Consider the following 71,775-nt stretch of genomic DNA (forward strand, 5'->3'; position numbering starts at 1 on the left):
TGTTATTGCCTGGGATTCCCCCAATGACGCGCCATGGTGTGCAGATCAGCGAGTGCACAGCCTGGCTGACCTAAAACCATTGCTGTTTTCGCTGCCTTGTGACGTCATTTTTCTTAATTGTTTATTTTAAATAGCACTCGCAAAGCTGTCAGTGCACACCCAGCTTAAAGGGGTATTAAAGGAAAAACCTGACTTGACGATTTTCCACGTTCTTTGTGTTTAACATGCTACCATAAAACGATTTTCAATAAAATTTTGCCCCATTGCGGTCTGACCACCATTGTGCGCGTGCTTTTGTCAGAGCTTTCAAAACGAGATTGGCCTGAGCAACGAAGCGTGCGACTGTAAAGAACGTCATAAAGTCTACGTCATAAAGTCTAGCAATCAACCGATCACGCAATAATTGTTACTGCGGGCGATTTGACTGTAGGCTATGTATGTATTTACATCAAAACAGCACATTTTAACATCAAAACAGCAGACAGTTTGCTCAAAACATCAGATTGGTAACGTGGCTTTTGTTATTGCTGGACTTTATGACGTATTCTTGAGCTGTGTTTGCACGTTTTGGTCATTTTGAAAAAAATGAAAATAAATGAAACACTGGACTTTGGGCCTTGCCAGCGCCATTGAAAACACATTTTTTTGGGTAATTGTTTTTGAAATGTATTCTTGAATGTTCAGTTTACTCATTTTAATGCTTAATTCCGGTTTGAAATTTTCCTTTAGTATGCCTTTAAAGGCAATGACCTCAAACGTTGAAGTATTAAAATTAGAAGGGGAAGAGTTTTGCAATTGAAAAGAAAGCAATCAGCATGCAGCAAGATGTTAGAATACCATGAAAGTAAAGAACATCGACAACCGATGGAAATTTTTTTTTTTTCTGGATTTCTTGGGGTGTGCAGTGCACACCTTGAACACCCTGAATATACGCCACTGGTCAATTATTATCATTCTATAATATACTACCGCATGAAGGCAAGTTGGCCAACGTACCCACCCACGAAATGGGCCAACTTTCCTGCATGGCAACCATATTGTAAAAACTAAAATTTATGTCAAACTATCGAGCTTCTAACAACGGTTTCACCGTCAAAGTGAGCCTTAATAACCACTCTAGCGCTGCACTCACTAAATAATAACCTTTCTTATATAGTAAGAAAAAACTCACTCGACATCTAAAAAATTCTAAAATCCAAAAAATCTTAATTTTTCATACAAAAATCGTGCTCACATGTTTATACTGCTTGCTAGAGCCTCCCAACCTGGCGATAACGTAGTTTCAACAGCACTTTCTCAGTATGCGTACGATACGTAACAATAACTACCGGTGTAACGGTCCAGGAGTTACTGCGGTCTGAAAGTTACCGTAACTTCTGGACCGCGTATACGCGGTCTGAAAGTTACTGCCAGTCCAGAAGTTACTAAAACAGGGTTTTCAGATTTGGCGCTGCAGCAGATTTGTATAAATGATTTCAACATTGGAAACATGTTGAACTTGAAGACTTATCCACCATTGCATCTTAACAACATGATTTACAGCAGAAACGTAATTGGGAATGAAGCGAAAATAAGATGAAAGTTAAAAGATGAGTTTTGTACTAGAAATTGTTGCTGTATTGGAATGAAATTTGAATTTGTAACCTAACAATTTACGTAGGCTATCATTTTAGCCTGATTTGTTTGTATTATACCATTTGAAGTTGTGTCCGTGCCTTTCGTGCGTTGGCAAATAAATTTGCATGGGGAGGTGATTGACTAACTTAGATCACGGGTCGGCAACCTTTAGCATTGAAAGAGCCATTTGATCTCGTCTCCATTAAACTAAAACCTGCTCGGAGCCGCACCATCTAACTGACTGCTTATAGCAAAAACCTAACGCTTACAGGAAAGCCTTTTATTCGAGTTATTCGGCCGCACCCTGTAGAACTGATTTGTAGTTACCATTCCAACAGCTGTCAACTTTTAACATGGCTGGGAAACACAAGTAATCGGTTCATGGTCAGATATAAACATACACATATTCTTTTAATGATTTTTTCGAGCAGTTAATGTGATTTCTGCTCCTGAACCTCATTGCATAGCGCATCCGCGTGAGCCAGAGATAAAAGAGCCGCCTGCGGCTCCGGAGCCGCAGGTTGCCGACCGCTGGACTAGATCATCTAGATGACCACTTAGCCTATAGTCTTTTGCTGTTATCCTGATTGTGCTATAATGCAACCTACGATTCACAATGTAGTACCATATTATGAGTGTTTTATTGACTCATTGTAGGCTATATGGCGCTGTTGAAACAATTAATTTAATTGATCATCGCTCCAAACATTTCAAAGCTTAAATCGTGGCTATACGTGAATCGGTGGCATTTAATAAGCTACAGGTCTTAATATATCGTGCAAAGTTTGCTTTTGAAGGCTGACTTGTTAGCCGCTGGTCTTGAGTTGTAGTTGACGAACATAGTCTTTGACTATATTTTATGTAGGCCTATTTCATGAAAGTTAAAACCAAAGTTTTCTCGTGAATGAAGCACTGAGCCTATTTTTGGTCTGGTTTTTCATAACTACCGTTTTGAAGAAATATAAAGTAACTTAGGCTACATGTAGGCCAACCGGTAGTCAAAACGCCATCAACCTTCAGTGAGTAGGCGATCACAGTCTCACACGCGGGGAAAGCTTTAGCTTTTACGAAAGTGTTGAACACTTTGAAATTCCAATGAATTTCCGTTGGACTCCCAATCTCCCATCGAAAACACGTGGCACGAAACTTAAAGTCTAGAATTATGGTTTCGTGGTGAGAATATTTATCCTTGGGATTCATCTTTCGCATATACTTGCAGAGGGTTTAATCTACTGACCAAGTGAAGTTTCAGTCCATTTACAAGTTTTCCCAAAAGAATTTCGAAAAGGCACACCCACTTACAATAGCAGTAACTTTTGGACTGCTTCTGCGGCGTTGCAGTCTGGAAGTTGCTGTCAGTCCAAAAGTTACCAGCGGTGCCCGGCGTTTTCGTAATCGATAGAAAAGCGAAAATTGTTTTAACTAAGTGTAATGAATTCATTGCTCTCAAACTAATGCAAACTTTTCAGTTAACATTACAAAATACTTATAATTATTAATCTGACCTTTTGAGAGGTTAAATATTTAATTATTTTTCAAAACAAAATTAAATTTTATTTCATTTTGTTTTGAAAAATAATTAAATATTTAACCTCTCAAAAGGTCAGATTAATAATTATAAGTATTTTGTATAAGTATAGCCTACGTAAATTGTTAGGTTACAAATTCAAATTTCATTCCAATACAGCAACAATTTCTAGTACAAAACTCATCTTTTAACTTTCATCTTATTTTCGCTTCATTCCCAATTACGTTTCTGCTGTAAATCATGTTGTTAAGATGCAATGGTGGATAAGTCTTCAAGTTCAACATGTTTCCAATGTTGAAATCATTTATACAAATCTGCTGCAGCGCCAAATCTGAAAACCCTGTTTTAGTAACTTCTGGACTGGCAGTAACTTTCAGACCGCGTATACGCGGTCCAGAAGTTACGGTAACTTTCAGACCGCAGTAACTCCTGGACCGTTACACCGGTATTGTAGTTAAAAAATTATTTAGAGTGGGCCAACTTGCCTATTGAGCCAACTTACCTGAGTCTCCCCTATCAGTGACGTACGGTGAGCGTATTTGTAATCTACAGGTCGCTGCAGCAGATGGAGTGTTTTGACAGGCAGACACCTTAAAGATACAATTTTCCCTATAATCTAGCTAAACGCAGTCCTTGTGACCCTTCTAGCACTCAAATTCTTGCTCTGAACTAAGTCCAAGAGACTGAACCATTAGGGAACGTTCAAATATTACGTAACGCTTTTTTTCCAAATTTTTGACCCCCCCTCCCCCATGTAACGCCAACGTAACGCTTTTTTCAATCCCCCCCTCCCCCATGTAACGCTTTTTCAGTACGAATTCAGCACAAAAAACTACCATTCCGTGCTCGAAAGCGTTACGTAACGTTTTGCTTGAACCCCCTCCCCCCCAATGTGACGCTAACGTAACGCTTTGCATAACCCCCCCTTCCCCTCGAAGGCGTTACGTAATATTTGAACGTTCCCTTATACCAGTTTGCAACAAGCAAGCACACGCTAAGTTTGCTCAATACCTGTTCAGATCATATCAAAATAAATTGATGCGATAAGATATAGATAGTCACTGTGCAAATCAAGCATGTGTTTCACACTTTCTAAAATAATGTGAACACCCAAAAAAATGGCCATCGTACGCCCCTGTTGAGTATTTATGATAATCGTATGCTGGCTTTCAAATAGCAAAATCCATATTTCACATTGATTTAACGTCTGCAGACTTTAAATCAATGTAAAAATAAATGATTTTGCTGTTATCAACAGTAGCCTAGATGTTCTGTGAGCTCTTGAACTGACATCAAAAAAGGCTCGTTTGTAATTTTTGTGCATTTGAAGTTTGTGTGTCATTTCGTTGTTTTGGATGTGGACAGCTTTATCTGATGCAAATAAATATTAATAATTTGCAAATTGGACTGTTACTGAAAAAGAGAAATGGCACCCTCTTGCGTACGCCCTTACGTTGCGGTCTTGAAAATACCAGACTTATCCTATTTTTAAAACCGACTCTGAACCCCTGGTAAATATATTGTGGCGTAGGCCTACTTGCATTCTGGTTTAGGACAGATAGAAACATAACACGTGGGTGGGAAAGGCTATTGATCTTTTGAAAAGTTAGCATGGTTGTAGTCTTATTTATAGCACGAGCAGACGGATATTGGCATATGTGATATAGTTGTATTTAAAATATAACCTCAACTTTTATCCTTTTTTTTAGCATTAACTTGGTTTTTAACTTCTTGTAAAATAACGCTAGCTTGTTTAACAATATTGGGCGGTTCGTCTTCGGGCACATTCACGACAGTACAGATTTCCTTGGATGCTTTTGCAGCAGATAGAAACTGAAATACATCATAGTCCACGGTTCCAAGACACAAGAAGCAGGGATGGGTCAAGTTTACTTCTTGGAAGTGCACTGACGGTATTGTGACATTCGAGTAATCATTCTTGAATAGCGAACCCATACTGCTTTCCTTTTCCAGTATTTGGACAATTCTGCAATGATAGAGACAGAGCTTCGGTAGAGTTTGTCTTGGTGTACAATAAACATATCAAGCAGAGTAACATAGCCAGATTTAACATATTTATTTTAAAGATTCATACAAAGCACATTAAAGCAAATTTTATAACCAAAATTTTCGACACCTTATAGTGTCCTGGTCAAAAATAGCAATTATCTACATCTGATGAACAAGATGCACAATTGATTGTACGCCCCGATAGCTCAGTTAGTTAGCGCGTGAGTTCGTGAACGAAAAAGTTTCAAGAACAAGCGGCGCTGGTTCGACTCTCGGGGTGCGCTTGAGCAACGCATTCTAAGGACTGCTCTTCATTCAGCAGAATATCAATTCCCCAGCAACAAGACTTTAACAATCGGAAACTTTACTCTGTCAATCTCGGTAACCGGGCCTGCGTCAAAAGCCTCCGCAAGTATGCGAACCTACCAGGAATAACCTATGAAGGCTTTGTCAGTCCTAAGACAAAGAATAAAGATTAAAAACCAACCAGCAGTTCAAATTATGGAGATCTGTGTAAACTACTTCATGTGATCTGTTCTACGCTGCTTTATGCAGTTAGATTCTTTGAATAAATTTTTGTCTATGATGTCGAATGTTAAGCAAATCAGAAGTATTGATCCCAGTGCTGTTTTTCTTTTCTTTTTTTCTAACTGCTGTATTTTGTTCATCAGATGTAGATAAATTATAACTGTTATTCCAGACTAGGTCATACTGATGATGAAGTGTCGAAAACGTTCGATATATATATATTTTTTACAAGTAGGGAACGTTCAAATATTACGTAACGCTTTTTTTCCAAATTTTTGACCCCCCCTCCCCCATGTAACGCCAACGTAACGCTTTTTTCAATCCCCCCTCCCCCATGTAACGCTTTTTCACTACAAATTCAGCACAAAAAACTACCATTCCGTACTCGAAAGCGTTACGTAACGTTTTGCTTGAACCCCTCCCCCCCAGATGTGACGCTAACGTAACGCTTTGCATAAACCCCCCCCTCCCCCTCGAAGGCGTTACGTAATATTTGAACGTTCCCGTAAGCTTCTGTTGTAGTATTGTTGCACTGTTTAGTCTAGGGCAGTGGTTCCAAACCTTTTTGTTGTCACGGACCCCTTTAGACAAATTATTAATTCTGCGGACCCCTACCTAAATTTTGCCTGAAACTCAATTAACATACTATTGACTATTGTAATAATTATGCTACTCAACTACTGTACTGTGTCATATTGCATTACCGCTATGACTCCTGCGGCAAATATCAGGTTAAACAGTCGAGCAAATAAGAAAATGAATGAATAGTTCAAGAAATGTCAGCAGTATTTAAATATTAAGGTGACCCAAAGTGCCATGCCGAAACTTTTTCAACGTATGCAAATTTAGTGAGAGGGCTGTAATTGTTGCCTTTCATGAACTAAACGATTGAACTATGGTTCAGTTTTTGACAATGCAACACGCATGTCATTCTCAACGTCCAGGTGATTTCGATGTTTAGTTTTTATTGTAACAAGAGCTGACAATCCTGCCTCGCAAAGGTAAGTGGTTATGAATGGTAACAAAACAAATCGCTTGCTTTGCCAAGAATGGGCAGGTTTTCAGTTGTGAGCACCAAAATTCTTCCGCAGTTTTTGAATGAAATTTTGAATGAATGAAACTCTTTTGATCTCAAATCAATTAGGTCATCTTTACTGAGATCGTCATCGCTAATGTTGTTCAAGTCAATAAGAAAAGAATTTCGAATCCATGTTTCAACTTCGTTCGGCAGGTATTCTAAATCAAAATAACGTTGAAATGAGATTTGCAGGGTTTCCAAGTGTGCGCAAAATTTTTCTCTCGTAGAAATCAAAAGAGTACATTCTCTTGGAGTTTCATCCATCAAGATAAGGTCTTCTAAAATTGGAAAGTTAGCGTAATTACCTGCTTCCGATCTGCGTTTCCAAACCGGCAACTTGGCTAAAAACGATTTCAGTTTTTTAGCTGCATCAATTATTGTCACACCTGGTCCTTGAATGCCACGATCAATATTGTTAATATGACCGAAAATATCGGCTAAGTAGGCCATGCCGTATAGAAAACTTTACTCTCAAATAATTTTGAAAGGGGACTTCCTTTTGCTTTCAAAAGAGTTGATACTTCACTTTTTAGCTGCTGCAGTCGTTTTATAGCTTCTTAAAGTAAATTTTTTGCTGCTAAGGCGTACCTGTACAAGAAACGATGGGTAACAACCACGCAAGGAGCTTTGTTTTCTACTTAAGCAGCAAATCTGGATTTGTTCCCAAGCATAGCTGGTGCTCCATCCGTGCATATGGAACAAAGTTTCTTTTTCCGATCAAAACTTTGTTTGACAAAAAAAGTAAAAACATCGCTTTTCGTTTTTTACCCCCAAAAATTCGTCAAGGTAACACGAACCCCAAATGCTTTTTCACGGACCCCCAAGGGGTCCGCGGACCCCAGGTTGGGAACCACTGGTCTAGGGCAATCCACACTTGTGCAAAGCTATATCTAAGCTGCATAAGCTGTACAATTCTTTAAGGCTACGGTACGCCGCGCGCCGGCAGCAATTTCACTTCCTACAATTTGAAGCGATAAATGTTTTCTGATGAAGTTTCGTAAAAGCTGACATTAATGAATGACCTACAGTAAAAGTTGACCGATGGTGTTTCTCCAGAAAGAGTACGTGTGGACGAGTATATGAAACTATTTTACACTTTCCTTTGAAAATTCCACCAGATAGTTGAGAAAATCATGTAGGCCTACCCTCTTACTTCGACACATTCTGGTGACGAGTCAAGTCTTTTTCTTTGAAGCAGTCATTTGCACTGATGCCTGTATGACTGTTATGCAGAACGAAGACGTTTTTTGACCCTTTCAACCGTTCCAACTTTTCCCAAGAAATATTTTGAACGATTGGAATTGAAAAATGTGCGCCTTCTCCAGATTGCAGAGCATCGAGATTCCATGGATCAACGCAACCATTTATAATGTATACCTGGAACGAAATATACGTTTGAGTAAACCGGAGGATTTTTACCTTAAAATAACCATTGCAAAATGTCACAAAAACGCAGCCAATGTTTCCAACCTACTTGTTCGCAGCAAGCTTCTTCCGCCATTTTTAAAATATTTCCCATTTCCGTACTGTCCTGGATTCCATTGCAAACGAGCGAAATTGGAAGGATTTTCATCTTTTTTTTCCGTTCTTCTGCCCTTCTCCTGTTAAACAAAGTAGTAACCTAACAAACAAGGCATTCAATTCAATCTGTGAATTCTACCAAAAAAAAAAAAAAACGTTCAAGAGTTTAATAATTTCTATTATGATTGACATAAACCACGTGACATTAGACCACGTGATATTTAGCTGCAAAAACACCAATGTGGTAGTTAAAAATACATCACTGAAGATGAAGCAGGTATTGTCATCTTTCGGAATTTATCAACTCCAACAATCGACATAAACTTAGAGCACACAAATTAGACTTACTTGTCGATGATTTTCTGTCTAATCTTAGAATCTTGAGTTGAGGCTATTGCAAACAATCCATCCAACTTTCTGTTTGGAAAGGCTTTGAGCGAACGGTCTGCTATATGGGTTAAATGTACCTTTCTTATCGCATCAGAAGGAAAAACCTGCACGCACAGTTGGTTAAATATTGCTCCAGATAAACACGTGACATAATAGCCTACGTTTGTTATGTCCATGGTAACTATCCACATCGGAGAAATATTTCATATAACCTGCAACAGTGAATTATTTCTGGTTTTAAACTACGGCAATACTTCAAAAATGCACTGTATAAAAATAACTTACATCTAGCTTGTGAAGTCGGTTGAAATAAACACTTTTGACAAAATTGCCCTCTTTCATAGCTTTGTTGATCAACGGGGCGCCAATGAGAAGGCAGAGTTTGTTGGCTTTTCTGTAAGTCAATGTCTTCATGTTGTAAATCATTTGATAAAACGCATTTCCAGGCAGGTCACGCAATTTTTTGTATTTTAATTGAAGAACAGACTTCCGTACAATGTCAGCATCTTTCGGCTTGGTAACTTTCGGGATTTTTAACTTTTTTGAATTTTCTGTTTGCTTCGATTTTTTTTCTGATTTTGAAAGCAACTGTTGTTCATATTCTTCTTTGGTGTAAACGTCAACAATATTTCGACGGACAACGGTTTTCCATTTCGTTCGGACAACAATGGTCGGTTTCGTGAGCACTCTTATCAAAACATTTGATGAAAACATTTCTCTTAGTAAGCTGATGAATAAAAAAGAAGACAGTTAAGTCTGATTGACGTGATATTACCAAATGTTTAACACAAGCATAGACAGGATTCCAGTAACACATCCACAGCTTGAAAAGAAAAAAAGTATGCGTATTGCGTAGCCTAAATTATATTTCAGGTGACCAAAATTCTTAGGTTATCCTTTGCCCACAAATGTGTTTCAAAGTCAATGAGATGAGAAAACAGTTTTTCTAAAATTCCATTGATAAAGCAATAATACGGTTCTGGCAAACCAGTAACTAGTCACAAAACGGAGAATGGCAAAATAATTCCAAGAAAAAGCTTGCATAAAGTTTTATTGCTGCGATGATTTTTGAAGACTTTTAATCGTTGAACAACTTTAATATATTAAACATTTTATCTGAAAGAAAAACGCAAAACTTTGACGTAAATATTTGACAGTGCAATGCAAAATTAACTTTGCTGAGAAAAACACATTTGACGCTAATGACAAAGTTGCCAAGAACTATAAGCTCATAGCTACGTAATTAGTTCATCATAGAAATTTACCTATTGCACACAGAAAAGTAAAAGTTTTGGTTGGAGCATGGTCAAATGGTTCATTTCCGATGTAATTGTGTTTTGATTGGAGCAGACTATTTTGCCTCGTACAAGCAAAAGGTCATGATAACACAACCGCTCATATCAAAGAATTTTTTACTTTCGGAAATGGTGCTCTGGTGTAATAAAGTTTCACTTTTCATTCTGTCCAAAGAAAGGTTTGCAACAAGCACGTGTTGTAAAAGTGAAAATAACGCAAAAGTTAGATTTGTACTCGGACAGTATTCGGAGCACCAGGGCATTGCAGGGCAAGTATGTAATAACATTGGAGTCTAAGATAGAAACAATCAAAGAAACAATGGTGGTTTAGTCCGTAGACTACTCACCACTGTCTCTCAATGACCAACTAATACCGTTTCCAATGCTGCACTGAAAAACCATAAACAGGCATAACTAAGCAACAACACTACATTTAACATTATAAAAACAAAAAACAACAAGCGAACGTTTTCGGCTAGTCATATAGCCCTTTTCAAGCCTATAAGAAAAAATACATTATTAAAAGAAATGCTAAAGAATCATATAGTATCACAGCAAAAATATGGCCAAATCTAAACATTTGAGAAACTGCCTCGCTCAAACAAAATGATAACTGAAAATTACACAGCACAACGGGTCAAGTATTTCAGAGGTAAAATTAATTGATTGTTCAGACAAGGACTCAGGCAGATTACGCAAGAAATGATGAAATACTTGACCCGTTGTGCTGTGTAATTTTCAGTTATCATTTTGTTTGAGCGAGGCAGTTTCTCAAATGTTTAAATTTGACCATATTTTTGCTGTGATACTATATGATTCTTTAGCATTTCTTTTAATAATGTATTTTTTCTTATAGGCTTGAAAAGAGCTATATGACTAGCCGAAAACGTTCGCTTGTTGTTTTTTGTTTTTATAATGTTAAATGTAGTGTTGTTGCTTAGTTATGTCTGTTTATGGTTTAAAAGAGTTACCTCTCTACCCAAATTGCACTGAAAAAGGTAAACAGACAAAAATCGATAATTTGCTTAGCAGGAATGATCAGAAGCGAAAGGTTTTTTAATTATGAAAATTATTTATAAAAAGATATTTTGCTCTTGTAGGAAAACAACAAAAACGCGTTAAGGAAGGCATTGTGTATCGAACAAAGCAAAGCAAGCGAAGACAATAAGCAAATTTCCTTTCTATCAAATATTTAAAAAAAACTTACTGCAGACTTCTGTGAAATGAACAAAAAAAAACAAGTTTAAGTTGGATGAGCTTGGAAATAGGATCATGTGATGCATATCAACAATTTGGTTTCGCCCGGTGTGTATACGGTCTTACACTAAAATTGACATTACACTCTGAGCAGCATCACAATATAACTCTGCAATGAATACAATTCAATACACAGGGTGCAAAATATTTTGCAAATTTTGCAGCACTTCACCATAAGGATTTGATAAGTGAGTAGACAACTGAAATATTGCATTATGACAACGACGTTTCACTTCTTACCAAAGTAATTTAATTTAACACTGCTGACAGGTGACATGACGATATAAGACGTTATAAAGTGAATGAAAGTAGATGAAGCATTTATTTTTGGAACTGTCGTAACGTGCTGAATGATTGGATCGAGCTGCAATTTGAAGTGAGCTATGCCTGGACTTTGCCAAGTAAGAAGTTTTCAAGAAATGTCGTGGCTCTGTCTTTATTCATCCGCGCTTCATTTCCGGTTTGTCTTCGTTTCGATCGAATAATCAAGCCGCTGAATATTGTGGCTAAAAACAAACAAGTTCAGCAATACAAACGACATAAAACAAACCTCAGTTTTACCAACAACAAAAAACAACTTTAGTACAAGACAAAGATGTAATTAAATCTCAGGGGCTCAAGTTGTCAACCTCTTAGTGGTGAGCACTGGCAATTGATTCTTGCAATTAAGCGAATGACAGCAAATCGAGATATAAGCAAGAATAGTTCAAAAATTACTTTAAAAATTCAAAGAGGTTACACGGTAATCATGTCACCTATAATGTGAGTGCTTAATCCATTCTCTTGGCCGTGTCCTGCTACTTCTTGAAGAAAGGCGACCAAATAAGTAAACACGAAACGATGGCTTGTTGACAAGGACTGAAGCAGCTGTGGAAAAAAGTGCAGTAGTTACTTGACAAAAGTCATAAAATTATTGAAATTATTTCGAAAAGGAATGTTTCTGCAAGACAAAAACAATGCGTTCTTGGCGATGCATCCACTGATAAACTACAGCTATATTATTTATTTATCAAGACTCATAGCTAATCTTCCATAACAGAAAAAATAACTTCACAGCTTCAAACTGGTGTTGCAGCGAAATCATACAAGTTGGTTGAAAAAAAAAAGATTTTTTACCTGTTTTGAACGCTCGACGTCATTGCAAGCATCTAAGCAAGACTGGTAGCACCAGAACGGAATGACAGGATCTGGCAGCGCTTCGAGAAAAACCAGCAGTGCTTCTGCCACCGAGTGGTTTGATCCAGGCAATGAAGAGCTGCCATGTGTTGAAGGAGTTTGTGTGTCAAGGGCTTCCTGTATGTGTTCCAGTTCAACGTGAAGACCATTCTGCTGGAATAAGTCAGCCTGCTCGACAACAACATACGTTGCATTGTTAGTAGAAGTGGAAAACTAGTAAACAATCGACACAAATTTTTAGCTGTCAAAAATTGGATAAAAAAACTGCATAACAAGTAACAAATGCACGAAAAAAATGATTTTATACTCGATCTCTATATTTCTTCATTACCACAACGTTTGTAAACTTTAGAGTTTACAAAAAAAAACAAAAAACACACGTACTTTGTACAGAGCAAATTTAAAAAAAGTTCTTGCCGATACCTGTCGCATAGCATTCCGATGTAAATGGTCCAAGAGTGTCCATAACTCCTTCGGTACTTGAAGGAGGGGAGTGTCAAGTTGGGCATTGCCGCGATCGCCGGAAACAATTTGACTCTGAACATAAAGTTGTTGATAGTTTGCGCCGAATCCATTGGTGCTAAGCCGATGAAATAGAGAGAAAGTATTTTACCAGTTTATAAATTCGACTTTGCGCTATTTCCCGTATCGGTTGCGTCATTCGGCACAGTGACTCGATAGACATTCCAAAGCAGCTTGGCGCATATTGTCCGTTCAACGTGATGAAAAAGTCTTTTCCTGCAGTACACATGAACATATTGCGCAACTAATTAAACTATTCTAATTCAAACCAAGTCAAACCATTTTCCAAGTTAAACTATAAGTCAAACAATTACTAAGTCAAACCATTTTCCAAGTCAAACTATAAGTCAAACAATTACTAAGTCAAACTATTTTCTTCCAATCAAAGCTCTAGAAGCGACGTACCCAGCAATGGTGCTTGAGGGTCCAAAAAGTTACTTTCCGGATGTCCCACTTACCCCCTTCAAGATGAAGAATCAAAATGTCTTCAATTTTTTCTACTCCACTGTTCAAATCAGACGCAGTCGTCATATTAACAAAGACTTTTAAGCCAACTTCAACCTTGTCGCCTGTAAAAAAAATATGTCAAGAGACATTAGTGGTGCATCACGATGTAGTACCCCTGTGGAAGTTAATAAACTGCAGATAACATAAGATATATCAAAAAAAGACTGCTGCAGATTGATTGCAAGCTTTGATTGAGTGGCATTCTTTTCTTTCGTACCTGGTAAAATAAAACCTTTCGGTTTTGAGACAGTCAGCCAAGGTTTGCAGAAATTCTTTTCTCCCAGTTTTCCTATGAACTCAAAATGGCAAGGAGTCTGTCCTGTGTTGTGAAGCTCTACCGACCGCTCCAAAGCTTGCTGGAACTTCACAACGCCAAATTCAATCTGTAAGAGCACAGTAAACAAGATAGTGCATAAAAATAGTATCATGCATTTTTTTTCTGTCTTATCCAGGCCAGTCTGGAAAAGATCGTCAACCATTGTATACTTTGTATAGTTAAAGGTTTACGCGAAGAAGTGGTTCCTAAACTGTTTCAAGTGATGCAATAAAAAGTGTCTAATAATTGGCTTCCTTCCTACATGTGTGTCAATTTTAGGGGGGCTAGGAACCACGAAACTACATCCACAAATTTGAAGCCATCAAACACAAGCAATATATATACCGAAATGGCCCGTTTCGGTGAGTCCGATCCCTTAACGGGGGATTTTTTCATTTTTTTTTTTAAATTATCGGGTACCGTAGCCTAATTATTATTGCCGTTTTAGGGTTAGGGGTTAGAGTTAGGGGTTAGGAACTCATCGAATTGGACTCACCGAATCGGACTCACCGAATCAGACTCACCGAATAGTAGCAGACACATATATACAGGGCCGGATTAACCATTAGGCTAATAAGGCTATAGCCTTAGGCCCTGAAAAAATTCGGCCCTCAATTTTTGTAAGGCTGATAGTGATACAGATCCAATAACAGTAACTTACATTACAGTTTTTGCTTAAAAACGAATGACTGTGTTGAGTCAATACATATGAAAAACCCATTTCCAAAACCACGTAGGGCCAATTTTACCGAAATTGAGTTTAGAGCAGGGCTTTTCAACCTGGGGGTCGCGAGCCGTTTTCGGAGGTTCGCGAGGCGTTTGAAATTCCAGTGTATTGTTTTCAATTCTTTTTTGCCAGAAAACATTAAAAAATGTTTTTTTTGCAATCACCCATTCCTCTACTTGAAGTTATTATATCTTTTAAGCTTTCAGACGTTGCAAAGGCTTTAACTATAGGAAAGCATTCGATATTTTTCACCAAGTTCTTGTACGTTGGTTTGTTCAGACTAAAGTTAACCAGTAACAACGCTATGGTAAAAAACCCAAATTATGTAGAATCTTATGCAAAATATAGATTTCTTAGTATCGTTTTCAATGGTATTGAAAAAAATTAGTGTCGGCTGTTTGAAAGTTCTTTCAAATCATTTTGTTTGAAAGTTCTTTCAGCAACAGGTGCACGCATTGACAAACGCAATAGTTGAAAATATGCAGCACCAATCATCTCACTGAAATTGATTGAAATAAATCCATAAAAGATTGCAATAAATTCAGCCCGTGAAAGCGCGAAAACGTAGATTATTCTCATTATTTTTTCTCCTATTATCTTGCTAAGCTTGATAGAAAATGGAAATAACAATCGGAGGAAATGTAATGAAAGCAGTAAAAACATCGCAAAAATAGGTTTTTTGTTTCGGAATTTTACTTTGGAACAGCAAAACTAAACATAACTGGCTGTCGGCATGAATCAAATTTGGTTAAATTTTGCATTAAATATGTTTTGGTTAAATACTTTTATGGGGGGGGGGGGGGGGCGAGACTACATTGATTGCTCTGAGGGGGTCGCGGTAAAAAAAGGTTGAAAACCCCTGGTTTAGAGTGTCATTAGGTAAAGTACTACCATAGGTAACTTACCACTATCCATTTCTTTCCAAAATCTTTTACATCTGCTTCAATTTTGACAATAAACATCTTTCTGTTATGTTTAGCCTATGTTATTTTGCAGTAGGCTAAATAATTTCAATTTTTCATGTATGTATTTTTATTAATTTTTGTAGCTTGGTTTGCAAAAATAGGCCCTTCTCTAGGCCTACAGTACCCTTAATCCGGCCCTGCATATATACAACACTTGGCATACGCTCACCGAATGATGACTCAATGTCATTGTAGGTAGCCAATCATTTTCCATTCGATCCAACCTTCGAATTTCTTCTTCGTAAACTTGCCGATACTGATCCTTGTCAATGACTTTAACCTTGCATGGGAAATGCAGTGTCAACAAACTACCATTACTGACACCAAATACGTGCTCGAACAAATGCAGCAACAAAGGAAAATTTAAATGTAGCAATATCAAATGTATGAGCCTTAGTGAGAGGTTGTGAGTAAAGCTTATTTAGGACAGCATCTTGGACATGTAGCACTTACGTTCATGTCGAATATTGCACTGACAGGTTTGTGATCACTTATCATCAAAGTCTGGTGGCATCTGTAGCCTCGTAAAGTCAAAGCTTTCCCTGGCTTCTCTAAAAGTAAAACATGTGCATAAAAATAAATACCGTACCGGAAAAGCTCATTTCAATACAATTTGGGTAGGTACTAGATAGGTTACTTTTTAACCATAAACAGACATAACTGAGCGACAACAAAACATTCAACATTATAAAACAAAATAGCAAACGGTCAACTTATCAATATCAAGGCTTTAAAAGAAAAATTATTTTACAAATTCCTTTCAAAGTTACGAATCGAGTTTGCACGACTTTTGCTTACTCTGCCCGTCTGACTTGTGTGTGGATTCCCTCCACAGAACGCGGTCACACCAAGCAGGTGCCCGACATTTTTCGCTGCTGTCCCATGTGTCGGTACCAGGGTTGTATTTGTAAGTGGGTCGAAAGTTCACCTCGCCTTCTTCAAAGTACTGAAATGCGTTGCCCTCTCGCATTTGGCAATACAGCTATTGAAAAAGATACTGAATTACAAAGAGAATGCCTGCTTTCATCATGCAATGTTGATTTGACTGTTGATAAACGGATCTAGGAAGTTTGAAAAATATGAATAATTAATTAGTTTGTCATTCAAAATGCAAATTTCTCAGTTTGCATTTCAATTTCAAAAGAATTAGAAACCTTAGATGTTGGAAAGAAGTTATTGTAGCAACGTCAAGGTGCAATTTCAATGCTGATGAGATAGCCTAACATAACCAGCGTAGCCACCAACTATTCATAGTGAAATTTCGAAACCGTTGGCCCTGATTTATTTTATTCGCTTTTATAGATACAGAACGTGAAGATGTTTTATAGCAAAATGATTGTCTAAATATAAAGACCTGGTCTTTTTCCTTTAGTTCTTTAAAGGAACCATTTTCTATGCATTCTTTCACTGTTTCAGGCAACATCCCATCAATTCGATAATTCAAATCTCCGATCCAAATCAGTACACTGAAAGTAAACACAGTAGCCTAGCCTTCAATAATTCAAATCTCCGATCCAAATCAGTACACTGAAAGTAAACACAGTAGCCTAGCCTTCAAGATAGCACTTAACATATTGCTAAGCAGTTGAGCACCTTAACGTTTCAAATCAGCAGTACGGTACAATCGGTACTATATATATTATCAAAATCACTTTTGTAATTACCAACAACCAAACAGAATTCAAACGTCGTTCTCGATGTCTTTTATTAGGATGCCAATCGCAGCAAAAATACCCACTAATCATCATTAAAAGAAATTTGAACTTGAAATAAAAAAAAACTCACTCATGCTGAAAAACATTAAGGAAACCTTGCCCGCTGGGGTCGGGAAATCGCATCCGAGAACAAATGTCGTTGTAGTCCTCATTCCGCCTCTGCACCATGTCGGTATGAGCCGCAAGATGAGAGTTCACTACGCAAACTGTTGAGCTGTCGATGTTGAAACGAACAGCAACACCTCCTTTGTTCCCCTACAAAAAACAATTAAAAAGTTGGGACTCAGGAAAGATGAAAAATCCAATCTGAATGTTGGTGCTATGATACAATTCGAATTGACTATTTGTTGCTTTTCGTGAGTTTGTGCAATCAATGATAACGCAATACAAATTTCACAATTCACATTCTAACAATATATCTTTCATTTTGAAACATAATATTTTACCTGGGGCAAAATTATCTCAATTCTTATTTTACAAATTTAAAGCTGCTTATTGGTAACCCTGAGCAGCGAAAATTGATAACGATAAGTATGTGTTTTCCCCATGAGGCTGGGCTCATCAATATTCCGTACTGCATCAAGCTCTCGACCGCCAGTATTTAAGAAAATGCAACTTTATTTGTGACTGCGAGTAGTACATACTACATAAATATCAGCCTAGTGTTGACAGCTCGTCAGAACCATCTCTGTCTGCTAAATTTAGAACTGTCGAGATATTTCTCCTAATTCAAATGGAAACATCAAACTAGACAGCAGGTCAACAGAACAAAATTGTAGTTTTGGCAATACTGTAGCAAGCTTACCATTTTCCCAAGTAAACCAGTTCCAACTTGATGCGTTACCACTTGAGTTATACGAGAAATATGTTGCTCTGCAGCAAACATTAACAACATCATCCCAACGAGCCGGATGCGTTTAATCTGAACACAGTTTGTAAAGTTACATGAAGTGGCAGCGAATTGCAGCTAGGCCAGAGCGCAAACACTGACTTTCTCAACCATGCGGACTTATGAGCATCACTGTATAACATGAAAAAAATCCAAGATATTATTGCCTAAAACTTTCACAACAAGTGACGAGCGTCTGAAGCAAATTCATAGTTGATCGGCCGAATAAAGAAATGTTGATTGAAAACAATCATATATCTAACCTTTGCAACTTGTAAATAAAAGTACGGTAAACTGAATTCTAATAAAAAAACACCCAGATGGTCCATTTGAAATATAAAGACAAAAATATAGCATTGCTATTCATTTCAGCATTAAGTAACTTGTGAACTTGATGATTAGTTTTCTTTTACAAACGCTTGTTGAAAACATATAGCTTAGCAATGACGAGCAATTAGATTTGCACCAGCTTATACTTTGACTTCGGATGTAGAGAGCTTGATACAACTTTCACCCATTCATCTTCCCTTTGGGACTCGGCAAAAACAAATGCCTCCTTGCTCAAGTCTAGTTCCTGAAAGCTGAAGCATTATTCAACATAATTAAAAATACAAATAAATGTAAAATCACGATACTTTCACATGACATTTTGTGCAAGTTGTATTTGCTATCAGTGTTTAAAGGTGCACAAGTGTTTGCAATTAAACTCCATTTAAAAAGGGAAGAATAGTTTTGTGAAGTAGCCTACATACCCAACAACATACACATCCGGAGGCTTTTGGTCAGCTGCAGTCCATTCGAGGGTAGAGGCTGGTGGGAACTGACCGTTAACATTCCACGTGCCAGCAAATATTCTGTATATATTATACAATACATGACTTAAACAAAACAGCTCCAAAAGTTTGCCATTACATCACACTAGAGCCATAGTCAATCGAAAGTATCATTCAACGTACGGTACATGATTGTGACAAAAATCTATTAGTCTTGAGTACAACAAAGTGAAAATTAAGAAAAACTCTAAAAATCCATTTAATATACGTATGTAGTTGACATTGAATGATGAGAATGAAACAAATGAGTATATGCGTGAAGCCGGACAACCACATGATTGACATAAGCATTACACTGATATATTCAATTCTGTGTACCAGTATTTTTTTTTTTTTTTTTTATGTACCAGTAGCCGAAAGACAAAACTCACATTGTTGCCATAAACATTCATTTGCTACCCTAAAAATTAAATACATTTATCTTCTAACTAATTTAACCAACTTCAGTTGTTGTCAGTTGACATGAAATACACACCTGAAAGGCTGCAAAGTTGTATAATCATCCTGCCTATTCTTCATGAACAGTTGTAACAATTCCTCTCGGTGGCCCATAATTTTGGAAGTCATTGGGTTTGAATCTGGACTAATGTAGCTTTTAAATCGTGTTGCTGGAGTGTTGGCCAACTGCAAACTGTAATAAATTGCAATATACTGTCCACTCAATGTCTTGTACTCAAATCATTTTCTTAAATCTTAAAAATGTCAAGTTGACTCATCTATTCTAGGTTACAGAAGTCAGTGATAAACAGTTAGCAGCCTCCAGAGTTACACGAGTCGATTTTCAGTGGTGAGTAACGTAGTTAGACTTTCCAATACCAAGGGACAATTAACGTTTTTTGCACCCCCTGATGACTACTTAAGCTGTAGAGGATGATGCTTCTCTAAACATTTTGAATTTTTAGAACAATCAATTTGGTGCCCCTTAATACTGTGACCACCGACAGATGTCTGAACAGAACAATAATTTTAGAACTAATCCATTAAATCACAACATACCAAATATTAAGTCCAGTAGGGTGTATTCTTTAATAACATACACTGCGCTGTTACAACAGCAAGACACCCAGTAAAACGCACTTTTCTCGGAATAGCGCCAAAATGACCCGATGCCACAGCGAGGCATCTGCTCTATCTCGCTGTCACAGTGTGGGACTGTGGGTGCCAACCTGGCAGCGCCGCGGCCTATGTGTCTGAGCCTAAAAGTCATGTAATTATATTCAGTTATTCACTGTCCTGTAAATTAATTGTTTATATTCTAGTAATGTTTTGCACTTGGCAGAATATATGTAGCCTATGTGATGTTTAGGAGCAGCATGTAAATTTATTTCAGTTTGGTTTTAATACTTTTAGCTCATAAAAAAGCCATACTTTGGTGATGAAGCAGCTTTTCTATCGACATCAGTTTCTTGTATATAGCTCACAAACGTTGATTTTTTTTCTTTGAGTGTTTGCGAAGTTTCTTGAGAACCGGAGCCATTGAACTTTGGAGGCTCAGTTTTACATTGATCTTCAAAGTTCAAGTTCAGAAGGTCTGCATACAAATCAGATGGCGATGATGCCACAGTTTCACGTGTTTTTTTCTCCTCTGGAGGAGGAGGTGGAGCCCTCAATGGCTTCCATGAAAGACTCTGCGGATCTTGTTTTGATGGTGCAAGAGGATCAAATTCACTCAAGTCAATTAAGTCATTATCAAAGGTTAGTAAATCCTTGGAATTACATGCACTGTTTTCCATCTGCAAATTTTTACACATTGTATTTTTAAAGGTTACACTAGTTTACAAAAAAGGTACAGATTATGGCACAAGTGTTTTTAGCTGAGTACGATTGTTAAATAATTCAAATCGAAAGCCAGATTTTCTGTATCATGAGAAATTTTTGAGATATAGACATGTACCAAATTTTGCTATTTTCAGCATATGGAAAGAATTTGATAACCAAAAACAATGACAAAAAATCAACAACAATGTTAATAGTACGTATGTTTTCAACAATGTCACTAATTTGCTCATACTTGAATTTTCCTAAAAATGTTAGGCTAGGCTTCTACTAGACTACTGATTTCAATTCAGCCAGACCGCTAGCTAAAAAGGGCTACCTAGTTTTGAGGCAAAGGCTGCCTGATTTCTGGTACACCGTAATCTGGGTCTGCTACTATTCGGTGAGTTCCTAACCCCTAACCCTTAACCTTAACTCCTAACCCTAAAACGGCAATGATAATTAGGCTACGGTACCCGATAATTAAAAAAAAAATTGAAAAAATCTCCCGTTAAGGGATCGGACTTACCGAATTGGACTCACCGAAACGGGCCATTCCGCCGTAAGCTAGTAGTTTGGCAACGATAGTGATTGTAAAAGCACAGAAAATAATAATTATTACAACAAAACTAATATAAAAAAGCATTTTATGAAGTAAGTAGTTATCTGTTGGTTCTGGGAGGAAAATCGAACCGGACAGAGAGTGTTATTTGGATCATTATACCTAATCAAGTAACTTCACAGAAAGGTGCTGCTGAAACAAAGCTTTCTTAAGGACATCCTTATTCCTTATCACAGATGTCCAAACCAAAATAGCAAAAGGGTGTCTCCCTAGCTCTTCATTACAGAAAATTTTTGTTCCAATGTTGGTTTAGTTTCCAGTATGTTGATGGCCGTCACTCGTCCGTAATGTCTCTTAATTGCAAATTACAAACATTCACTGATGATTTTGAAGTTTACTCACAAGCCTGCAATAAATATACAATTGCACACAAAAGTGAATTTATGCATTTACGCACACTTTTCATCAAAATTTTATCACACTTAACAGAAAATGCAGTGTTAAAAAGTTTGCTGGACACCAATCACTATAGAAGAAGCAACAGAATATTAATATGCACTATGCACTTATGCAGTCTATTAAAAATCTTGCTGTAACCTCTACAGCTATAATAAAACAACTTTTACAAAGTTTAAAATTGGCATCCCCCATAAAGAATGGAAAACAACATAATGACACACCTTGAAATTTAAAATCAGTATGAAACTGAAACAGTTCAAATTTATGTTCTGTAGGAGATTTCATGAAACCTGAAGAATGAAGATGTATAAGTGTTTTAATGAAAAGACTACTCTGGCAACAACAGGTCTTCTTATGACATTCATGTAGCTTATGATAGATAATTATGGTGTCTTAGACAATGAACTACACTTCAGGAATGTGATATACTTGACAGTAATAATTCATTAACAAGATTGAAATCTTATTTTGCAAAATTGAGGAATAGAAACTTGTGCACAATTTAAACACTCAACTTTCAAGTTCAACTTTATATTTTTAGTGTAAAACACAAAAAAAATTAATATATATAACAATCAGTCTGAACTTTGAAAGTCTGTATCACAAGTATAACACACATACCAACTCTACTTGTTTCTATAAAGTTTATGACAAAGTACGATGTCGGTATCACAAGTGTTTAAATGTATATTATATATCACATAGATGCTGCAAAAGACCATATATCTTCTATTACAGTACCACCTGAAGCATTGCACTTCAGTGCTACAATACATGTCTAACTTGACACTTCAAAACCGGGTCTGCTACTATTCGGTGAGTCCGATTGGGTGAGTTCCTAACCTCTAACCCTAAAACGGCAATGATAATTAGGCTCCGAATAGGGATCGGACTCACCGAAACGGGCCATTCCGTCAAAAACCATCCTTAGAAAAGACAAAAACACAGAAGTTAGCTTCTAGCTTGTCTTAAAATTGCATCAAAACCAACATGAAAAGATCAAGGTCAAATTGTGATAATACATTTAACTAATACAAAGTTATCTTAAGTTACCTTCTGCTCGTTTATGAATTTTACAAAACACAAATTTTGATTATTTTGTTGGGAATAGTATAGCTTTGGTAGAGAGGTACTTTTTAAAAATCATAGACAGACAATCGATAAGGATTGGGAAGGATTTGCAATGTCGGGTTTATTGCTGGGTACTTGAGAATTGATTTTTAACAATTCTACTTATATTCTAAGGAATTATGAAACTCAGCACATGAGATAAATGTTTCATTCCATGCAATTGCTGCAACTCTAAGCTATATACACATATATACATAACTATTTACGCATTAAGTCAACATTTCTTATCGATCATCAATATTTGTTTTCAGTGAATGTTTGAGCGTATGTCTTACGGAAAAACTAAAACTTCACATGTATTGTACAAGAATACAAATAAATTAAAAAATAAGAAAACTTGATGTACATGTACTTGCGGTTGTATTCATAAGGCTATAGAGAATAGCTTTATATTAAGGACTACTGATTTGTATTCATTAAACTTCCAAGTACTTTCAATTAAATCTCTTCACATTATTTTTGAAAGCTATTTTTTGTGGGTCTGCTACTATTCGGTGAGTCCGATTCGGTGAGTCTGATTCGGTGAGTTCCTAACCTCTAACCCTAACCCCTAACCCTAAAACAGCAATGATAACTAGGCTACGGTACCCAATAATTTAAAAAAAAATGAAAAAATTCCCCGTTAAGGGATCGGACTCACCGAAACGGGCGATTCCGATTTTTTGTACGGCAGTAATATTTTCAATTGTTTAACCAGTCTTCGAAATTAGCCTTGGCAATCGCCAATTGCCAAGGTGATTGCCGAGGCAGATGCATGAATGACACATTAGCCTCGGCAATAAAAATGCCGAGGCCACACGAGCGCTTGTAAGGACCACAAGATTACAAAAATAACCCTAATTTTCTCAGACCACACCAGACTAGGAGGTTGATTCAATTTTACTATTGCTTGATGTTTTTATTTCAAGGGTTACTTTCTACTTCACCGGCGCTTAGACACGTGCCGTGCCCAGCTGGGAGAATTAAATCTTTTATAGAAATATCACCCTATTTGCATTGATTCAACGCCAGTAGACGTCAAATTATTGTAAGCATTTACTCCTTATCGTGCTTCGCCTTCCGTTATCTCGTCCAGCTGTATCAGAAACGATCGTGCCGCTTTCACAACAAACCACACAACATCAACAGACGTCGAATACATGTAAGTAATAGGTCAACGCGTTAACCTTAAGAGTGAGCTTTGTTAATTGCGGTTTGTGATAGATGTCTGGTTGCGTAATAACAACAGGTGCAATTTTATGCGCTGACAATGCTCATGTGAACTATAAAAAAAGTTTGCAACCTTATAAATACTGCTTAATTGTTACGCAATAAGTTATTCTTTCATCGAATGCTTGTTCTTTACCAGTGTCATTGCCAATATAAATCATGGTAAAGGAAGAGAAGATATATACAGTTAAAAAGTGGATTTTCCTGCTATAGGTTATGAAACAGAGGGGGCAGAAGGAAAAGTTAGTCTAGTATTTTGCAAAATTTGTAAAGAATTTTATGACGGAAACAAATCGGAATTAGAAAAGCTACGGGGCCCAGTTAAAAAAGTAGTACAAAATTGGATAAATGGTACTTTGGCAGTAAAGAAAAGTAATGCTTCCGATCATATGACATCGCGCGTTCATGAACGGGCAGTTTTGCGTCTTAAGAAATGACGTTGTCGTCGTCATTTCTTATTGGGCATTGTTGTTACGCAATACAACCGGTCGGGAAAATTAAATCGATTTGTGCTGACTCAAACGTTGAATTAACACAAAATTAACATACTTTACCCCGTGAGTTATTTAACATGAATTAACGTCACAGCGTGGGTATCGCGTTGCTCGCTTTATCTCTACTTTTGGTATTATTACATCACAACAAATCAAATAATGCGGTCTTGATAGACTACTCCATTATATTTTTCGCTTCTCGTTTTACATGTTGTGGTAGCCTACAATTTTTTCGTAATAAACGTTCACAGCAATTGCCGAGGCAATTTCAACTTTTGCCGTTTGGCCTCGGCAACATTTTTGCCGAAGTAAAAACATGCTAATTTCGAAGACTGAACCTGTTTAATTTTTTATAATTACAACAATAACTTTATGTGACCAGTTTTCAGCACAGTTAACGTAAAGTTGTTGAATCAAGCAGAATACCAAGTAGGGTACATGGTACTTGCACAACAACAGGCAATTGTTATAATACATTTAACATTTATCAAGCAACATTTGTCAGCTGCATGATAATAAAAGTTTTTTAAAACATTAAACTGAAAAAAAGAAAGTTATTAGTTTGACTGTATGAAATAAGCCACAAAATTTAAAACCAGGCAGTAGACTAATAGATGCGCTGCAGTTTCTAGCAAACCCCATGATACTAAACATATTAAACTATTGACAACACTCAAAGCAAAGGAGGTTCTGTGCAATTGCACCACATTTCACAATATAAAACCAATACTAACTAATAGTCTGCAATAAGGTCTGGAGAAAATTCAAAGTTTTTAATTTCTTCATATGTTAGACGTTTCCACTCATCAATAGGCAATTCTGCATCTTCATAAGATTTGTCATAATGTGACGCAGTTGGTTCATCTTCCGGATCGTGAAACTTCTCCAAATATGGATGTTCCAATGCTTGATCAGCTGTTATTCTGCGATCGGCATCTAAAACAAGCATTTTCTCAAGTAAATCCACAGCATTTGGATTGGCACCAACAAACACATTAATGAATTCTTTTTTAGGAATAATGGGAAGTGCCTTGATAAAATTTTGTGCAGACTGAGAAGTTATTTTTTCAAGTAATTCATCTCTGGGTGTGCCACACAAATTCATAATAGACTTTAGTTGATCAATATGGTCAGAACCAGGAAACAGCGTTTGGCCAGTGAGAAGCTCAGCCATGATACATCCTACTGACCAAATGTCAACGGTTTGATTGTAATGCATCCAATTTAGCATGATCTCTGGTGCACGATACCATCTCGTTGCAACATACCCGGTCATTTGATCATCAGCTAAACGTGCCAAACCAAAATCAAGAATTTTTAATTCACAATCTTCATTTACAGCAATGTTGCTTGGTTTTAGGTCACGATGAATAACTCCAGCTGAATGGATGTACTTCAAACCCCTTAATACTTGATAAACTAAAAATTGAACATGGTCATCAGTAAGCTTTTGTGATTTAATAATTTGGTTTAAGTCAGCTCCCATGAGATGAGTCACTAGATACATGTCAGCAAAGCTCTGTAATGAGGTAGAAGGAGTAAAAACATCAAGTAAGCCAATCACATTCTCATGATGCATGTGCTTAAGTAAACGCAATTCACGATATGTTCTTTTAGCATGTGTCACGGATTGAAATGGTCGAGCCAACTTTTTCACAGCCATTTTGATACCAAGCTCTGTGTTATTTGCTGCACAAACTGATCCATATGCCCCACATCCAATAGGAGTCAGATCTGTGTACTTTGAAGGAACATCCCAGTCGGTTCTATGAAGCTCATAATGAATGAAAGTAACTGGCTGCTGATCTTCAACCATTTTGTCTAGTCCAATTACGTAGAATGAAACAACAGTAATCTTATTCTTGACCAGGGCAGAGGTTTGTACACCAGCTCCCAGTTTTTACACACATCTATGAATATAATGTTGTTCTGCAAAGTAGAGGAAGCAATGTAATAAAATACTTGTGAAGACATCTAGTGTTAACTGTACTTTTATATACATGAAACAGCTGCAATGCAACATTGAAAGGCTAAAACACCATTTTTGACGCAAATCTTTAAATCTGTATCCATTTTCCTACTTCCCAACTTACTCTTTTAATCTGCTTCTCTATGTCAATTAAAAACCGAAATGGCCCGTTTCGGCTAGTCCGATTCAACTAGTCTGATTCGGCTAGTTCGATTCGTCTAGTTCCCTATTCGGCTACAGTCCGATTCGGCTAGTTCTCTATTTGGCTACAGTTTTAAATTGTATTTTGTATTTTATTCCACAATATCATTTCTTTTGCATTCCGACAAAGAAAAATTAAATTGAAATGAAATTTAGCGCAAAATGTTTGAACTATTAAATTGAAATGTTTGCTCACATAAAATCGACATGTATCCTACGTCACCGTCTGTATGCAAACTTAGAATATATTAAAACCCTCAACTATTACAAAATTCCAAATCCAACAACGCCTTCTGTTTATTTAGAGAATGTTGTATTTTATTCCACAATATTGTTTCTTTTATAGTTGAAATAATCGAATCTTTAGATAAGTGGGGTTTAGACCTAACCACTGAGATCTTAAAACTAAAAAGCGAATTAAATTTATTTTTGAACTATTAATGTTTGCTCAGATAAACTTGACATGTATCCTGCGTCGCCGTCTGCATGCAAACTTGGAATATATTAGAATCCTCAACTATTACAAAATTCTAAATCCAACGACGGGAATTTTGTATTTTATTCCACAATATTGTTTCTTTTACAGTTCAAAATGTTTCAAAATAAAATTCCGAAAAATATTTCGGGAAAATATTTTTATAGACGCCTAATTGAAGGCGTCTATAAACGTTAAAATCTCTATTTATTTTTAAATACGTAAGACATTTACCCCATTTTTAAACCATTCTGCTCGCGTTTCCTTCGTCTGCCCCACCACGAAATTAACACCCCTGGAAAGGAAATTTAATTCTGAACACGATTCAAAAATAAAATTCCGAAAAATATTTCGGGAAAATATTTTTATAGTCGTTTTTGTGATGCTTACTTTTCTTGCCATATCACATATCGCAGTCTTAATAGATACGATTTTAGGTCTAACTTTTCGCAATTGCAGTTGCTTTATCTTTGACAAGTTGAGTTTTTATTTAAATTTCTGTGTTCACTGTTCATTTGGCTATGGAAAAAATATGACATTTGCTTTGACGTGGTAAGGAGAAGTGATTTTATCAGCTTCCGAATGTTGCTGCTTTCATCATATTGTTTACCGCGCAATTTTTTACAGATCATTTTTTTAGGCGGATCACCCAAAATTATTCTGCCAGAATGACAGTGGTCTTTTTATTGAATAGAGGGATTCCACGTTACGCTTCAATGCGCACTGAGAGGTTGAAGCGTTGCATGGAAACCAGGTACTGTATTGCGAAACCCTCTGTTACCAGTCAAGTTATTTGTTTCGATGCTAAATATCTACGATGGAAGTGAATAGCTTGTCATAATCTTTACAATATTTACCATCGTTTGATATAAGATTAATATCAGACTGGATTGGACCATCTGCAAGACCTCTCAAAGAAGGTTATCAGTTTTTAATTGAAGATTATTTGCGTGAAATTTTTACTAAACGTGGAGATTCTCAAAGTTTTATCTGCAAGGCAAAATGTTGGCCAAGTCAGAGAAAAACTGATAAACCGCATGAACTCACACTTCAGATGAAGCAATCGAATACAGTAATACAGAAAGCAAAGTGCTCTTGCAAGGCAGGGTAAGTAAATGCTGGTTGTAGGCAATCTATAATGCTAAATATTTCTTTCTATGTCATGTGAAAGTTTGGGTGGGTGATATTAAATTGTAATGTAGTTGCAAACTTTACACTTTTGAGGATTATTCTTTTATTAACCATATTATTGCTAGTGTTGCTTGTAGCATAAGCCATTGATATTACAGCTAAACATATATGCGGTTTCTGTAGCCTACCTAGGCCTACTGTAGTAATATAAAGCAGTTTATGCTACTAACATGGATAACTAAAACTAGGCCTACCACGTTTGGTTACATTTACATAGTAGGCTATATATACTTTGTTCTGTTACCGAGCATAAACTTTTGTTTGGTATTAATTTGTATTTCTTTGTGTTGCAGACTTGGTGTTAGATGCAGTCACATTACTGCATTGCTATAGCCTACAAGATGCATCATTTTCACATGCGTGATGTAAAAATGATCCCAGGAGCTTTATCCTGCACCAGCACAGAGCAGCAGTGGCACAAACCAAGAGGCGACGCCATTTTTGCAGACCCAGTCACAAATTACATCTTTACAAGAGCGGAGACCGCCCGGACCAAACGGAGGGTGAAAAGCACCATCACATCACGCAGATTCAAAGGCAGCATGCTCTGCTTCAAATGCATCATTTTCCTACCTTTTGAAACATCATGGTGCATGAAATGAAGACATGCTTGTACATGGGCTTACAGGAAGCGCATCGTCGGCTGCGTAGCCGAGTGGTGGGAACGTCTGCGCGACGTTCGAAAGGACGTGGGTTCGACACCGCTCCAGAGCACGCGGCTGTGTCTCGGCAAAGACACTTAGTGGCAAGCCAAAATAAAGGAAGCAGCTGACTCGAAGTCATGTCACTTCGCTGCTTCCTGTCGTCTGTTGTATTGCATCCGTGATCGCAGTGTACTGTATGTTATCGCAATGGGCGCAAATAAAAACATGATTATTATTATTAATACAAGCTCTTGAGGAGGCAACAACTTCGCAGTCTCAATCAGTTTTAGGGCCCAATAGCCGAAAACGACAACTAATTAACCTCCTCAAGTTTTGGAAAAATTATTAAGCGGAAGACTACTTCCTTGTTAAGATCAATTTTTAAACCACCAATGCTACACCATGTTCCAGCTGTTCGCCACGGTTTGACAAAGGAGAAGCATGCAGTTCGGTTATATCGCGAAGAGATGAAAAAACAACTAAACAGAGACTTAGAGATTTTTGACAGCGGCCTAATAGTCAATCCTGGGTTAAATTTTTTTGGAGCTTCCCCCAATGGAAAAGCGTTTGACAAGTACGAAACCGGGAAAAATTTTGGACTCTTGGAAGTGAAGTGTCAATTTAAATATACAAACAACTGTGTACAAGAGGCAGCTCTTTATGATGACTTTTGTCTCCATTTCGTTGTTGATGAACTAAAACTGAAAAGTACACACAACTACTTTTATCAAATTCACGGGAAAATAGCCCTCAGTGGTTTTCCTTGGTGTGACTTAGTTGTCTATACTTTAAAGTCTTTATTTATTGAGCGAATCGTGGCCTACGAGAATATACACGGCCCTACAGTTTGCCTTGAATGGCAAAAATTAGTAGGGTAACTTTTGTCATGAAGTAGCTGACTTTCTAGCGCTGTATCAAGTGATAACATGATAGTTGTATTCAGTGGCGTACGCAGGATTTTCTCAAGGGGGGGGGGGGGCATTGAGAGTAGCGTAGCCAAGAATTTTGAAAGGGGGGGGTTTCGACGACACTGCATTTTCTTTTAAGACGACACCCAGCGGCGGGGGAGGGTCTGGGGGCCTCCCCCAGAAAATTTTGAAAAATTACTTTGAATTTGGTGCATTCTGAGAGCATTTACAACAAAAATGTGGGTATGAATATTCCTGTAAAATGGTGCTGTCAGGTGGCATAGCAAAAGGATAAGATCATGTTTTCTTCGGCATTTTTCGGAAATAAAGCTAAGTCTCTATGTTTTCTTGTTGTTAATTCCTGGCTGAGATGTTTGGTATTGGCAAAACTCGCTCTTTTAATGCAGTTTTGTTTAAAATTAGGCAAGTTTTTTTTAGACTGAAACCATCATTCCCAAGCATAAAGAGACTGAAAGCATCATTCTCAACATCGTGACGTCACACGCGTGCCAAAGGAGGGGTTGTAACCCCCAAGGCCCAACCCCCCCCCCCTTGGCTATGCCACTGGCCATTGATATCCCTAGTTTAGACTTTATCCATTTCTCTCTCACTAATCACTATAATAGGCTTACAGAACACTATGCTACATTGGCATACGTGGGGTGGGGTAGGTGGATTGGGCTATGTATTTCGTATTGACTTAGTCTATAAAACAACATTGTTACAGTAATTGCTTTGACAGAGAAATGCAAAACATATTAAATACCTTAATCTACGTCGTTAACTACTAAAACATTTGTAAGGGAGGGGGGGGAGCATGGCCCAATGGCCCCCCCCTGCGTACGCCACTGGTTGTATTTCTACAGCACACCAGCCAACAAATCAGTCCTTTTAGCATTAATTTAACATTCACAGGCGTTGAATCAACGTAAAAAAGAAGTGCTTTGCTCAACAGCAGAGGTTTTTGTAGCTATTGACTGCAATCCTAATATAGTTCAAACTGATCCTTTGAGTAAAACCAAATAAAGCATAAAAGCAACTTTAATTCGGCATTTCAAATGCATAGTCAAACTAAACACAAAACATTAAGCAACAATTGCAGTTGAGTAGAGTGACGTAAACCTCAGACGAGAATAATGATAGGACGTCATTGTTGTCAGACATTAATCAACCACGAATAAAAGTGAGCACAGTAAACAATTGGTATGCACGCGTCAAAAAACATTGTGAACTTAAAATGTTAACAATCTTTTGCTTTCTCTCAGCTAACGTGCATAAAATGGAACAACAGTTAGAATGCAACGTTTTTTTGAGGATTTGCAAAGCCGCTTAAATTATGTGCAAAATGGAGATATCGTATTTGGCAACTGATGTCACAGTTAGTCACTGTCCTCACGTAATTAATTCTATTTCAACTGCTGTACAATACTGACCTAAAAAAGATACAATACTATACGTAGATATCACAACAGCCAGGATTAAATGTCGCGCTTTCGCCGTTTATGTTTGAAATGCAATATTGCGTCTTTTCGCACTGAATCACTGGACATTTTTCGATTATTATTAAAATACACATTAGTTATAATTGCATTAACAAACTTGATGTTTGCAAAGTGCTTTTGACACAAAAAGCTCAATGGCATATCATTTAAGAGCAAAACATTTTCTGCAGCAGTTCTTTCACTCAGTTCGCTTTGCCTCATCACGCTGAGAGCAGAATCTAGCATGGCAAAACATTTCGATGTGTACTGAGCAAGATCAACAGAAGGCAACGTTAAACCACCTCGTGACAGTTTCAAAAGATAGTCATATTCATTGACAAAAGGTTCACTACTAGAAGAAATTAACAATGCATTGCATTCAGCACACTGTGAACGTTTAACGATTTTTTTTGCACAGTACCCTGCCACGGCCGCTGCAACTTCAACAGCGTTTTTATCCAAGCAATAGTTTTTAAGTTCTTCAGAAATATTGTTTAGTTTGTTTCTTAATGTTAGCAAAGCAGTATCGTTGATATCAGGCCGAATGTCCGCATTCCATATGGAAACCGATTCTTTTAAAAGAGTCTTAATAGCTAAAATTCGTTGGGAAGTTTCAACTTCACGCAACCCTACTAAAAACCGTCCACCACTCATTTGTCTATATTTTGAAAATGTAAGTTCCAGCGGATCTGTTTGGAAACGAGATGTTAAAACGTATCCAAAACCATCTTCCAACAAATCTTCTATAAGTGAAGCTGTACATTTCAATGTAGAGATCATAGCAGAGCTGGTTTGTTTACTTAAAGTGATTTTCTTGGCGTTTGGACACTGCATATCCGCCCACATCTGAAACCATTCAGCTAACTGTCTGAAAAACTTTGGTTTGTTGTCATTTTGCACAGCAGCATTTCCAAGGCGGTAATTTGAGTTAAATTGTTGCTTGCCAAGCCTGCAACCAGGGGGGGCATTGGGAGCATTTGCCCCCCCCGAAATTTTTTGAAAATTTTTTAAGTGTTCTATGCAGTATGAAATGTACTATGAACGTACGTCGTACACGTACAGCCATACTGTAGACTCCAGTCAGTTTATGACTCCAGTCGTGCCAATGCAGTTCGTAGCCTACAGATGTTGTATTTCATTTGTTCAGCCTACAGATGTTGTATTTCATTTGTTCAGGGTTCATTTGTTCAGGGTTCATTTGTTCAGGTTCAGGGGTCACCAACCTTTCTTGCATGCGGGCCACTTTGGCACTAAGGAGAGCTGTGGCGGGCCGCACTAATAAAATTTTAGGTAGGTTGACTTTTATAATAATAATAATAATAACAACATTTATATAGCGCCACATCCACAGTCAAACTATGCTCCTGGGCGCTGTACATGACAATGGTGATAATTAATACGGTAATTTCAGTCATAATGTTCATTGAAGTAGAACGTTTTCAAGCGAGTTTTGAATTCATTTAAATTTTCTGCTTCTTTCACACAAATAGGCAAACAGTTCCAGCAACTGGCAGCAACAACTGGGAAGGTACGATTTCCATATTGTGTCTTATATGAAGGGTTGCACAAGAGCAATTGATGTTGAGAACGCAAAGTTCTGGCAGGTTTATAATGAACAAGCAAAGTGTCCAGATAGTTTGGAGCAAAACCATGGAAAACTTTATAAGTTAATAGACATATTTTGAAGCGAATACGATACAATACTGGAAGCCAATGCAGGGATTTTAGTATGGGAGTGATATGCTCACGTTGACGTGTTAAAGTAATTAGCCGAGCAGCAGCATTCTGAACTCTTTGAAGACGCAAAATAGTACAATGTGGAATGTTATTTAATAATGAATTTGAATAATCAAGCCTGGACGTCACAAGTGCATGAGTTAAAGTTTTACAAGCATCAACATTAATAAACTGTCTAATGGAACCAATATTTCTAAGATAAAAAAAGCAAGATTTGACAGTGGAACTGACAAAGTTTTCTAAACACAAATGTTGATTTAATGTTACACCAAGCAATTTAATTGAGTTAGAAGAAGAAAGATTGATATTACTCAGGGTAAGGGTCATGTCTTGCTAGAAATGAACGCATTTCGTACGTACTTTATCCTAGAAATGAACGCATTTCGTGCCCAGTATTCAGCGTTACATGTTGTTACTATTTATCTTAGAATACCGCAGCAACAAAATTAGTCGAACAACGCTACTGCTAGGCCAAGCTCCTTTAACAACACTTTTGACTTCTTTAACAATGTCAAATAAACGAGGCCACTTGTTTTGCGCACTTGTAGCGAGGCGAACGGTTTCATTAGAATATTCATCGCCAAGCAAGAGTGATGTTGTCACTTCGCTTCGCAAAAGATATCTTGCAATTAACAGTTTCAGTAACCAAAGAAATGTTTGACACATCGCAATACAGGCAACAACAGTGACCTGCTATGCTGCTAACATATCAGCGAAAAATAGGCTCCAATAACAGGGAGAAAGAAACTAGTCACCATGAAACAAACGCTTGTAGAAATCACGGAAAAAAAAAACGTTTCTATTGTAACTCATGAACGGTGTTCCCTCCAAAAAAGCAATGAGTTGGTTTTTCATCTTTTTGTGAGAGTCTATAAAACTTTATTTCTTGATTATTAGACAACTGTCACTTGCGGTGCTTATCAGCATGGCAAGAATTGTTGATTAACAACATTTTGCAGAACCAAACTAAATATTTTCATAATACAACCAGAAGTTGTCATATGAAAATACAACCAGAAATAATACAACCAACACCTGTCAGAAGATATTTCATTTTCTCGATACAATCAGAAAATGTCTTTAAATTTATATATAATATTTGCCAATTTATTATAAATTGAGTTGGCACACCGGCCTATTTTGCTAACAAAAACTTGCTTAAAGGGAACACTGCTCGTGAAACACAATAACGGTGAAACGCACACTAGTGTTCACATGACACTTACAAACTTAAAATAAGCAACCCTATGCTCACAGACAATTTCGAAATTCGAAAACAGACGTTTTAATCAACCACTGGGACATTGTGGCTGGATATCGCATTGGAATAACGTTGAGCGACCCCCATCTAGAACTACAATCTGAATGGTCGGTCGGTGGAATCGTATGTAAAGCGAAAATATGCTTTCCGGAAAGTATTTTTACCTCCATGCTCATTGACTCCTCAAAAAAAGTATTTTTGGTTATACTTGTACGCTGATACCTTCCGCGGGCCGCAGCGATACAGCGTGGCGGGCCGCATGCGGCCCGCGGGCCGCCATTTGGTGACCCCTGCGCTAGTGTATGCGCTGACGTTGACGCCGCCAACTTTTTTTACAAGTTACGTTGACGCATACGCGTATAGTTTTTCGAACGTTTGCGTTTACGCTGACGGCGTCAATATATTTTGTATGCGCGTGCATCACTGCATCCCAGTTAGCGAGGCCTGTCATTTTTTGCATTGATTTATCGTTCGTAGACGTTGAATCGGTGTGATGGTGTCAAGTTTAGCTGGCTGGGGTCTTATAATTATCGCTTTATCGATGTAACTTTATATCAAAGCACGCAAGACATAACTTCCTTGGATAGCCTATTGGATTTCCACAAGATAATGATGTTGTTTTTGCTTGTTTGTTTTATTTGTTTTTGTTATTGTTTTGTGTCGTCAAGTTGTAACTATTTTATGAGTCGTGCAAAGCCTGGTGCGTTGCGCTTGAAATGGCTTTGCCCGTGGTATAGTATTTCTTTGTTTTTTTTTTTGCCTGCCTTGCTCTTGTTTACTATGAGCTAAACGCATCAAGATGTGTTCCCCTCACGACCATCAGCACTCTTGATAACGCACCATGGCCATTCTTCATAGCAAGTGTCTATTTATACAAATCTTGAAAATATCAGCTAAAGCTATAGGCCTACGGGGTAATAAGTTGTGGTTTTTTGTTTTTTTCTTATTTTTGTTTGTATCGTTTTGTTTTTTAATTTCCTTTCTACCCTAAATTTTTCTGAAGATGTTGCAACCGTGCCAAATTTTTTTTTTGAACAAGCATAAGCACGTTTTAACGTTTGCGTTTTGTCGCTTCTACCTTTTTCTCGACCTTTGCTATGTAGGCGTGTATTGCTTTTGCTTTGATAGTCAGAAATAAAAACAACTCAACTGACTGTGCTCATTGAAACAAGCGCAAATATCTCATTACAATAAATTGTAGTTTTTTTACATTTTGAAAATGTGTCGGCCGAATTGTGCCGCAGAATTTTAAAGAGTTTTTAAGTGTGCCGTTTGTAAATAAAGGTTGCGGAGCGCTGCCCTACAGTAGGCTACATGACGTATATCACATTTAAGTTAGTTGTTTAGTTGTTGTAGCCTATCTGTTTACGTGTTGTCAATATTGAGTTGCAATCAGCTGTAGGCTAGTTTCCTTGTCTCGTGAAAGCCTCACGACTTCCGCTGTCTCAATACAGCATTGTAATTTAATTAAATAAACGAATATTATTGATTATCGATACCGGGTATATCAAAAGAACATGGTGCCGGAAAAGATTTTTGTTGCGATATAGGCTCTGAACAAGCATATACCGTAGCGTTGCAGTTTAGATAACTTATTAACCACTTTTTTCAGTTTGTACTTATAGCTTACTAGGTTTAAGACTATTCAACAGAAGTCCAACATTCCAGAACGGAAATTTTGAAAGAGTGGGAGTGAGTAGGTAGCTCACGTTCCTGTCGTCGCTTTACTGCGGTTAAACTTAGTTGTGATATAAACAACACAGAACGGACAGTAAAAATTACTGCTGATTAATTTATGGAGCTATGTAAGCTATAGCGATGCTTGCTTGAATAAGGTTTTCGGACAACATGGGACGACAAACGTTGACAATGATGATGATACCTGAATACGATGATTGCTGTAGAACAGGTAACAGCATTTATACAGCGCTGCACTTATTGTACAGAGTGTAGACTGCTGTAGGCTACTGCTCGAGTTTTTTTTCAATTGTGGGTTATACGGTTACGAGACTAGACTAAAGGTACCGTACACAAAATAGCAAATAAAAATTCAATTTAGTGGCCTACATAAATCCCAATGTTGAGTAAAGTTTCAGACATCAACATCCGCTATTTTCACATTGATTCAACATCTGAATACGTTGAATCAATGTAAAAATAACGGGTTTTGCTGTCTGGTATAGAATGGTTTCTGGAAATTAGGCTATCAAATTTTGCTTTTTTATATAAATAAGCAAACTGTTAAGAAATATGAATTATAACAATAATTATTATTATAAATTACAACATAGGCCTACAAAGTAGGCTACAATGAGTAAATATTGAAAGTTCAACAATTGTTACATTGACCACCCAGCTGAAATGTCACAAGTAGGCTAACTTGCATAAATTAATGCTGTAGCTTAGGCTACGTGTGATTGCATGTTTTATTTGTCGTCATGGTTGAGCCTCTTGGTGTGATTGTTCTTTTACCACTTCAAATTGACATTTCTAGCTGAGCAGAAAAAACTCGATGCCAGTGCGAAAAAGGTTATTGCTGTCAGTTTGAATATTCATCCTGGAACTGAGAAAGCTAAAAGGTTACTGCTGGCAGTTTCAAATACTTGCAGTGGTGGAAGCTTTGAATTAGCCTACTGACGCAGGCCGGTCATCGACAAAACGAAGTTTCCGATTATTATCAAAGTGTTGTGGTGTGTGAATTATTCCATCTATTACACTGTAGGTAACGCGGGATGGAGAGCAATCCTTAAAAGGCTTTGCTCAACTCCAGCGCGCACTCCTAGAGCAAACATCAGCTATCGGAGTAAATGGATAAGAGCCATTCAAACTTGTCTCGATATAGCGAAAGACAGCTTTTGCATTTGACAAAACAAAATACTGAAAAGGTTAAAATACTTCAACACATTAAAAGTTTTCCTAATGTTTGAGAACTAATGAATTATAATTAACCTATAGGCAGTGATGGGCATTATCGGCGATAAATTTTTATCGCTTATCGTTATCGCTCAATTATTTTTTCAGATATCGTTTATCGTTATCGCCAAAGGCAGTATTTGATTATCGCCGATAATTAATCGCCGATAAATTTTATTTCGGATCAACACACAAGTGGAAAGATCATGAAAAGTAATATTTTTACTATCCACCTAGTTAATGAAACTAAAATTAAAACCAGTTCTTCTTCAGTGCCTGAAGTGTATGTGCACAGGTCGCTATCAGAGGAGGGGCACGCCCCCCCTGTAGCGACGGCCCTGACAACACAATAACTTTTAGAGTTGCAAATTGCAATGCAATGAAATGCATGCAACAAGTCTATTGTTGTTTTGCTGCAATGGGCTATCGCGAGTGAATTTTACAATTAAAATGTATATGCACAGGCAGCACAACTTCCTTTGAAGCGAAGCGAAAGAAATTGGCAAGTGGTTTGTGAAAGTGTCGCAATACGAGGCCGCTTTTACATCGGAAACATGGCCTTTTGCGCCACCTCACGATCAACTATTTTATTCTTGTGTTTTCTTTTTTCGTTGGAAGTGTTAGTTTTTAGTACCGTAATTGTCGTAAAAAAATAAAATCTCTCTCGTCAAAACATGAAACTTACTGTTTTAAGCGCATTAAATCTTTAGATGAGTAGATTAACTAAAATTGCAAGAACTTGCCTTGAGACGTGCGGTTACGTCACCAACTCAGATTAAAAGACAAAATTCACACACAATAACAACACAAGATCGGTTATAGACTGTAAGATCGATTTTTTTCTAGCTTGGTGATATAACTTTAATCCAAAAATAATAACCGAATGCATAAGTGCCATTTAACTTAATAAGTTAACCCATTTGTGCCGAAAGTGAAAGTACTTAAACAAATTTTCGGAAAATTAAATATTGCATAATTATGACCTAAAAAACATAAGTTATCACAATTATTTTTTTCCTAGTTGTGTTTGTACTTTTTGAGAAAAAAGCCGTCCTATATATAAGACGCTAGGCAAATTCGTTATCAAATTTCACAAGTTTCTTGTGCGTAATGCTTAAGCATTATTACATTTTACTTATCGCTCAAAGTGATAAATGGGAAATGTCTTGTTCATGTCTTGTCATGTCATTATTGTCATCGAGCATTTTATTGAAATCAAAGTTCAAAAAATATGAAGATGAAAATTAGCAAAGTAACACAACATCACTGAAACAAGTCATTGCGGAATATGATATTGCTTGAAACATTTAACATGCAGACCGACATCACATTTTTTTGCATCTTGTAGTAGTTTTTGCATGACAATAGGCGGATCGAGTTGCGTGGTAAAATTATGCTAAATACAGTATAACCAGTAGCGTAGCCAGGAATTTTGAAAGGGGGGTTTTCGCCTAAGACGACACCCAGCGGCGGGGGTCTGGGGAGCCTCCCCCAAAAAATTTTGAAAAATTACATTGAATTTGGTGCATTTTGAGAGCATTTTCAACAAAAATGTGGGTATGAATATTCCTGTAAAATGGTGCTGTCCGGTGGCATAGCAAAAGCATTAGATCATGTTTTTTTTTGGCATTTTTCGGAAATAAAGCTAAGTCTCTATGTTTTCTTGTTGCTACTTCCAGGCTGAGATATTTGAGTGTTTGGTATTGGCAAAACTCGCTCTTTTAATGCAGATTTGTTTAAAAGGCAAATTTTTTTTAGACTGAAAGCATCATTCTCAATATCGTGACGTCACACGCGTGCCAAAAGGGGGGCTGTAACCCCCAAAACCCCCCCTTGGCTACGCCACTGAGTATAACCTTTCTCATTTACTGTAGCCTACCTATGCGACATAGCCTACCTCAATCAAATATTTTTATTCCCACTAATACAGTGCCTACATTGTAATTCTTATCTCAAAAACTCAGCGTTCTGCCATTGCTTTAATGATGGTGTTCACAAAGTAAACAAAAAAAAAATAATCTGAAATTATCAGTAAATTACGATAATTATGTTATTGTTCTTAAACAAACACGACTAATTTGACAAGCTTGATGGATTTCACAGTATGCACATTTTTACTACCAATAACGCTTAAGATTACTGATAAATTTTCAAGCATTTTGCATTTTTGGGAATTTCTTCAATTATTGCTGACTTTGCTGTCAAGTTTGGAATTTTTTATGGTATTTTCATTTGATTTAATTATTTTGCCTACTGCACGTAAGCGGCAGTGTAACTCAATTGATAAAAGCATCCTACTGGTAGCCTATCTGAAGGTATAATTATAAGCACGGCGGTTACCTCAGTGGTTTGATTCTGGATCAAGAGGTTGAAGGTTCGATACCCACTGCCGCTATTGCGATTCTATTTATGCATAACTTACAAAAAGTTTTGTCCCTTTACAGTATATTATGTTCGATTTTTCGGCATGTTGATGAAAACAGTTCGTGCTGCATGGGATGGGGCAGTGCTTATCAAGAAAAAAAAATTATCGTTATCAGACATTATCGGCGATAATTTATCGTTTATCGTTATCGCTTAACTTTTTTTTGATTTATCGTTTATCGTTATCGCTTTAGGCATTTTTCGTTTATCGATTATCGTTATCGCTTAACTGAAAAATGAGTTATCGCGCCCAACATTGCCTATAGGTAGTCTAGGCTACATTCTACAAAGCACTAACAGCCTACAGATTCAGCAGAATTTTAGACTTTGTTTTTGATATCTTGAAGCCTATTGCAACTAAGTTATACTAGCCTAATATTCGGAACAAGCTAAATCTGTCGTATTCGTTTCAGTTTACGATGTCGTATTTTTATTTAACAATTTTTTGGACGAGGTTAACCTTGTTTGTGGGGTTGGTTTACTCAATAGAAGGAATTGTGAAAACTCTGGGTGGCAAAGGAACACCTCACATTGGAGATGTTGAATTATGTCTTGCTGGAACAAAAAGCGTTGACGGAAGCATGATGCACGCCAGGTAGCCTAATAAAGGCTTGGAGGCCTAATGTTATATATAGACTATAATAGTTGACTGCACAAGCTGTCGTTCGACCAATTGTCAAATCACGGTTTAAATCAAGACTTCTTTGATCTAATCAATATCATGATAGCCCACAAACGTTGAAATGTTGAATAATATAGGCATTAAAAAGAGCGAATTAATTAGGCTATAGGCTACTGTCTTTCGATCATTTTCTTGGCTACAATGTGACAACGTTGGGCTCACTGCAGATTATTATGAAATAGACCAGACTGACATCGACCAGAATAGCACCGATGATGTAAACAAATTAACCGGTTTTTACATTGATTCAACGTCTGCACACACACTATAAAAAACGGTTGATTTGCTGTCTGGGATATAACTTATTCGAACAAATGCACTATCAGACACTTATAAGTTTCTTCAGCTACAGCACAGGTGATTATGAGACCAAAGACGCAGTGTCGTAGTTCATAGCGAATTGCAATCTTTTTTAAAAACTGCCGTATAGTTTGCTTAACATGGTAGTCTACTCAGCAATTTTTTTAAAAAACTTTGCCGTTGTTTTAAACTTAACAGGTTCAATTATCCCTGGGGAATCGTCTATGATCACGTAAAACAAGCGGTGTATGTGGCTGATTGTGGATGTCCAGATACAGATAGAGAAAATGATCGGATTCGAAAAATCGATTTGACTACAAAGTTTGTAACAACAACAGCGGGTTCTTTACAAGGGTAGGAAACATTACAAACTAGTTTTGGGCTGCCTGTGTTAAACTGTTTCTCCAATTTTGAAAAAAAATGTGTAAGTCAAATATTTTAGGTTATGGTATGCTATCTTTTTTGTTACAAATTAAATTTCAAAAAAGTTTTGCTTCGTTTGTTTTGACATCAAAGCTATTTCGTTTTACTGTAGGCCTATGTTCGAATCAAGGTTTAGTTGCATTTATTAAAGCATCTTAAACTTTAGTGTGTCATATCTATACATGCATTGAAATATTTTTTTTTATGGTTTGGACTTGAAAGCAAGCTTAAAAGTACTGAACAAATATTTCAAAAATTTATTGTAGCCGAAAAAACAAATTTCGTTTCAATGCAAAATGTTTTTGTCAGGGCTTCGTTTTGCATAATTGTTTATATGTAAAAAAAAGTTTCTTTTTAAAGTTTTGAAACGTTGTTTAATAGACTTGCCTTTTGTTTATGTTTACCCAGAAAAATTATTTGTTTTGATCATTTTTAATACTTATGACTTTAATAACATGTTTGGAAATTAATAAATCTTTGAGGTAAATGTTACAGAATTTCTTGCATTGTTAAGGTCAATTTATCATAGCGCGGTTTCGCTTGGAGCACATTACTTTGGTAAAACTAAGCGCCAATGTTTTACAAATGTTTCTCAAAAATATCAGAAAAAAATAGCAAAAACCTTGTGAAAACAACTACAGTAGATCTGGTTTCACTAATACTTTCAGTTATCCGTAGGCTACTATTAAACCAAAGTAGCATCATCATATTCAATGCAATCATTTCCTTTTAGCCATCAAACTTTTAGTGTTCTCGACATGAGTCACTGCATATTCGTTGCGAGCACAAATCAAAAATGATTTTTCATAAATAGATATAAAGACGGTCCTGGGACGGAAGCAAGATTTACTCACATAGCTGGAATGATCTTGAGCCAAAAGAAACGACAAATGTACGTTGCTGACAGCGCGAACGACGTCATACGAGTGATTGATTTACAAACAAAAAAGGTTGGAACGTTTGCTGGAAGTCCAAAACAAAACGGGTTCAAGGATGGTCCCATCCACAAAGCCAGGTAGGCTATACCAAAGTTATCATCCAGACAGTAAAAGCCGCAATTGTCACATTGATTCAACGGAGCCTATGCAGACGTTGAATCAATGTAAAAACGACGGATTTTGCTATTTAGGGCATCAACGTCATTTGCTTATAGACTGTACGATTAAAAAGGTGCAGATTATACCAGTTCTATAAGATTTTTTAGTCGGAACAAAAATTTTCAGAAACGCTTCGATGCAACGCGCAGCTAAATTAAAACAGCGAATTTTGTACCAAACGAAATAAAGACTTGAAAGTTTTTGAATTATTTTCAACAGTGTGTGCTGAATGTTCGGGTGCTCGAATAATGAGCAAACCGTTTTGTTTCGAATTGAAAGGAATAATTCGCTTTGGACAGTGACTTACAATAAATCGTAATATTTTCAACAATATGGCTTAGCTGTGAAGATTATTAACTGTCGGTAAGAAAAATTGGTGATGGTAAAAAATATAAAATGTACGATCAATTTTCCGTGTATGTTTTTCCGTGTTTACCATGTTATGTGAATAAGCTGTCCATAATAATCCGCATAACATAAATATCCACGTAACATTAATATCCGCTTTGTTCCGTTATTTTTTAGATTCAGCAATCCTCAACAACTTGAGCTTCATGAATCGGTCTCGAGATTGTTTGTCGGCGACACAGATAACCATGCCATCCGAGTCATTCTGATGAACAGAAACCCTCCAATTGTGCAAACGATAACAGGTGGCCCTAGTAAAGAAGGCTTCTTGGATGGTACCTTGAGCAAAGCAAGATGGAAACACCCCACCGGTGTTGCTTATGACATGCATCGAGATGTCCTTTACGTATCAGATCATTACAACCACGCAGTGAGAAAGATTGATTTGACAAGGGGACAAGTCACAACAATAGTTGGAAATGGTTCACCTGGAAGCGTTCATCAAACGTAAGTTCCGTTTTGAAAGCTTAGCCTAACAAATTCATACTAAGCTGTGCACATTGCCTATATTCAGAGATGGGCAAGATCACCAGTATTGGAGATTTTGAAGATCAAGATCACCAAGAATAGATGATCTTGAAGATCAAGATCAAGATCGTGATCTTGAAGATCAAGATCACTTTTTGTGTTCTTGAAAAAAAAAAGAAGTGTTTGATCAATGATGTTGCAAAAATAATTACTATAAGCAACCTGGGTAAAGGTATATAGTTGGTAGCCTATTGCTAACTTTTACTTTTAACTACTCGATCGCTCGCCTAAGAATTGTAATAAGCTAGTGACTGTTGCTATTAGGCCTATCAATTGTTGACGTAGTTTGCGTAGAATCGCAACGTCACACCCAAGGCCGAGGTTAATTACAGTAGTAGTGAAAAAGTCGCAAAATTTGCAATTAGTTTTATACGTTTTATTTATAATAAATAAATAAAAATAAACTTTGAACTGCATCACTTTTTACCAAATTTTTGTCTGGTTCATGTGGGAGTTTTTATTCTTGTTCTAAGTAGTTTTAACTTTCACTGTATTATGTCAATGTTTATTGCACCATTTACCCATCTGGCAACCTATTGCTGTTGTCTGCTATCTAAAAAGTTCAGAGGTTTGCGAACCAAACCGCTCCATACTCGGACCCTAAGCAAGTCTTGGTCTGGTTGATGTGCTGCAATAAACCACTTTAGGCTACATGTCCAAAGTCGGCTAGAGTCCAGATTTTTTAACACCGCCATTCTAGACTTTTGAAACATCTAAAATTGGGTCAACGAAAGAAAACATTTTTTTAAAATTCACACATGGAAATTGTGAACAAAGTTAAATCATTTTATATCATACGTCAACATAAAGTACACGGAAATTGACTTTTTTATTATGACCAACACAAAAAACTTTTTTAATTTTGAAATGGCAACACTGACCAGATTAGATGGAGACATTAAATCGTCTTTTGTTGGGCACATATCATATTAACAGTGGCTTAATGTTAGTAGTTGCCACTAACTACTTTGTACAGTACGAGTTCTAAAAAAATGCCTCTATGTAGGAAGTAAAATGCAATTTTAAAGTGATCTTGATCTTATTGTTTTTCAAGATCAAGATCACACAAAAAAAGTGATCGTAGATCAAGATCACCAAAGAAAAAGTGATCTTCAAGATCAAAATCAAGATCTTGATCTTCAAGATCACTTGTGATCTTCAAGATCAAGATCACACCCATCTCTGCCTATATTGAATGGAGAAAAAAAGAAAATTTAAGTCACCTACTGAAATAAAATTTTTACTTATTAAAAAAAAAACTAAATCAAATATAGTTATTACAATCTGAACCCTTAACAGCCTGTTTCACCTAAATAAGGATCATCAAAAACTATAAGCAGGCATAATGAGTTTTGTGTTTTATCTTTTGATATGTTTTCAGTGTCAATGGTATTGCTTTAATGAATTATCCAGAAGGCATCGTTCATGACCCGACCAATGATGTCTTGTATGTCGCCGAGTTTGCCAACAACTGTATCCGGATGATCACACTTAGAAACAATTCTGTGTATGTTCTCGCTGGCGGCCAGTTTGGCACACGTGACGGTGTCGGTAAGAATGCGCAATTCTACCATCCCACATCCATGGACTTTGACTTGGAAAATAAATTACTGTACGTGACCGATCAATACAATCACAGGATCAGAACAGTCACTACCTTGGGAAATAGTGACCACGCAAATTCAGCTTACATGTTGGCGAAGCATTTTGTCAGCATCGATGCCTACAGGGATATTTTAATTCACAACCATGCTGCCGCTCAGAAAATAGCATTTGTTTTCATTGTTTTGGATGCAATACTTTTTTTATATTTTGTGAAACGATGCATTGCTTGCGGATGCAGAAAGAAAATGGCCGTGTTTTCATTTGTGAGAAAGCGTCCATAACAAAATACTAATAGGCGCACTGTTGAATATAGGATTATTAGAGACAAAATTTTATTTTCTGAACAGCGATTCGAATTAAACAATTTTTTCCTCAGAAACCTAATTCGAAACGAAACAATCCTATACATCATAACAAAATGGAAAACGATTCGTGCCGAAAAGAAACTTGGCCAAAAAAAAAAATCTTTCGAAAACCTCTTGAAATAGCCTACCTTTTTATTCGGTTTTCAAAGATCTTCAACCTATTACCTTTGTTTCCTAATGGTCAATAAGCCTGAAGTGAAGTATGAAATGCCAAACCACACATTTTTAATGCTAGGCCTAATGTGCTTTCTGAAATTCTCGTATATTTCTTTTTAAATCACAACGAAACTTATTGGAGCTGTATAAAACGAATTTTGTTCGAATAGAAGAACAAAGTTGTAAAAAACAATTCGAAATAGGCTACAACAATATTTCAAAAGAAAAATAATTTCTATTAAAAACGAAAAAGATTGCTTTTTAAAAAGCAAAACTTGTTTATTGTCAAAAGTTCCTTTAAAACCTTCGGCTTGTTCACATTGAGATTGAATTCAAGATCAGTGCATAATTCTCATATGTTTATTTATCATATGTTTATTATCAAAAACACAAGTGGAGCAAAAACTCATTTAAATTTAACCAACTAAAAATAACTTAGGTTTTGTAATTTTAATTTATGTAGCCTAGAACATATCAGTTAGTTACTTGAAAGGGGTGTTACGGACAATTTTCACCAAATCAAACGTCATATAAAACCGTTATGGTCTACTTAACCTAGCTGGCATCTTACGTCATGGAAATTGCTAGAAAATGTCCAAATATTGCACCATCGTTCGTAAGACCTGATGAAACATTGCATCATCGCCTTTGAACACCTGTTTGAATTGCGTGACAATGTCTTTCATTATTGCGTCACAGTTACTGTTTACGTGAGTTTGAGATATCGCAAATTATTCTAGTCATTCGTAAAATAGTTGCTTGAAAGTTGGAGGCATATTTAACTGTTTGCTTAGTGCTTGTCAGCTGGATAAAATTTCCGTCTTTTATCTAAGTAGTTTGTTGTAGTGACAAGTTTTAGTGGTGTACGGTGTTGCATCCCAATTTCGACAGCCAGGTGGCTAATTTTACAGAAATACAAATTTGAATAGACGTTTCAAAGGAGTGTTTCTTTTTCGGTCATTACATACAGACGAACGGATCCGAGAATCTTATGTTACAATTTTCCCACAAAGAGGTTATGGTTTACCGCTGTGACCAAGGGGCTAACATGAGTAGCCTATGGCCGAAAACGCCATGTCCGCTGCGAAGCCTGTCAGTTGTGAATTGTTTCCAACGAGTCAGTTGTCATTCTTATCCGATGTGATCATCTTTTTTTCTCTCTCACTATAGATCTTTCGCAAACGCTTGTGCTGTATTGGAGGACCTTGTATTGTTCGTTTTATGGCTGCTTTTGTAGCTATGCAGGCCTAATGCCTGGCCGTTCCCTCTCGTTTTTTTTTTCTGTTCTCTATTTAACTTTCTCGTCTATACCATCTCGTTTTCCAATATCTCACGATAGCTACAGAGCACAGTGTGAATGTTTGATTGCAATTTTGTTGATGGAGGGTACGGTAAGGTATATAGCCTATGAAGAAAAAGTTTAATTAAGTCATTGTAGTAATTAAAATTTTGAAGCAATTTTGGGATTATGTTTTTATATAATTGCTTCAGGCTTTCGCGGGCCGTACAGAAAGTTGTTTTGGACCGCATGCGGCCCACGGGCCGTAGTTTGCCCACCTCTGGGCTAGCCTACTATATAGTTCTACAATTTCTCGTTCCACTCCATTTTGTAAACGAATTGAAAGAAGTCGCTGGAATTGAGGCGTGTTGCTGTTTTGACTGCGGTGGTCGCTGTGATGTGTTGTGGTTCAACACATAGCCTACTGTAGATGCATACTCGCAGTCTATTTCATCTTGCGTGGGATTTGCAGAAAGTTTTTGAAGATAGGCTACATAAAGCTTAGGCCTATAGAGGCGTAGCCAGCTTAAAATTTTGAGAAGGGCAAATTATTAGGCTACTATATAACTAGCACATATGAGTTTGTCATACCGCTAAAGGCGGTACGCCGAGAAAAAGGTGGTCTAAATGGCGTCCATAAGAAAATTAAAAAAAAGCAACTTCAGGCTAAAGTCTAGCGCTCTGAGAGTAGGCTACTTTCAGTTCAAATTATTATTAAAATTCTGTCAAATGAATTAAGTTACCATCAAATCATGACAACTGTGAGAATGGTAGGACTACAGTCTACAGGCTAATGGTTGGTTCAATGGTAGGCTTCAGTTTGTCGATTAATATCTTTCTCACAAAACACAACACAGTAGACTAGTCTCCTTGTCTGGTGTTCATATTAGATTTAAAGTAGGCCTATAGTATACAGTCCACCGCATAGCCTACAAAAAACATTCGACGATACAGTAGGCTAGCCAGTAATAAGCAAAACATTAAACAACAAAATTGCATATCACTGCCCCTGACTACTTATTAGCAGCGAAAGTGTTAGCTACATGACCAGATGTTGCATAAATTTGACCTAACTTGACCAAAGAAAGACACCCAACTGTTTAATAGCTTACCTGTCTGGTAATCAGTTGTAGAAAAAAAAAATTTTTGTAGGGAGGAAATAGAACTTTTCCGCAGCTCTGTGCAGTGAAGCGTGATGTGGAGGTTCAAGCTCAAAAGTAGGGGTTCGACTTATAGGCTACACAAGATCGACCTATACTCGAGTAAGCCTATATACGGTAGTGCAGGTTTGTATATAGATGAGTGCATGAGATCATTTTGAGATGTATATATTTTCACAATAGGCTATATATAGATCAAAACAGTGCTTATTAAAGTAAAACACGGATGACAGTTTTGAAAAATGCATTTTTTTTACTGTAATTCACTTAATTGTTTGTTGTATCGTAGTTTCAACTCGATAAAGTTTACTAAAAGCGATTTCATGTTTGAAATAAGTACAAAAATTTAACGGACGTTTGGTTAACGCGTGAAATGAGAATAAAACATTCAACCTCGCATTCGCTTTTTCGCTACCACGCGTTTTGACTTTGAAGTTGCTCCTCTCGCGCGGGAAGATAAGCAGTGTGTGACCAGAGCCACTATAGCGGCTGTGTCCACATCAAATAGGCAGAGCCACTATAGTGGCTCTGGTGTGACTGTGAGCAGTGGCGTAGCCAAGGGGGGTTTTTGGGGGTTACAACCCCCCCTTTTGACACGCGTGTAACGTCACGATATTGAGAATGATGCTTTCAGTCTTTATGTCTCTAAAACAAAGTTTACCTAATTTTAAACGAAACTGCAAAGAGCGAGTTTTGCCAATACCAAACATTCAAATATCTCAGCCAGAAATTAGCAACAAGAAAACAGAGGCTTAGCTTTTTTTTCCGAAAAATGCTGAAGAAAACATGATCTCATTCATTTGCTATGCCACCTTTTGCTATTCCTCAAGTTCAATGAATACACGTGGAAGGCATTCAACCGTAATAAAATAATAAAGCAGTGTTGCAGGGGTCGGCTACATATAGAACTGTCGAGACATAACCGCGAACTTTGAGGCGGTGTTGAACCGACGTCCTTTGCGAACTTCACGCAAGCGTTTTCACCACTCAACTATGCAGTTGCTACATTGCTATAAATCAGGGCTACTCAACTGGCGGACCGTGGTCCGAATCCGGACTTTCTGGGTGTTGAAGGTGGACCTCGGGCTTCTGGAGAAATAACCTCATTGTCACATTTTAGGGTCTCTTTAAACAAATTTCCATTAGGGAAAAGCAATTTTTTGTGATTATCCAAGTAGCTGGGGGCTTCGCCCTCAGACCCCCCAACGCTTTGCCGTCTTCTTTGATGTGCGATTCACACAGCTACACTACAAAGAAACACAATACATTTTTCCTTTTTATATTTCTTTGTTTGTGTCAGACAAAAATCCAAGTCGTGTTAGGCTACATACTACCTGAAAAGTGTTTCGGTGCTCGTACTCGTACAGGTTGTTTAATTTTCGTGGCTGCATATGAAATATTCGCCGGACCGCAAAAATATCCAACTTGTCAAAATGGACCTTTGCTAACATTAGTTGAGTAGCCCTGCAGTATAAATTGTTTGTAGTTTAATAGAGTTTTATGATTGTTCCAGACAATTGTTCACCTAATCAAACGTCATATAAAAACCGTTCAGGTCTACTGAATCTTAGCGTATTACGTCATGGAATTTTTCCTAAAAAATGAGCCAAAATTGCACCATCGTTCGTAAGACTTGTATCAAACCTGTTTAAACATGAAACATGGCATCACCACCTTTGAACACCTGTTTGAATTGCGTGACAATGTCTTTCACTATTACGTCACAGTACTGCGTACGTGAGTTTGAGATATTGATATCTATTCTAGTCATTTTTAAAATTGTTGCTTGAATTGAAGAGGTTGGTCGCATTTTTAACTGTTTTGCTTAGTGCTTGTCAGCTGGACGAAAATTTCCGTCTTTTATCCAAGTAATCTGTTCTGTAGTGACAAGTTTTAGTGGTGAATCGCGTTGCACCCCATTTTCGACAGCTTTGAGGCTATTTTTACAGAAATACAATTCTCGAATAGACGTTTCCTGAAGAGTGTTTCTTTTCGGTCATTACATACAGACGAACGGATCTGGGAATCTTATGTTACAATTTTCCCACGAAGAGATTATGGTTTACCGCTGTGATCAATGATGTCAAAAGGCTTGCTAAAAGTTTTGACAACAGTTAGTAGGCTAATAAGTGTAGCAGCCTAACCAAAAAACATGGTATTGGGTGGTTCCACTTGCGCTGTAGTTAAATCCAAAACAAAAGCGTGTGTGTTGCAAACTTGTGATGTGACTGTTCCTATTTCAACAGAAAGTAATAACTGCAAAAATACAAATGCTGTTTGATTCTGTGTCAATACATTAGTTCCATAAGAGCAAAAGAAGCCAAAACAAACACAAACATTAAGTGGCTAGAAACCTGGAGTGACCCTAGCTAGGCCAAGGTAGGACTAAGACATTAAGTAACGAAAATGCTACCGTAAACGAAAAAATTATAGCCTGAATGTAGCTTCTCAATAAAATGGTAGCCTAACAAGTTTAGGCTACCGTACCTACTATAGTTGTTAACTGAAATATTTCAATGCGAGGTTCTTTTGTTTAATCGTCCAGTGCAGTAGGCTGTAGCGCTGTGCCGGCAGTAGTTAGGCCCATGGGCCTGCAGTAAATTCAACTTTTTTCTGAAAATAGATAACTGAATTGTAATGCTCAGTCAAAAAATTAGGCTATTTTTAACAAAGTGTACGACTAGAAGAAGCGATTGTTCAATCAAAACGTTCAAAAACTGTGCTTCGCTAATACGATTTCAGTTTGTGAAGTGGTTTGTTTTCCACGTCACGCTTCATTGGTTGGCTGAGCGAAAGGTCTATTGTCCTCTTGGGCTCTTGCATAGCTGGGCGCCGTGGCGTATGCACCAGCACCACACCTGAGGGGCCTGGGGGATTTCACTAGAAGTGTTTGATAAACGGACCTGAAAATTTACCCATTTTCAGCCTAAATCGAACACGGAAAATTTGTTACATGATGCTGCATCAGAAGATGAATATTTTCAATTAATTTTTTTATTTGATGTCACATAGCCAAAGTCTAGAAATAGGTAAAAGTCGTTTGCAGTATTTGGAAATGAAAATTCGTTTACGGTATATGGCAACACTGGTAAAGGCTTTTTGTAAACAATAAAGTTAAAACATGACCATTGATTTAACAACCATAAGTTGTTGTGAGAAAAAAAGAGTGTTTTTTTCTTGCTGCTTATTTTCCTTTTTCTAAAATATTAGTCTCATTTATTTTCTTGCTTTCGTCAACCACACACCACACTTTCTTTTTCTCCTCAGCTTATGCTTCTTTTTCTTTGGTAGATCTAAATTATGTTCTAATATTTACTTTAGCAGATGTCGAATTGTCTGAACATCCGCCCATATCTACTGTAGCTGTAAATGCTACAGCAACATCCCGAGTACCAGCTTGGTAGTGGAAATGATCTTGAGAATAATACCTTGATTTTCTGCGAGTATAAGTTTATTGCAAGGAAACGAAGGAATTTTACATCTTGCATTATTGTCTTGCACACTTATAGTATTTTTGGTCCTGATATGACAAGCATCCTGACTTGCCATGCATATGCTATCTTCTTTCAATCAAATGCCTAATTGCATACTACATGGCACAAACACTATTGTTGCGATACTGAAATGACCATTCATTACATACAGTGATGGGCATTATCGGCGATAATTTATCGGCGATAATTATCGGCGATAAATTTTTATCGCTTATCGTTACCGCTCAATTATTTTTTCAGTTATCGTTTATCGTTATCGCCAAAGGCAATATTTGATTATCGCCGATAAATTTTATTTCGGATCAACACACAAGTGAAAAGGCCATGAAAAGTAATACTTTGACTAGCCACCTAGTTAATGAAACTAAAATTAAAACCTCTTCTTCTTCAGTGCCTGAAGTGTGTGTGCACAGGTCGTTGTCAGGGGAGGGGGCACGCCTCCCTGCAGCGACGGCCCTGACAACACAATAATTTTTAGAGTTGCAAATTGCAATGCAATGAAATGCATGCAACAAGTCTCTTGTTGTTTTGCTGCAATCGGCAATCGCGAGTGAATTTTACAATTAAAATGTAAGCGCACAGGGGGTACAGATTCCTTTGAAGCGAAGCGAAAGAAATTGGCAAGTGGTTTGTGAAAGTGTCGCAATACGAGGCCGCCTGTACATCGGAAACATGGTCTTTCGCGCCACCTCGCGATCAACTATTTTATTCTTGTGTTTTCTTTTTTTGTTGGAAGTGTTAGTTTTTAGTACCGTAATTGTCGTAAAAAAATAAAATCTCTCGCGTCAAAACATGAAACTTACTGTTTTAAGCGCATTAAATCTTTAGATGAGTAGATTAACTAAAATTGCAAGAACTTGCCTTGAGACGTGCGGTTACGTCACAAACTCTGTTTAAAAGACAAAATCCACACACAATAACAACACAAGATCGGTTATAGACTGTAAGATCGATTTTTTTCTAGCTTGGCGATATAACTTTAATCCAAAAATAATAACCAAATGCGAAAGTAACCTTTCTCATTACCTATGCGACATAGCCTACCTCAATCAAATATTTTTATTCCCACTAATACAGTGCCTATATTGTAATTCTTATCTCAACAACTCAGCATTCTACCATTGCTTTAATGATAGTGTTCACAAAGAAAAAAAAAAATATTTGAAATTATCTGTAAATTACCGGTACAATAATTATTAAACACGACTAATTTGACAAGCTTGATAGATTTCACAGTATGCACACTTTTACTGCCAATAACGCTTAAGATTAGTGATAAATTTTCAAGCATTTTGCGTTTTTTGGAATTTTTTCAATTATTGTTACTTTGCTGTAAACAGAAAGCGATACAGCCGACAAAGTTTGGAATTTTTTATGGTATTTTCATTTGATTTAATTATTTTGCCTACTGCACGTAAGCGGCAGTGTAACTCAATTGATAAAAGCATCCAACTGGTATCTGAAGGTATAATTATAAGCACGGCGGTTACCTCAGTGGTTTGATTCTGGATCAAGAGGTTGAAGATTCGATACCGACTGCCGCTGTTGCGATTCTATTCATGCATAACTTACAAAAAGTTTTGTCCCTTTACATTAGGCTATATTATGTTCGATTTTTCGTCATGTTGATGAAAACAGTTCGTGCTGCATGGGATGGGGCAGCGCTAATCAAGAAAAAAAAAATTATCGTTATCGGACATTATCGGCAATAATTTATCGTTTATTGTTATCGCTTAACTTTTTTTTGATTTATCGTTTATCGTTATCGCTTTAGGCATTTTTCGTTTATCGATTATCGTTATCGCTTAACTGAAAAATGAGTTATCGCGCCCAACACTGATTACATAGCAAAGCAATAACTAAAACATGCAGGCTGTAATGAATTAAAGTCTATCATTATTTGTCAATGTTATACAGGCCTAGTAGCCTACCTTGTAGACTACATTGTAGCTTATGCATGTTTATTTCTCTAAGATTAAATACTTTCATTTCAGTAGGCTTACATATTGCAGTAAAAATGTTGCCACTAACACATTGGTTCAAAAGTTTCTCCGGGTTTGGATAGGTCGCCATCAGCTTATTTAGAATTTATGTTTTAACGTTTAAAATTGAAAAAAAAACTTATGGATTTGGATTAAGTTTCTTAAAAAAAAACAAGATCCAAATCTGGTGAAAAACAGTAAAATCCAGATCTTATTCCTGTACACCTCTGCAAAAGTTAGCCACTTAAACAGGACAATTTCCTGTAAGACTCGATGACATCTCTATTCTCTAACCAATCAAAGCATATTTAAGGGACTACCGTCCAATTGTGACCCTTCTAGTATTCAGCCAGAGAGCTGATTTGAGACTAGCTTTGAACTTTGTTTGGTAATTGCAGAAGAAAAAAATGTTATGGTTTGAGTGGAAATCGAACACTTGCCATCGAAATGACTATCACTATCTTAATTCTCTACAGCACTCCAAGCTGTAGATGATGAAACGTTAACTTAATTTACTTCTTTATATCAGAAATGTTTGCATTTTTTCACTATTTTCCTTGCAACTTCTGATTGGTTTGAATGCTGTTCCTGTAACTTTTAGTTGGTGTAATGTTTCATTGGTTTTACAAAACTTTTTATGTTTAAGTGCCTACCTCAGAGGTAGTACCTCTGCAAAACAGCAAGGGCAATTTCAATTTGCAAAAATTTTAATGGATTCATTTTCAATTTTCAAAAATGTAAATGTTGGTTGGACATTTGGACAATGGTCAGTTGAATGAGTGTTTGTGGTTGTCACGATTTCTTTCTATCTCTTACTGGTCAGGAAAAAGACTTGGAAAGGTTCAATGACGTAGTTTAATGGGTCAAACCGAAAAGCAGTCAATTAAATGTCGAATAATTCTACTAGTGAAATGATAATCTGATTTCTTGAAGAACTTTAACAAACGGCTTCTCAAATAACTCTAAATTCGAACACAATTTATATCAGCACCAATTCTCATCTACTTGTATTCAGTTACTTCAAGTCTCAATCACTAATAATTTCTGCATCAACTACCAATCCACAACTCATAGCACAACTCTCATAATCAACTCATAATAATAATCATCATAATCATTACACAAACTACACCACTATTTATAGTTGGTTGTTCAGTCCAGTAACTTCGAGAAGGTTACGTAAGGTTACATCATAAAGAACCATTGTTCTATCAAGCAGCATTTAAATGTAAACAACAGAAGTCTCTAGAATGTCACGTAGGGAAAATGATTCCAGAAAACACATTTTACATAATACAGATTTCGTAATCAGAGGTTACTTCAGGTCATAACCGATAATAACACATCGCACCAGAATTCTACAACCAAAACAACACGCTCGTTGAAGGTACAAAGCAAGCCATCGCGAGGCATTGCACCTTGATTGTGACAGTGGTGATGGTAGGTTTTCAACCTGCTTTAGCCTGGGGCGATAATAATTAATGTAAATAAATGTATTGACACTTGAGTCAGAAACAGACTGCTAAAAATAAATCTGGTAGAATACATTTCTACTTCTGTCATTTTCTTTCTTTGCTTTTAATTGGTAAACATTTCTACTGTACTGTTAAACTACATTTCTACTTCTGTCATTTTCTTTTTTTGCTTTTAATTGATAAACATTTCTACTGTACTGTTAAACTAGCATACTTATTAAACTAGCATTACCTGAACTTTTTTTTTTTGTGGATGTACTTCTTATCCCTTAACAATGCAATTCTCATCATCATGCAGGCCTCGAAATTCGTTTTTGTTGGCGGCGGACAAACGTGTCTGGTCTGAACAGCTATCTCGGCGGACAAATTAAGTCTCACGGCGAACAGACCAGATTTAGCGTCGATCGTCATGCTTTAATCACTTTATCTTGAAAATTCTTCGCCATTTGAGAACTATAGCTATGGTTTAGAAGGCTTTTTAAAATTTCAGGAAAGTCACTCTGAAAGGCTTTAATCAGACCAACAATGTGCGCTTGAACAATCAAAGCGCCGTGTAGCTGCTTAATACGCCGCATATCTGATTAACTTCAACCAAACGAGGTCGTGTGGCTTCTTGCGTCACAATGCTCTGGGCACGAGTCGGAAAACTTCTACACTAACGCCACAATTTTCTGCTGTGCAAAGTTTCATTAAGCTTTTTTCTTTAGGTTTATTTTTGCGTGTCATGATGTGAGCCATGACCATACTAGTAGAGATGACCGGCTATGTCACATTTTGAAGCCTTAAAATACCGGGCCGATTGTTTCGTAGCAGTTCGGCAGACAAAACACTTTACTTTTGCCTTATGAGTATGTAGACATGAATCGCAGGTTTGTGGACGTTGACTCAATGTAAAGAAAGTTTGTAAATTGAGAGCTGAAACATTGCGCAGCTGGACATTTTGCTTGATGGGAGTGAACCATGAAGTAAACTCATACGCAGTTAGTCACAGCATAGGCAAGTCTAGCAGCTAGAGTGAAAAGGAAAACAATAAAGTCGCACAATATGTGCACTTGTGCAGTTAGTTTTCATGTGATATTCTCAAGCAACATAGCACAGAAAAGTAATGCACGGTACCGAAATTATGCAGCTGATTACTGAGCAAATCAAGCTTCTGATATGCAATGGCTACAGGCGAAGTTGTATCTTCACTTCAGCATACTTTTTAATTGCTACTGTAGCCTACTTTAACTTTGTAGTCAGTTGACGAAAGGAAAGCAGGTCAACTTCATGTTTGCAAAACTAAACCAGATGAACCAATCGTTTTCTGTCAGCAAAATATTGTAACTCTTTGACTAATGTATGAATCGTAATGCATGTCTTAGCATGTAGGATAGCCTATACAATTATACATGACCACGAATCGGTCATGATCTGAAGTTCACATGTTCAAGTAGATGATGGACTTGTTGTTTCATTGCATTTTATAGGAATTAAGTTACAGAATGCCTAACAAATGCGTTGCGTTTGGTTGCAAATCAGGCTACTTTACTTATGTTACCAATATTTCTAAGTTTGCTTTTCCTCTGGATATAGTGTAGTTTTGCTGCCGCAATGGATAAACTTTGTTAACCGATCTAACTGGGAGCCTACAAAAAGTCTGTTTTGTGTATGAAAAATTTTGAAGAGAAATTTAGAAGTTATGGTAAAAGAAATAACCTCAAGTGGAATCTAAATCCAGTTCCGACAGTTCACTCAATTCAAGCATTAAAACGCCATCACTCCATCAGCTTTACCAACTCCAGCACCAGCAGCACCTCCACGAAAAGCACCCAAAATTCATATAAAACAACTTGATGAACTGGTAAACTTTTCGCAGAAAAACAGAATATCTTATTTTCAGTGACATAACTGAGGCACGCTGCTCAGATGGTTTCCAGTAGGCTATACTGTTGGGAATAAAACTTTTTGATTTTTTACAACATTATTTCTGACAAGTTGTCTGGCTTTCCCAAGGTTGCTGAAGCTGTTAGTAGATCGAAATTTGCATGTGCAAAAAGATTTGTTGAAAAGGGATATTCAATTTTGGAAAGAGGATCTAGCTGCAAATGATCCATGCATTTCAAGCTTTAAAAAGTTTCAGGAAGATGTGGATGAAGTTGCCAATGAAATGTTTAACGCAATATTATCTTCTAATAGTGCAGAAGTTGGCTTTACAATAGCCGGTTATATTGCAAAAAAACTTGTTAAACGCTCCAAATGTGCAATGTGCAAAAGTTTACTTACAGCTGATTCTGCAGCTAAAGCTCCTTTGTACTTTCAGCTTTTGTCAAGGGGGGCTTCAATGTGTCTTCTCAGCCACTTTCTGATTTTGTTTATAGTGCTTTTGCTGCTTTAGATGTTGTTGAAGAAAAGGTACGCAAATGTGGATTGCCATGTCGAAAAGCTATGCAGTAGCCTATGTTTTCAAAAAATATCTTTTCTCCGGTGTAAAGTTTGCATGTGACACACTGGTGGTCTGGGGCAACCACTTTGCATCGAAAATTGTTGTTAATATTTATTATAATAATTACCAAAAGATTATAAATGAGTCAAAAAGAAAGGATAACATTGTAGCATTTAAGCAAATGCAAAAGTAGTTTAAGATTCTATTGTAGTTATGGGATGTCTTTTTTCCGTCACCACGATCACTATCGTCTTTGTAGTTCCCCCCCACTTCATTGAATAAAACATATATCATTATTTTCGCATGTCCTTACACTATTTCTGTTGTAAAAAAATAGTCTGTGCTGTTTGTTATTGCTTATTTTGAGATGTTTGTTCACTTACAAATTATTAATTTGCACCATTCGTTATGTAGTCTGGTAATGCAATATGTCTAAATGTAAGGTCAGGCACCTGTTAAATTGATTAAAAACGCCTAACAAGTCTGAAAAATATCTGCCTTGTTATACCCCATGCCAGCAAGAGCAGTTTCTTTGTTCGTCAAAATTTCAAATATTTTTCTATCGGCCCGTTGTAAAATGGCCTTCATATGTGACATAGCCGGCCATATCTACTAGGTGGCCATGTGTGAGCGAAAGTGAATTTTCCTGGGCCTTTTTTTTCTGACTGTAATACCAAAACTTAACAAATTTTGCTGCATCTTGCTGTAATAACCTACTCAGATAATCTAATTTTGTAACCAACCTTTCCTTATTAATATTAGTTGGAGATCAAAGCCAGACATTGTGACGTAAAGCTTGAACAAAGTTGGGCGTGATTAGTGTAGAAGTACCGGTACTCCCATCGATTCTTAGCGAAGAATTCACCTTTGTTACTCTGATTCAATGTCATCAATTGTTGAAGCAATGTAAAAATTGAACGTTTTTCTACTTGAATGGAAGCTACCCAGACAACAAAATCTATCATTTTTACATTGATTCAACATCTGCGTCTACATTAAATTAATATAAGAATGATAGATTTTGTCTGGGTGAGAGATCAGTATTCACATTTTTCTAGATGCGCACTAGAATGCGCAGGAAATTATATTCTTGCATCAATTGTTAGTACTGTACTATGCAATGACGATTTGTATTGCTAGTTTCTGTGTTATTGCTCGGCGGACAAATATGACCGATCTAGATGGGACTTCCCGCAGACATCACATGCTGTGACGGCGGACATGACCGCCGTGTCCGCTATGAATTTCGAGGCATGTCATGTCTTTGTCACGAAACAGCCAATACTTATCATTCCCCTAACGGCCGCAGCTTCAGGATTTCAACTCCAGCTTCTTTTCAAGAAAAATATATATATGTCATAATTTGGGTACCTCTCATCTTCAAGCAGGTGAAAAACAGCAACTTGTTTTTACTTAAAAGTTGAAATATGTTACAAAAAATATCATAAATAATATAAAAAACAAAACTTGCCTCAGAGTTTTGTAGCATTAGCTTTGTTAAAGTTACAAACCATTAAACTTTATACATACTTTAAGTAATTTTATTATAAACAGGAAAATAGCAAAGGTTTCGTCTCAAATTTGAATTTCATTGCAAGTCATGATTCAAACTTTGGTTAAATGTTCTTTTTTCTTTAGTTTTTGTTCAGCTGTTTTAATTATGACAACTAAAGCCAATGTTCCCATCATTGTGAACACATGGCCTTGGCCACAAGCTACTGACGCAGGTGACAAGGTTTTTCATGTGGCTTTGTTGAAGTAAAAAGTATACAAAATACAGTGCAGAATTTAAACCTATGGTCTAGCAAATGTTTCGAAAACTAAACTGCTTTTGTTTTTAATTCTAAAATTGAATCAGTGAATGATTAGTACATTTATGACATTTAAATTTAAAATAAGTTGTTAGTTGAATTTATGTTCACGAACGTGTCCAAATCATTTATCAATAAATCAACTTCTTTTGATCAAAAGTTTGTTGATTATTGTTTAAACTTCTACCAGACTTCTACTAAGTAGATTGTATATGTGTACATTTAAAAAATATTGTTTAAGGAGTTAAGAGTGTATGTTTTTTTCTGTAATAATTAAACCTATGTCCAATCTCTTTCCACAGCTTGGGATGCACTTCTTGCATCATCCTCTGTACTAGATGCTGTTGAGCGTGGCTGTACACAGTGTGAGATTGATCAATGCGATGGAAGTGTTGGTTTTGGAGGATCTCCCGATGAAAATGGGGAAACTACTCTTGATGCCATGATAATGGATGGGTGAGTTGTTTCACTTCATTCATGGCAGACTTCTTGCGAGTTCTAAAAGTGCTTTTGTGAGTGTGCAAGGCATGCTGGCCACCTTCATTTCACATCAGCAGTTTTGTGTAAATTGTTTCGTAAGTGCTGTTTGCAGTGTTTTGTTTGTGTTTACATAATGTGCACAATACATTACAAGAACTTGTTGTCTTTATTGTTACATCACTGGACTAATTGTGATTATTATTGACTTTGATTACAGTATTGTAATTATTTCAAACTCGGTGTTAATACCTTTTAAACAGAAACTTTTTTTTTTTTAACTTTATACCATTATATTAAACTAATTATGTACACATTAATAATGTAGTCTGTGGTCACATCACATCCTACCCTGGAAAACCAAAATCTTCATCTTTGAAATTCATTTGTTTGTTTTTCAAAAATGCTTGTTGCCGTTTGCAGGTAATGACTACTTTTTGTGACAAATCTGATTTGTTTTCAGGAGCACAATGAACGTTGGCTCTGTTGGATGTTTACAAAATGTAAAAAACGCGATAGGGGTTGCAAGGCATGTTTTGGAAAACACAGAGCACACCTTATTAGTTGGTAATCTTGCCACAAAATTTGCAATAGAAATGGGTTTTCCAGAAGAATCTTTAGAAACCAACAAATCAAAACAGGTCAGTTTTCTTGAAGTTTTATAATGACAAATTTGTTGAAAAGGTTACACAGTAAAATAACGTTTGTGATTTACATATATATCATTTCCAGGGCTGTGAAGTCGGACGAAAAATATACGACTTCAACTCGGTTTTAACTGGCCGTCTTCAGCTTTAGTGTTGGCAGATTTTTTTAAATTGTTGTCCTAAGTATTTATTTTTTAACATTAAATTTCGCTTAGGTGTGCTAGAAACGCCGACTTTCATAAACATTAACAAGAACAAACACTTCTATTTTCTCGTGCAGTTTCAGAGGGCAATACGAAAAACAAAAACAATATTTTGAAACAGATTTCTAACAAAAATTATATTGTTAATCGATTTGTATTAAGTCGGAATTGGCCGTTTTTTGACGATTTCTGGCTCTTCGAAACTCTCCCGATTCCACAATCCACAGCCCTAATCATTTCTCTTTGAATTGTCCTTTTAGATATGGAAGGATTGGACAAGCAATAATTGCCAACCTAACTTTAGAAGTAACGTGACTCCTGATCCAAAAACATCCTGTGGACCCTATTCTCCCATAAAAGCTTCTGCTCCCACTCATTTATTTTCGCATCTTGACCTTGGTGTTGATGAATCCAACCATGATACTGTAGGAATGATTGCAATCAGTGAAAAAGGAAATGTGGCAGCTGGTACTTCAACCAATGGCTTAACTCACAAAATACCTGGGTAATGCAGCAGAATGTAGGCTACTCTTTGAAGGAAGGCTGTGTTAAGATTGAAGAATGTGATTCATAAATATGGATGAATGTGTTGTTCTGTGTCACCCCTTTTCATTGGGAAGGTATATACTTGGTTAACACCAAAATGACTTTGGCATCAAACCACTGTGGCACTAAAGCAGTTTGTATGCGTGTCTTCCACTACGGCCAGATATTCTGTCTGGAGTAATTGAGCTGTTTTGAACGATCTGAATCTCGAATTGAGGTAAAACTGCAAATGCTTGTGCGGCTAAGAAGTGCTGCTGCATGCTTGCGATGAAAGACATGCTTGTGCGGTGGAATATTGTTACTATCCTTGAACTTTTTTATTTAGGAGGGTAGGAGATTCCCCCATTGTCGGTGCGGGTTCCTACGCAGATGACGAAGTTGGTGCTGCTGTTGCCACCGGCGATGGCGACGTCATGATGAGGTTTTTGCCTGCTTATCAGGTAAATGGCAGAGCATGGTGAACTATGTTACTGTATTTTTCATTATACCATCTTACATGAGGGGTTTTAGATTGTCTGCCTTTATAACAGAGTTTGGCTTACATTAAACCTAATGAGCTGATTTTAGGGTATTTCAATCGCTCAAGCAACAAGTATGTTCCATGGGCTTACCCAAGCAATTAAAACTTTATCTCTTGCGAATCGATTTTACATCTCAACCGAACCTTAGATTGTGGAATCGATGAGACGTGGAGCTTCTCCAACACAAGCAGCCCACGATGCGATTCAACGCATTTTGAAACGCTATCCAAAGTTTAACGGTGCTCTCATTGGGGTTTCTACGAAAGGAGATATCGGTCAGTGATTGTGGTTTGTTTGTTTTTAAGTTCTGCCACGTCTAGTTTTTATGCAGAAAACAAGAACAAAACCTCAACAAAAATTTGTACAGAAACCTTAAGACATATACTCCATCACTCAGCTACATTGGCGAGTGGTGAGAGTATCTGCACAATGCTCGAATGGACGTCGGTTCGACACTGCCCAAAAGCACGCCGCTGTGTCGACAACATATTTCAAGGCATGCCAAGTTGGGAGTGACTGACTCGATGACTTGACAGTCTTGGAAGCTTTACACTTTTCGAGTCAGCTGCACTTATGTTACTAAAAAAGCAAGACATTGTATAGATATTTCTTGCTCAGTCACAGTTGGCCTCCATGTGGGCCGCGCCTCTACCACTGCGTGGGTTTGTCGTACCAGAAACAGTTTTATCCAGTGGTTTCTTTTAGAAATATAAAACAATCTAGTGTACTAGCTAATAACATTGGTCGTCTCACCACTCGGCATGCGACAACTTAGCAAGTGCCTCAACTCAGCAATTCCATTTCAGCTACTGCCAAGTCAGCAAAGGAGATTTACGTGCTCACGTCGACTTGCTTGGTAATCACCTGCTAAAGTGAATTTGCGGACTTGTGACATGTCAAGTTTTCGCTTGCTCAGTTATTACTTTCTCAGTTTCATCATTTACTAATTTCAGTCACTTGCTCAAATGTTGCTAGCTCAGTTGTCGCTTGCTCAGTTCAGCACTGCTGACGTGTAGGAGACTCAATAACTTTTCGGAACGTACTTTTTGAATTACTGATAGTTTTTATATTACAGGAGTTGCTTGTGCTGGATTCACTAACTTTCACTATTGTGTACGCAGCAATGAGAATGCCAGTACTGTTGTTGTCCCTGTGAAATGTTTGTGAAGATTTCTGCCATTTATTATAATTTGAACGAAAAGATTTCGTTTATTTTTGCCTCCTTTTATGCAAACTATAGCTACCTCATTTGTTGAGAAATGCTTTCAAGTTTTACAAAGCCATAAATAAGCTTGATTTGCTGCTTATGATTTACTGATCAAGAAAAGTCATTGATTTTGCCTGGTTTCTATGATAATTTCAAATTAATAAGGTAACTTTGCGATCAAGGAATGCGTTGTGATGCTGCTGTAATATAACTTGCTGTAATTTTGCTTTCCTGTGATTTGTTTCAGAGTATTAGGCCTACTGAGTGTAAGATACTCCAGTTTCGCTTAATTGTATTGTTTGTTCTCGTCTTTGAAGCCGAATATAGAATTGTTTCAATCTTAGTGGTGTTCATGTTGCACGCTGTTCTTTACATTGCCAGTTGACCATATAGTTAAATATATCAGCTAAAGCTATGTGGGCTAATAAAGCTATAGCCTAAATATATGTTGTTTAATTGTTTTGTTTTTGTAACATTTTCTTTTTTTATTTTCCCTTTATATCTTAAATTTTTCTGAAGGTGTTGCGACCGTGCCCAATTTCTTTCAAATCAATAACTTACTTCGGTCTCAAGCACGTTTTAACGTTCGCGTTTTGTCGCTTCTACCCTTTTCTCGACCTTTGCTATGTTGACGTGTATTGTTTTGATATGATGGTCAGAAATAAAAACAACTGAACTGAACTGAACTAGTCTTAGAAATGTGGTCAGTGTTGGAGTTTTTTTTTCTGACCGTACATTCTAATATAAAATACATGCCAATATAGCAGGAGGCTCGGAAAAAGGTAAACGCGACAAAACGTGAATGTTCAAACCGAAAATATTCTGTAAAATAATATATAGTGCCGCAGTTATGACTAGTCAAAAATCTATTTTGGTGCGCAAATGTAGACGAAACAATAAACAAGCAAAACATAGGCCTATACACAAACAAGGCAGCGCATCAGGAGCATTGCCGTAGGAGAGTAAACATTTTTGGGGACAAAATTTGCCCAAATTTTGTCTTTGCAACTATACTTCCAAAAACCCAACATTACTCACAATCTCTGAGGTAGCCTTTGGTCTAATACAGGGGTCGGAAACCTTTTTAAGTAAAAGAGCCATGAAAGCTACATTTTTGGAAATGTTTTTTCGTGAGGGCCATATGATGCTTTTACACTTAATACAACTAACATGTAGTGGCAGGTAATGAGTTATAAAAGTGGGGCCTTGTGTTTACTGAAGATAAGAAAAACAGCTGTGGGACCTCCCCCAGAAAATTTTGAAAAATTGCGTTTAGTTTGGTGTATTCTAAGCGGATTCTCATCTTTAAATTGTAATAAAAAGTTAAGATAAAACTTTCTGTGAGCCCGATGCCGTTACGAGAAGCCATAGCCTGTCTGGCTGGCGAGGCGGGTTCCCGACCTCTGGTCTAATAACTCCACAGTCATCAACTTGGCAGTGTTCGAAAACACAGGTAACAAAACGATCAACTTAGGTAGACGAGACTGACTTAACTTTAATGTACATTCGTAAACCTGTCTGTGTCCCAATCACCGTAAATAAGCGATCAAATTAAACTTGCGCCTTTGAACAAAACTACTTATAGTAGGCTATTAGATATTATTACAATGAAATCATTTAGACAATGATTTCCGAGACTAAAACAGAATCCTCATAATGTATAGGAGTGTCCAAGCTTTTTCCTATTTAGGCCAGATTTGATAATGCGGAAGTTCCCGCGTGCCAACAGCCTCCAACAATGTTTTGGTGCCTAAACAGATGCATATAGGTCCTATAGTTAATTAGTTATACTTAGGATAGTGACGTGGTGTTATTTAATGTTATGTATGAAAGTCTAAGTATTTTGTTATAGATTGCATGTCACGGGATATGAGGAGTTACACTGTAAGTTAACTGCTTAGCCTACTACCTTTATAACTAGAGTTGATAACCGGGAACGTTTTCTCATGCACATGTGTTGAGCCGAACAAGCTCAACAGTTTGCAAATGTTTGCATTTCTGGAAATTTAACTAGCTGACCAGCTGCTGGTAAAAAAGCACGAAAGATCTTATCAATATCATTTCACACGTACCGCTACATTTAATAAGATTTTTTTCTCCATATTTGCTAAACTTCCTTGTTCCCTCAACCATATTTTATTCACTTAATCAGCGATGTTGGGTAATAAGCATGCATAGTTTCAAAAGTGGATTAGGGAATAAAACGTAGGCTACCAGCTTATTCTGTGTCTCACAAAAAAACTAAAAATACCGGTAATGTAACATTTCGAAGTAAGCACTGCTCACTCAAATAGCCTAGTTATTGAACAATTAAATTGATAAATTTCAGTGTGAATGGAAATAGGATAGCCTAGGCCTAAAGTGAAATGAGTGACGAAAATAGGCTACTACAGTAGGCTATATGTAAAGAGATTTTTTGCATTGATTCAACGTCAAAATGACTGATTTGCTCCCTGGCTACATACAAAGTGTGCAATTTGATAAAAAATAGCATTATTGTGCCAAAAATCGTTAGTGACCGAAACAATATCATAACTTATTTGTCAATTTTTTCTGGGGGGCAAGCCAACACACCTAGGCTTAGGCTATCTATCTTTACGTTTTGAAGATTTAGTTTTGCATTGTCTGTTTTTCTTAAAAATTTCTTTACTTTGATCTTTCCCCAAATTTTTCCCTACGTTGAAAGAGATTGCGGCCATAACCTAATGCTTACTTGTATTACTTTTAAGATCCATCACAAAAACATCCTTATGTTTTGTGGATTTTTTTTTGGGAGGCGTGATAAAATGGTGCTCACACGGCCCTGGGTGTAACTGTCGGCTTCGACGTAACTCAAGCTCAAATAGTTGCTAGTAAGGTGGTCCAGGTGGAGCCTCATCAAGGTTCAGGCAGGATGAAGATGAAGTTAATTGCATTAAGCCTTGCACTCTGCAGGGAAAACCTTGAAAGTGATCGTATGAATGCCATGCTCGGCTGCATCACTCTTTAGTATATATTCTTCATGACAATAGGCTAATACGTAGCCTAGTTGATATCGCAATTACGACGCAGCAATGATTTTAACTTTTCTCGCCTGGTATTTGTCTGTGAGAAATATTGTCTTAATAATAGCCTAATGCTGCATTGCTGCTTGTTTTTATGTAGCGCTGTATCCATCGCAGAATGCGTTGTTCCTCAGCGCTTTACAAAGCAGACAATGTCAATGCAGCCGTATAAAGGCGCAACCAGTGGCGCCGGAAGCGGGGGGCGATCTTCCCTGCCCTAAAATTTTCTCTGGATTGGGGGCAGTGCCGGATTAAGAGTCTGCTGGCCTGTAGGCACATTTTATAAGTGGCCCGAAAATCAGGGTTGCCAACTAAAAAATTATAATTATCAGTGTTGCCAAATCATTGTCACAAAGATCGTTGTTGCAAGTATAACACAGGATACCGTGCAAAAACTTGGTCATATGCCTAATTAAATAGCACCTTTGCGCGTTTTTGCGATTTAAAACTTGTTAACTAGTTTTTGGAGGTCAATCTCACGGAGCAGATCGCTTTCAATACACAAAAGTGCCAGTGTACTAACACTAAGACGTTGTTGACACATTGTTGATCGTTTAACGTCTTTAATTCGTTTCAGTTGTGAAAACAAGCGTTCCCCCGAGCAATTCGTAGCCATTAGAGACAAGTACATTCTAAGTGCTATTTTAGTGTTCGGAAATACATTATAAACACCAGTAGTGTGCAGCATTTTAAACATCTTCTGGGCACTTCCTGTTGATGTTGTTTCATCGCGTCTTTGCTCTTTATACCAGCACATAAACTGACGAAATTCTGATGGGAAGTGGGAAGACAGGTCCTTTGAATACACACCAACCAGACCTGCAACAGCAACATCGATGTCTTTAACAGACATGGAGTGGTACTTAGTCAAAACTCCAAACCTCTGCAGCACCATGGAATATGCATCGATACGTTTCTGTGGTGCACTCTTCAGTTGGTCGATGATCACATAAAACGTGTTGATTGTAAATTTTTGCTGGCCCGACATTCCTTCCACATCATCTGTAGCAGCTCCATCACTGACATGCTTCTGCCGCTTTGGTGCTCGCCGACTTTCAGATTTATATATGCTGCTGCCACAGCGATCACGTGCCTGCTGCTCATAACAGTCAAAATTCTCTCTGCACTCATCCAAGAATTTATCCAAGCTTCAGCAGACCAATAGCTAGTGTCAGTTTGATAGTGGAACTTTGAAGCAACTTGCTACTAGCATTGAAGCGCTGCAAAATATAAATATTGTTCCAAAGTATGCACATTAGGGCAACTTCAAGTGTGTTCATGTGTTTGGCCAATGCACCTGCTTCATTTCGTGTGCTGCCATTCTGAGTAGCATCCCCAGAAATTTCCTGGAGAGCACTTTGAAACTTGTGGTACCCAATGGTTTCTTGTGCATCAAAAGTGCTCTGCGGGCAGCACAAAACATGTTTGCGGGCCGCATGCGGCCCGCGTTTGGGTTAGACCACCCTGCTCTAAATCACAACATTAGGCTAGAAAGTTCATATCAATAATAATCAATTAACAACTTACATTTTTACTTCTTAGAAGCATAAAACGTCCGATAAGAAACGGTTCACAAGTCACAGCTTCAATTGCACCATAAAACTAATCTATGAAAAATTTTGCCATTTTTGCGAAATTACGATTTTTGCAACCTTTAATTCATCTGAAAAAACAGAGCTATTAAGATGAATACTTATTAGTTTAGAAAATAATTATTTTGAAAACATGACAAAATTTGTATTGTTATTCCATTGTTAATGTATTGTTAATTCCATTGTTAATTTTTACAAATTAAAGTGCTGGTATTGTGCTATATATTATATACCATATGTGTTAATGTTCTTAATTTTGGGTCTTTTGTTTAAATGTTTGGGTGGCAGCTGAGGTTGGTGACCTTTTGGTCTTTCGCTGCCATCCTTGTTGTGCGAATTATTTGTGTTTAGGTGTTTTTGCTTTTTGTGTCTTTCTTTTTCCCCAACAAAACAAAAAATAAACTGAACTGAACTGAACTTTTACTGATTTTAAAGTGGCCTGGATTTTTGACTGGCCTTGTAGGCACGTGCCTACTTTGCCTAATGGTTAATCCGGCACTGATTGGGGGGCAAGGGGGGCAATGGTGCCCTTTTAAGGTTATGTGAGCTACTGCACATTTTTCAATAATAACAATTTCTGCTATTTTTCATTTTTGCCTCAAAATAATATTCATACACAAAATTCTGTATCACAGTAGCATGATGCCCTTCCATGCTATTGTTCTTTGTACACCGGTAGGCTATGTCGTTCTTGTATCATTACTCGATAATGAGCTATTGTGTAGGTCACAACTCACAAACATAATTTATTGCAATTCTACCACTCCTATGCTTCTTCAAAGACGGTTTTGTCACAACTATGTTTGGTGCTACCACCAGCCGTCAAAATCAAACGCCAATGATTCGAGGCACCACTAACGACCGTTTTGCATTGCATAGGACCAAAGGTAGGGCCGGATGGCTGGGTATTGTTGATGGCTGACTTATGAGAGAAAAAAATGTTTCTCGTGATCTGGGTTTTAGTTAGAAAAAAAATCTGAGTGATATAGAATTGTAGAAAATGGAATTCTAGGAATGGTAACCTATAAACGTCTTGGCATAGCAAAGAGTGTGAGAACCTGGAAGTTAAAAAATTTTAGAAGAAAAAGTGTAAGTAAGTCGTAATGATATAGCGTCAAATTAGGAAAGGTGAATGCTGAAGGCAGTTTTAGTGCCATGAGGCGTGTAAAAATGTGGCTTCATACCACAATGACAGACAAAAGTTTAAACAACCTACTGTTTGCGACTATTCGCAAACAGGTGATGGACACCATTGACAATGCGGTTGCAAATAAACTCTTTCGAGCAACCGGCGCGTGTAAAATGTACTTCGGATTGGTTTGATGTTTGTCTACTCTCTACTGTCGGTCTATATACACTATCCTACAGTATACAAATTATCCCGTGGACACATTTTATACTTTGCAGCATATAGCTTATTAGCTACCAAAACGTATAGCGAGCCGGACTTTGGACACCCTTGTCATAAGATTACCGCGGTAGGGAAGATGTAGCATCTTTAAATCAGTGAACCTTTTAACCTCTACCTAGTTTTTTCTTTCAAAAAACCTTTTTTAAATTAAATCTTTAAGGTTGAGTGAGATTAATCTCAATCTATGGTTGAAAAAAAATCATAGCAACGCAGTGATAAAAAGTGCATTTTTTACGATATCTGTTTTGAACAACCAAAAGTAATTTTCCGCACCAGGATTTTGTTTTTACCGCTTCTTCAGTGCTTTTTTTGATTAAATCGATTTTCTTTAAAAAAAAACGAGAAACCTCCGAGGACAGTGTTGCCAGATGGTGTTCTACGACGCCAATTTTGAAAACAATGGTGTCATTTGAAAGAAGGGAAAAAGAAGCCGAAGTCGAGACAAAGATTAACTTATTTAAATAGCTTGCATCAATGGGCCACAAACACAACAGTTAAAACCAGGGATATCTATAACCTGGTTAAAACGAACGATTTTATACAAATGACAAATATAAAAATGGCAAATGACAGAGAAGTTTGGAAGACCATGATCGCCAACGTCTGTATCAGATCAGGCACGTAATCATCATCAATTTGAAATTAAACGAGTTTGGTTTAATTTGGAAAGTATTTGCTACTTTGTTGTAATGTATTGTATTAGAAAAACAATTGAATGTTATTTTGTTTGAAAAACTATTTTTATTTTAACTTTCTAGCTTCTCCACCTACCGTAACTATCATACTGTATTGCAGTGGTTCCCAACCTGGGGTTCGCGGACCCCTTGGGGATCCGTGAGAAAGCATTTGGGGGTCCGTGATTTACCGTGATGAATTTTGGGAAAAAAAGAAAGAAAAGCGATCTTTTTACTTTCATTTATCTGTTTAAATGCAAATGTGTCAAGTACACCGTACTTTTAAAGCGCTCTGTCAAGAAGTAGGATCAGATTACGAAGTACTTTTGTATCATTTTGAGGTAGGCTACGTTGGTTACCGTATCTAGAGAAGCTTTAAAACGACTGCAGCAGCTAAAAAATGAGGTTTCAACTCTTTTGAAAGCAACAAGAAGTCCCCTCTCAAAATTGTTTGAGAGTAAAAGTTTTCTATACGGCATGGCCTACTTAGCCGATATTTTCGGTCATATTAACAATGTTAATCGTGGCATTCAAGTACCAGGTGTGACAATAATTGATGCAGCTGAAAAACTGAAGGCGTTTTTATCTTGATACATGAAACTCAAAGAGAATGTAGGCTACTCTTTTGATCTCAGTGAGGGAAAAATTTTGCGCACACTTGAAACCCTGCAAATCTCATTTCAACGTTATTTTAATTTAGAACACCTGCCAAACGAAGTTGAAACATGGATTCGAAATGCTTTTCTTTTTGATTTGAACAACATTAGCGATGACGATCTCAGTAAAAATGACCTAATTGATTTGAGATTAAAAGAGTTATTACGCATTGAATTTCAGGTGCTCTTCCACAAGACGCCCTGTTGGTCAACCAGACAAAATGATGACGTCACACATTGGAATGGACTATTATGAAGGAGGAAGTGCGGGGTGGAAATGGAACGAAATACACCAGAAGGAAATTGTCTCCCATTCATTCATTTCTTGTTCAATTTCAACAAATTTGCTATTGTTGGAAAGCACAAGCATAGATCTAACCAACTAAATTAATACCAAGTCCCAAAATACTACTAGCTCCATCTGGTGGCCACCTAAACTTGACCAAATTCAAACCATCACCAAAACTTCATTTTAAATGATAAACAATCTAAATCAAATCTAATTAAAAGAACATGTTACTGTTTGTTGAAGTGCTAACTTTCATTGTTATATCTTATTCAATATGCGCGCAATCGTGGCCACCTAAACTTGACCAAATTCAAACCATTATCAAAAGTTTATTTGGAATGATCAGAACATTAAACGACAGCCAATTAAAAGAACATGTTACTGTTTATTGAAGTGCTAACTTTCATTGTTATATCTTATTCAATATGCGCGCAATCGTTGTTCGAAGACAGCCCCCCAACGAAGCTTTTGCCCAATGCATTTCAATGGCGAATCGATCGTCTTCCAGTTCACGCCCTGCATGTTCACGATAATTAATTGTCTCCCATTTATTCATTTCTTGCTCAATTTAAACAGATTTGCTATCGTTGAAAAGCACAAGCATAGATCTAACCAACTAAATTAATACCAAGTCCCAAAATACTACTAGCTCCATCTGGTGGCCACCTAAACTTGACCAAATTCAAACCATCACCAAAACTTCATTTTAAATGATAAACAATCTAAATCAAATCCAATTAAAAGAACATGTTACTGTTTATTGAAGTGCTAACTTTCATTGTTATATCTTATTCAATATGCGCGCAATCGTTGTTCGAAGACAGCCCCCTAACGAAGCTTTTGCCCAATGCATTTCAATGGCGAATCGATCGTCTTCCAGTTCACGCCCTGCGTGATCACGATAATTAATTGTCTCCCATTTATTCATTTCTAGCTCAATTTTAACAGATTTGCTATCGTTAAAAAGCACAAGCATAGATTTAACCAACTAAATTAATACCAAGTCCCAAAATACTACTAGCTCCATCTGGTGGCCACCTAAACTTGACCAAATTCAAACCATTATCAAAAGTTTATTTGGAACGATAAGAACATTAAACGACAGCCAATTAAAAGAACATGTTACTGTTTATTGAAGTGCTAACTTTCATTGTTATATCTTATTCAATATGCGCGCAATCGTTGTTCGAAGACAGCCCCCCAACGAAGCTTTTGCCCAATGCATTTCAATGGCGAATCGATCGTCTTCCAGTTCACGCCCTGCATGTTCACGATAATTAATTGTCTCCCATTTATTCATTTCTTGCTCAATTTAAACAGATTTGCTATCGTTGAAAAGCACAAGCATAGATCTAACCAACTAAATTAATACCAAGTCCCAAAATACTACTAGCTCCATCTGGTGGCCACCTAAACTTGACCAAATTCAAACCATCACCAAAACTTCATTTTAAATGATAAACAATCTAAATCAAATCCAATTAAAAGAACATGTTACTGTTTATTAAAGTGGTAACTTTCATTGTTATATCTCATTCAATATGCGCGCAATCGTTGTTCGAAGACAGCTCCCCAACGAAGCTTTTGCCCAATGCATTTCAATGGCGAATCGATCGTCTTCCAGTTCACG

At 37.1% G+C, this 71,775-nt stretch overlaps 4 protein-coding genes across 6 annotated transcripts; 2 read left to right on the top strand and 2 right to left on the bottom strand.

The window, feature by feature from the left end:
* Positions 1–4,794: 4,794 nt before the first annotated feature.
* LOC145777237 (rRNA methyltransferase 3, mitochondrial-like) lies at positions 4,795–10,629 on the bottom strand. The gene is made up of 5 exons (XM_082588566.1): positions 8,958–10,629; positions 8,631–8,776; positions 8,236–8,362; positions 7,915–8,138; positions 4,795–5,132 (listed from the first exon to the last, which is right to left on the bottom strand). The coding sequence occupies exons 1-5, from the start codon at positions 9,384–9,386 to the stop codon at positions 4,832–4,834; spliced, it is 1,227 nt and encodes a 408-aa protein (XP_082444692.1). The 5' UTR covers positions 9,387–10,629; the 3' UTR covers positions 4,795–4,831.
* Positions 10,630–10,863: 234 nt separating this feature from the next.
* On the bottom strand, positions 10,864–26,399 carry LOC145777014 (inositol polyphosphate 5-phosphatase OCRL-like). The gene is made up of 18 exons (XM_082588281.1): positions 25,261–26,399; positions 20,243–20,500; positions 19,350–19,505; positions 18,794–18,895; positions 18,508–18,622; positions 17,958–18,074; positions 17,223–17,407; positions 16,792–16,903; positions 16,236–16,419; positions 15,891–15,988; positions 15,607–15,717; positions 13,647–13,812; positions 13,381–13,491; positions 13,014–13,138; positions 12,824–12,937; positions 12,341–12,568; positions 11,980–12,091; positions 10,864–11,730 (listed from the first exon to the last, which is right to left on the bottom strand). The coding sequence occupies exons 1-18, from the start codon at positions 26,298–26,300 to the stop codon at positions 11,606–11,608; spliced, it is 3,459 nt and encodes a 1,152-aa protein (XP_082444407.1). The 5' UTR covers positions 26,301–26,399; the 3' UTR covers positions 10,864–11,605.
* A 13,708-nt stretch (positions 26,400–40,107) lies between these two features.
* LOC145776730 (NHL repeat-containing protein 2-like) lies at positions 40,108–46,170 on the top strand. Its single transcript, XM_082587958.1, has 5 exons — positions 40,108–40,283; positions 40,869–41,024; positions 41,908–42,108; positions 42,716–43,045; positions 44,508–46,170. The coding sequence occupies exons 1-5, from the start codon at positions 40,108–40,110 to the stop codon at positions 45,010–45,012; spliced, it is 1,368 nt and encodes a 455-aa protein (XP_082444084.1). The 3' UTR covers positions 45,013–46,170.
* An 11,273-nt stretch (positions 46,171–57,443) lies between these two features.
* On the top strand, positions 57,444–62,817 carry LOC145777068 (N(4)-(Beta-N-acetylglucosaminyl)-L-asparaginase-like). Of its 3 annotated transcripts, none has more exons than XM_082588353.1 (7): positions 57,444–58,455; positions 59,181–59,334; positions 59,819–59,996; positions 60,466–60,710; positions 61,077–61,191; positions 61,421–61,547; positions 62,348–62,817. In XM_082588353.1, exons 2-7 carry the CDS (start codon positions 59,321–59,323, stop codon positions 62,437–62,439), a joined length of 771 nt encoding a protein of 256 aa, XP_082444479.1. In that variant the 5' UTR covers positions 57,444–58,455; positions 59,181–59,320; the 3' UTR covers positions 62,440–62,817. The 3 variants fall into 3 exon arrangements, with proteins under 3 accessions (XP_082444479.1, XP_082444478.1, XP_082444477.1); XM_082588352.1 differs by lacking the exon at positions 57,444–58,455 and adding an exon at positions 58,495–58,794 and having other exon boundaries at positions 62,079–62,817; XM_082588351.1 differs by lacking the exon at positions 57,444–58,455 and adding an exon at positions 58,499–58,794.
* The last annotated feature ends 8,958 nt before the right edge of the window (positions 62,818–71,775 follow it).

Source organism: Aplidium turbinatum, chromosome 9, assembly GCF_918807975.1.
Source record: "Aplidium turbinatum chromosome 9, kaAplTurb1.1, whole genome shotgun sequence".
In the NCBI taxonomy this organism is placed as follows: domain Eukaryota; kingdom Metazoa; phylum Chordata; class Ascidiacea; order Aplousobranchia; family Polyclinidae; genus Aplidium; species Aplidium turbinatum.

Excerpts from the sequence above, each read along its gene's own strand:
- LOC145777068 (XM_082588351.1), top strand. The coding sequence starts at position 58,668 with ATGATTCAAACTTTGGTTAAATGTTCTTTTTTCTTTAGTTTTTGTTCA. Across the intron at positions 59,335-59,818 it reads GATGCCATGATAATGGATGG|GAGCACAATGAACGTTGGCT; the intron begins GTGAGTTGTTTC and ends ATTTGTTTTCAG. Across the intron at positions 60,711-61,076 it reads TTAACTCACAAAATACCTGG|GAGGGTAGGAGATTCCCCCA; the intron begins GTAATGCAGCAG and ends TTTTTTATTTAG.
- LOC145776730 (XM_082587958.1), top strand. The coding sequence starts at position 40,108 with ATGTCGTATTTTTATTTAACAATTTTTTGGACGAGGTTAACCTTGTTT. Across the intron at positions 41,025-41,907 it reads ACAGCGGGTTCTTTACAAGG|ATATAAAGACGGTCCTGGGA; the intron begins GTAGGAAACATT and ends TTTCATAAATAG. Across the intron at positions 43,046-44,507 it reads CCTGGAAGCGTTCATCAAAC|TGTCAATGGTATTGCTTTAA; the intron begins GTAAGTTCCGTT and ends ATATGTTTTCAG.
- LOC145777237 (XM_082588566.1), bottom strand. The coding sequence starts at position 9,386 with ATGTTTTCATCAAATGTTTTGATAAGAGTGCTCACGAAACCGACCATT. Across the intron at positions 8,777-8,957 it reads ACCGACTTCACAAGCTAGAT|GTTTTTCCTTCTGATGCGAT; the intron begins GTAAGTTATTTT and ends CTGTGCGTGCAG. Across the intron at positions 5,133-7,914 it reads CGTCACCAGAATGTGTCGAA|AATTGTCCAAATACTGGAAA; the intron begins GTAAGAGGGTAG and ends CTATCATTGCAG.
- LOC145777014 (XM_082588281.1), bottom strand. The coding sequence starts at position 26,300 with ATGGTTGAAGATCAGCAGCCAGTTACTTTCATTCATTATGAGCTTCAT. Across the intron at positions 17,408-17,957 it reads CTGGTTTACTTGGGAAAATG|GGGAACAAAGGAGGTGTTGC; the intron begins GTAAGCTTGCTA and ends TGTTTTTTGTAG. Across the intron at positions 12,938-13,013 it reads AAAGTCGAATTTATAAACTG|AGTCAAATTGTTTCCGGCGA; the intron begins GTAAAATACTTT and ends CTTTATGTTCAG.